General features: G+C 37.3%; 3 protein-coding genes and 1 long non-coding RNA gene across 6 annotated transcripts in view; 2 read left to right on the top strand and 2 right to left on the bottom strand.

The window, feature by feature from the left end:
- LOC127452479 (centrosomal protein of 192 kDa-like) overlaps nt 1-12,472 on the bottom strand; it is a 39,158-nt gene extending 26,686 nt beyond the window's left edge. Inside the window, 16 exon segments of the mRNA XM_051717930.1 lie at nt 231-449; nt 591-655; nt 736-888; nt 2,021-2,414; nt 2,910-3,029; nt 6,796-7,004; nt 7,181-7,334; nt 7,509-7,658; nt 7,988-8,068; nt 8,185-8,279; nt 8,391-8,535; nt 8,618-8,679; nt 8,842-8,996; nt 9,103-9,213; nt 11,280-11,492; nt 12,304-12,472. Of these exon segments, the coding sequence (XP_051573890.1) occupies nt 231-449; nt 591-655; nt 736-888; nt 2,021-2,414; nt 2,910-3,029; nt 6,796-7,004; nt 7,181-7,334; nt 7,509-7,658; nt 7,988-8,068; nt 8,185-8,279; nt 8,391-8,535; nt 8,618-8,679; nt 8,842-8,996; nt 9,103-9,213; nt 11,280-11,464 (2,298 nt within the window). The 5' untranslated portion in view covers nt 11,465-11,492; nt 12,304-12,472.
- An 11,815-nt stretch (nt 12,473-24,287) lies between these two features.
- LOC127452490 (sperm acrosome membrane-associated protein 4-like) lies at nt 24,288-25,419 on the bottom strand. The gene is made up of 3 exons (XM_051717949.1): nt 25,280-25,419; nt 24,885-24,995; nt 24,288-24,797 (listed from the first exon to the last, which is right to left on the bottom strand). The coding sequence occupies exons 1-3, from the start codon at nt 25,359-25,361 to the stop codon at nt 24,583-24,585; spliced, it is 408 nt and encodes a 135-aa protein (XP_051573909.1). The 5' UTR covers nt 25,362-25,419; the 3' UTR covers nt 24,288-24,582.
- An 841-nt stretch (nt 25,420-26,260) lies between these two features.
- On the top strand, nt 26,261-37,626 carry LOC127452483 (tyrosine-protein phosphatase non-receptor type 2-like). 2 transcript variants are annotated; one of them, XM_051717941.1, is made up of 9 exons: nt 26,261-26,546; nt 27,631-27,721; nt 30,526-30,626; nt 31,158-31,256; nt 32,539-32,676; nt 32,875-33,084; nt 33,290-33,451; nt 35,617-35,804; nt 36,044-37,626. In XM_051717941.1, the coding sequence occupies exons 1-9, from the start codon at nt 26,490-26,492 to the stop codon at nt 36,234-36,236; spliced, it is 1,239 nt and encodes a 412-aa protein (XP_051573901.1). In that variant the 5' UTR covers nt 26,261-26,489; the 3' UTR covers nt 36,237-37,626. The 2 variants fall into 2 exon arrangements, with proteins under 2 accessions (XP_051573901.1, XP_051573902.1); XM_051717942.1 differs by having other exon boundaries at nt 35,620-35,804; nt 36,044-37,611.
- A 751-nt stretch (nt 37,627-38,377) lies between these two features.
- On the top strand, nt 38,378-48,015 carry LOC127452492 (uncharacterized). 2 transcript variants are annotated; one of them, XR_007899276.1, is made up of 3 exons: nt 38,378-39,299; nt 42,890-45,852; nt 47,321-48,015. It is a non-coding gene; the product is annotated as an uncharacterized LOC127452492 (long non-coding RNA). The 2 variants fall into 2 exon arrangements; XR_007899275.1 differs by lacking the exon at nt 47,321-48,015 and having other exon boundaries at nt 38,383-39,025; nt 39,139-39,299; nt 42,890-44,621.
- The last annotated feature ends 24,074 nt before the right edge of the window (nt 48,016-72,089 follow it).

Raw genomic sequence — 72,089 nt, 5'->3', positions numbered from 1 at the left:
ACAACGTCTCAAATGTTGAGTGTTGCCAACTTTTGGACCCACTGATTAGTGCAATTCCAGGCGCATACACATTCTGCGCGTTCAAAGATGTGCTGTTAGAAAAATCAGGCTGCACGCGTTCGGTGCTCGAGCACTCTGCTGACGACGAGAATTGTCATGCGTCCTGTACGCGAATGCTCAGCGGAAATTCACTAGGTTCTGGAACAGAGCTTTAGCAATGTAGTCCTCACCCTTTTAATACTGTCCTCCTCACTGCTCCCAAGACAGCCCAGTGCTTCAGAGCGCCTCTGAAAAAACTCCCCCAGGGAAATACGCAGATAACTCTGGTTAGCAGCTTCAAATTCAGAGGAGACCTGGGAGGCCCTCATGAGGATGTGGCTATTGGTGGGGACTTTCCAAGAGGTGTCTCCAAGCACTTCACTTGCATTAACTGCCTGAATCTGCTCTTCCTACCAGAGCACAAAAAGGAAACATGTTAGTTCTTGAAACAGATATTTGGATTTTGGAGAATACAGTATAGTTCTGGGTTGGTTGAGCTCCACATGGATTCAGCAAAATATATAGCAAACCCTGCAAAGTGCCATTTTTACCTGCATAAATTGATGCTCCTTTTCAAACTCCTCTTGATCCTCAATTATCTTTTCCATGGCCTGACCTAAAGGATAACAACAGATTAAGCTGTGAAGCTTAAAGGCTGAACACTTAAGGATGAGAACATCACTGCATTTCACTTACTGCCACCAATAAAATCCTCAGACTGGAACTGCATAGCAACTTCCTCGGGCATATTTGCCTCCATTTCCTTTTCAAATGAAGAGTAATAGGCCAAATCAGTGACCCACTTTCCCTCTTCATTCTGATAGACCACACTATGAGTGGTGTTTGCCCCTGAGGAAAGATTCAACAGTTTGTAGCCCATAAACATGTATTCTTGAAGAACACGTAGTTATTAATTAATTAGTTATGAATGCATTAGGGCTGTCAAATAAAAATTTGAATTTCGAATAAAAAAATTAAATAAAAAGCACATTCGAACACTAAAACTGTGTATTTGAATTTTGGATTTGTGCCAAGCACTGGCGATGACTTCAGATCGTGCTAAAAAAAAAATACTAGACAGCGCAACAAATACATTAACAGAAAGCAGGTGTCTCAAGATGCTTTTTAAAGTTCATTTTAATTAGACACTGCACCTAAAAAAACAGTGCTACTAAACAAGGCGCTGAATAAACAAACAACGCGAATAAAAGACGTTTATCTAGCGCTCACTTACATAGAAAAACAAATGGATGGTTGCAAAAGAGATCGGTGTCTTTGGCCGTTGTGTCTTGCTCTCTTATAAGTGTTTCTTAGCTTAAACAATGAGTTTTTTTAAATGCTTTGTCAGGAAAGATGTTCAACTTGGAAATATGCATTTCAAGATCCTCGCGTTCAGTTCCAGTCTGTTGTGTTCTGTCTGTTTGAACAGCCCCTGGCCTGTGTTTATAGTCTGAGCCACTTCACCACCGAGCTCAGCCGAATTCCACTGCTATCTGGGAATAATTCTACCCTACATTCAACTGTAATAAATAAACAACAATGTGGTATTTCGCTGTTATTATGAAGCTTGAGTCTGGGGTAGTAGACTGTGGCATCAGTAAGTGTAACACCATGTGGACTGTTTACTGAAGCGTTTACCTTCCTCATTTTACTTTTGACTTAACACTTGAAAATATGGACCAACTAAAACTTTTTTATTTTTGTTTTATGCACATTAGTTAAAAATGGAATGTTCTTTGCAATAATTCAATGTGCCCTCTTATATAAGGAAACAACAGCAATTATTTTTATTTCTTTTTAAATCAGCTGACTTTAACATTCGAAACATTCAAATTTTGAAAATATTTAAGGTAAAAATTCAAACTTAGTTTATCTGCCCAGTTGACAGCCCTAGAATGCATTTTTATATACTCAAAATAGCACAGAAACCATTGAGATCATTGAAAAATGAAAGAAGGCAGAGGGGGAAAAAGATAGTTACCTTGCTGTAACCCAAGCTCTGTACTGTCTCGTGGCCGATTCCAAATATCATTATGTTCCTCATCATTCTCATGAAAGCTCTGGGAGAGGTACTTTGGATCCAGAGACTCTCCAGGGTGATCACTGCTGATGCTCTGCTTCTCACTGAGGACTGGAGAATCCCCACAAGGGCCACCACGAAGCCCCAAGACACCAAGATCCACAGTTTGCCCTAGGTCCATCCCCTGCTCAGATTTATTGTGAGATTCCTGAAGTACATTGGAGAGGTGGAAACTGCTCTGGGTGCCTTGAAGGAAGGCGTTAAGTGACGCAGAAATGTCTTGAGGGTTGTGACCAGCACCTGCTCTTAGGTATATGGAGTCCAGATGCACTTCTGTTGGGTTATCCATTGCATCCTGTGAAAGAAAGCTTTGTTAGCGTTGTCAACTAGAGGCAGACCAATATATTGGTTTTACTGATTAATTGGTGATGATTGTTGCTTTTGGAACTATCAGTCATCTGCAAAAATCTGCTGGTAGTTTTTTTTCCTCTCCGTGTTCCTCTGTGGACAGCACTGGTGTATTTTACAGTTAGATGGCTTGGTTCTGGAGAATAACATCCACCACTAGAGTTGAAATAAAAACAATATCTGACACCTCATGGGGATCTAAATCTGCATCTACCTGTTGATTTAATTTTTCCAAATTATTGGGATATTGGTTGAACAATAAACTACATCTGGGATTTTATTCATTCTGGAATCTTGTAACCTCTCTAGATGCCCTTGTAGTTTTTTTTACCTGTCAAAACTGTAAGAACATTTTTTTCAAAAAAAGCATAGTCTCCATTTTTCTATAGCAAAAGGACTATGTAACTTATTTGGGTATAAACTGCATAACAGAGAGACTAACAAGAGCTTCCTGTCTGTCCAGAATCATGCTCCAATTGACTGGGCATCGGCTGGCAGGTCCAGATGCTACAGTAGTATGACCAGCCTCCCCTGTGCCGACTGGACCAACACGATCACCCATCTACAAAGAGACACAAAAACAGTCTGTAATCTGCAACTGTGCTTTGAACAAACTGTTCTGTGTGAAAATAACCTCTTGTTGCTCAGGAGCAAGGGTGTTTAATGACAATGTAACAGTGTTTTTAAAGGCCAAACACAGTATTTCCTTCAGAATCTGCTTTTGCAGTGGGGGAGAATTAACCCCATCCACCAATACTTGGTGTATTTTAATGTTATTTTAATAATAATAACAATAATAATAATAAACATTACAACAAAGCACTTTTGTGACTGTATCTTTTACTACACATACAAATCTCCAATGTGTCAGTAACCGTTCTGACAGATTCAGCAAGTCATACGTTCAAACCAATCACGACAAAAATAAGAGTCTTAAGAGTTGTTTGCTCATGAATTGGATTACACTGGTCACACTGCATATTTGCCTTTGTGTACATTCAATGAAAACAATGCAATAGAGTTCCTACTCTTTTCAACGCACAATTTTCCAGAACATTTTGTGTTTTTGATGGTAGTTTTTCACCTCCAGATAAGCAGTTTGCTACTTAAGTCATAAGCACAAAGTCAATGGCATGGCAATGAAGTTTGGGTATTTTCGTGCAAGCATGCACTAAGCCTAGGCGTAAGTAGGTTTGGCAAAATCACATGCGCAATGCGCAAAATTTTCAGAGTTTGAACATGGACTTTATTACCACCTGCTGGTGGAATCTCCAAACTGCAAATGCAGGAACTGAGTTTGGACTTTCCACTAATTAAGATGTGGTTTTCAAACATCTTAACACAACTACCTATTTCTCAGGAAAATAGCAAATTGCACTTTGCGCCACTTCATTACAATAAAATACACCCACAGTTTGTACGCAATAGCACAAAAACACACCCACGCCCAATTGCGCTTAGAATTCATGAAAATGGGATAAGATGTTAGGCAAGGTCGTCGCGCATAGCGCTGCGCTTTGCACGCTTACGAAAACAGAGCCCATGGTCTTTATGTGCTGCACACTTCAGAGTGCTCTGCTCACTGTCATCCCACACAAGTCCACATGTGATGATCATGATGATGTGTATGAACGGCCAGCTTCACATTCACTTTGAAGCATGCATCACTAGCAGATTATATATTAATTTAATTAAATCACATACTTTTGCAGTTTAGTAATCACACTAGGACAGATTGCAATTAAAATTGTATTAATTGTGCATTAAAACATTAATTTTCTTTGTTGGGCCTCATGTATTCAGATAGAAGACAAAGGCAGGCCTAACACAAGTCATAAAACCTAACTCAGCCCCCACACATTCCATGTCGTAAATTTTACTCATAAAAATCGCGCCAAAATCAAACAAAGGGAGTCCAAAACAGACTACAAATCCATGAAGCCTTGCCCTCTAAAGGATCGAACTCTCAACTCCTATTGGATGAGGCACACAACAGAACGTCACCTCAAACCATGACATCATCAGGAGTTGAAATAATTCTGAAATGCGTCCAGAATTCACTTCCAGCGACTTTGTTCACCGAATATAGACGTATCTCTTTTTGCTGCTCTCCGGTGCAACCTCGTGGCACAAGGAAGTAATGTCCGACTTGAAACTGTGGCCATACAATCTCCATCTCGCTGGACGAGCTGAGATTACTCTGTGTTCAACCGAACACTCTAACGGATCCGAAGGAGACCGCCGAGCAATTCGCATCTTCATCCGTTTGCCTACAGAAGTGAAGAGATTAAAGATTTCTCTTCCATCTTCAATCAAGTTGACATTTCTGATTTCTCCGCCGGCCCGCCGAGAATCAACAGCCGTACCGCCCGCCAACAGAGCGAGGAAACGGCCTCCCGTCATCACCCGAGCCTCAAGGAACCGGGTCAGAGTTAAAGGACGGAGGAAAACACATTCTACCTGTGTCCTCATGCGATTCAAGTAAGAGGTTTACGTCTGGGCAGAGATAGAATATTATAGCGTGTTATTCTTGTGTTTCAAGGTTTTTGCTTGTACAGTTTACGGACTGCCATGTCCGCTAATTATTGATACTCAGGGTATTAATTATCACGAATTTGTTTTGCTGTATTGTGGTCCAACCAAATTGGATTGTGCAATTTCGTCATCACGGGTGAGACAGAAACTGAGTTCATCCATTAAAGAGTCAAATAACGCAGGACTTTTACGAGCCCCGCTCGTAAAACCGCGTCTCTGAGTGATGAACACAGCTGCTTTCTCTCTCGCTATCGCGAAATCGGCTTTAGGGCCGTCACTTAATCATCTCTCTCTCTCTCTCTCTCTCTCTCACTAATCTCACACACACACACACCTTATGTGTTATAGGATTATTTTGATTTCCATATCTAAATCATATCACTGTTTAATTTGTAGTTGTAAGTCGGAAGTTTATTGACTGTATTAATTATTAATTGATATTACTGCATAAATAAACTTCGTTTATATTACAAAGAGAAGTGTTTTGGTTTGTTTTGCATATGCCTGTGTCATGCTGACGGGATGTCAGTGCTCGGATTCAAACCTTCATTCATTGTTTTTTTTTCCCGAAAATCGATATTCTTCAGATGCCAATTTTCCTAAGAAAACAATCCAATATTGAGACTGTTTTACTATTCGGTTATTAGTCCCCGATTCCAGGGTGGTGCCCCGTCAATGTTAATCCTTATTAATATTCTATTGATTTTTGATAACTGATAATTATCTTTGATGATTGAATTTGAATGATCAATAAGCTAGTATTAATTTTGATTGGTGTTTCATCGATGTTAACAATTAATGATTATCTTTGATAACTGTTGATTTAAAAGATTTAAAAAAAGCTAACATTGATTCTCATCAATGTTCTATTGATTTTAATAATTAATAACTATCTTTGATAATTATTGCTAATAACCAAACTTGCTCCTAAATGTAGCACACTACATTTACTGGAGTCCCATATGAGGTTTTAATGAGTTAGATTCAATTGATTAATTTAAATATTAATTAATAACTACAGAAATAATTATTTCTGATAGTAACACTGATCTAAACAACCTGTAAAGCCCTACATCTTCCAAATATGTAATATTCAAATATGTAATTATGTAATAATTAAATGCCCTTTTTAGAACTAGAGTTTGTGATTCTGTTCATGTTTTCCACATACTACATGTGGTAATCATGGTATAAGCTGGCTCCAATCATTGAAAATTGGTTTTAAGGCCAAATCACTATGCTACCAACCCAGGGTGTGAATGAATTTTCAAAGAAAATCTGTGGTCCGACCGTCATCGTTGTCTAAAGTTTATAACTCAATTGTTTTTTGGTTAACAGCAATGTTGGAACGGGAAAAATAAATGCAATCATATTTTGTAATATATTAATACTTAAACCATGTGTCGGAGCGAAGCAGAGATGACAGTAGATGAGCAGAGAATGTATGAGACAGGGATTCCTTCACAAAAATATTTTCCAAGACAAATAATTATTTTCCAGGAAATTTCAGGTATTTTCCAAATTTTCCATGACTTCTTCATGACTGGAAAACTGCATTGCAAAATTCCAGGTTTTCTAGGACATGTGGGAACCCTGAATATATAGAAGTATTTTTATCACATTAAATTTAGACTGTCATCCTACAACTCTGGTAAAATAAATTCCATTTGCAGTATGCTATGTAGGTTCAGTGGTGTAGGAAACAATGGAATAACAACCTGAACCATGAATTAATATTTTCTGAGTCAATCCATGACAAGATCTTTATTAATTGCACATGCCATAAATTTTACCTGACCATGCACAATCAAGCCTGATCTGCTTGGCAAAGACTGAAGCTGATCATCATTTCCACCCTCTGCACTTCCTCCCACAATGCCCAGGCCACGCAGCACATCATAGGTGCTCTGGATGCTGGAGGGAGGCAAAGGAATGGTAGAAACACCTCCATCATTTCCATCCTCTTCACTCCCACTGCTCCCATCTCCTCCTCCTCCATCACCTGACAACGCAGTGTAAACACCAGTGATCCTCAGCGAACAACAAATAAGCAGCTGTTGCCATATCTGACTTGCCAGGTGGTTTACAAGTCAAAATACTCTCTTCCTCTTGGACTAAACCTTCAAATAAATATTATGCTCTTTAGCCATTGTTTTTCTTTAATGGATATGGGTTTACCTGTAATAGGGGAGTTAATAACCTGTCCCTCTGCTGAGCGGCGGTGTTCAATGCCGGTCCTGGTGTCAGTGATCCTGCTTCCAGTCTGTGACTCATCATCAGAGCTCCCCCCTTCCAATCCGGGTCGAAAATGTGGCCGATGGCTCTCTCCAACCTGATTACACACAGAGATGCCATTTGTATTACTCCAAGCTGTTTGATAAAACACTACTTGCAAATACCAACACTGCAATGTACGACTGTAGTACAGTTTAAGGGCCCGAATCTCAAATTAGCAAAACTATAAAGCATAGAGGACACTGTAAACAAAAAGGCGCCATGGACCAACCGGCTGTCTGGAGGTGGTGGGTAGGAGGAACCTGGCTCTGCCCCGGTTCTGTGAAGCCTCCAGTTCATCCTCTGTATCCTCTTCATCACTGGCAGGACAAGAATCCATACCTGTGGCAGCAAGCCGCACATCAGGCATGCGAAAGTCCCTCTGTAGTTTGAAAGAGCAAGGGGGGTGGCGGGGGACAAGCAAAAATTAAAAGGGCCAATAAGAATGTTTAGTAAACTGAACAAATCTCATAGCTTCTGCTTCAAGGAGTGCGATTGGGCTTTTTTAGATTTTCATTGACCCAATTCCTCACACAGATAAAAGAATGACTGGAAAGGGTACTTTATTCACTGCTTAATAGGGTCATATCACATCATTTTCATTTGTCCATGAGGTTAGAGCTTATAATGCTCGTCCAATTTTTTAACAGTATGTTTTCATAGTACAATGAACTTGAAGGAAAAGGAAGGAAATGAGGAACAATTCTATACTTGGTCATAGTCATTATGGAAACTGTGTCTGTTCTTCTCTGGTTCAGTGAAGTTGGGGTGGGATGAACTAAAAGGCAACTCCTACAAACAGGAAAAGATCATATGATTAAAACAAGAACAAGCACAAGATGGGCTGTGGGCTATTGCATTAAAAACTAGTAGGTTCTGGTAAACAAATAGCAAGAGAGAAAACTCACAACAGGGATTTCTTGTCCTTCTACTCGGCCTCTTTGCATTGCAGGAGGCATCAGCTTGTTGAAGTACAGTTCCAGTTCCTCATCATTGTCAACATCTAGAGAACAAAGTGAAGAGATGGACTGTGACAATCAATTCTTCCCCAGCTTACAATATTTATTTTAAAGCTTTTTCTTCAGATCATAGAAAACTATCTGAAGTAACCCACCCGTGACATCACTGTTCATGCTGTCCAGAGACATCAGCTTCTCATTGGCCAGGAAGCTGGCAATGCTGCCACTGCACCTTTCACTGTCTGCCCCTTCACTTGAAGAGCCCTCCACATCCTCCATCATAACTGGGAGCAGTGTGGCCTGAGCAAAGCAGAAGTGAGCCTAAGAGATGACAAATCTCTCAACAAGATAAAACGAGTGTCACAGAATACAAAAAAAGTACCTGAGCTGCCACTGTATCTTTGTCTTCAATATGAGAGAATGACAGCAGACCAGTTGAGAGGTCTAATGAAAGAAAATTTGAATATATTTCAGAAAAGCTAAAATAAATATACATTTCTCAGTTTACACAAGCTTTTCAAACTTTTTTTAAAATTGTATTTACAATTACAGTTAAGACAACAATCCTCAATTATGAAACTACAAACAAAACAGTAGATTATGTACCAGTGGTTCGAAGAGGAATGGAAGTTGACACAAGAGGTGGACCCATTCTTCCTGATGATGTTTTGGAAACTGCAGCTGATTCGGTTTCATCCAAACTGACATTCACCAGCAGGTCGGAGAAACGATTAGCAGCAATGAAGTCATCAACACTGTCTCTATATGGGGGGAAAAAATGAATATACAAAGTGGACAAAAAGCAAATAAAGGAGTAGAGTTGGATAAACAGGTTTTCAGTCATTTAAACATTTGTTGTGCACATACAAATCTTCTTTGAGGCTGAGAACAAATTTTTCTCTGTGCCCCTCCGACCCCTGAGAATGAATGAGTGAGAACTGCCCATCCTCTAAATACGATGCTTGGACATCAGTTACTCTGGAAGAGAGACAGACAAATAAAAACAAATCAGTTGGACTAAAATGACAAGACACTCCAGAGATGATTAAGTTAGTGGCAACAGTCCTAACAAAAATAAAGCATTATGAGAATGTGCATAAAAGACACAAAACCTGCATGATCCATCTCTTAAACGAATTCAATCAATAAAAATAAAAAACACTTAAAGGATTATTTCACTCTCAAATTTAAAGGGATAGTTCACCCAAAAATACAAATTCTCATTTACTCGCCCTCATGCCATCCCAGATGTGTCTGACTTTCTTCTGCAGAACAGAAAATGGAGATTTTTAGAACAATATTTCAGTTCCGTAGATCCATACAATGCAAGTGAATGGTGACCAAAACTTTGAAGCTCCAAAAAACCACATAAAGGCAGCTTAAGTAATCCAAGACTGCAGTGGTTTAATCCATGTCTTAAGAAGCAATCCAATCAATTTTAGATGAGAACAGACCCAAATATAACTCCTTTTTCACTTTAATACTTGCCATCAGCGGTCCACTTGGCGATCATGATTTCAAGCTCGATTACACTTCCTATAGCGCCATCTAGCGCTCAGCGCATGCGTCAACCACTAGGAAGTGAAATCGAGCTTGAAATCATGATCACCCCAAAGACTGCAATGGCAAAATGTACAGTGAAAAAGGAGCTATATTTTGGTTTGTTCTCAACCAAAACCGACTGGATCACTTCAGAACTATTTAGCTGCTTTTCCACCATCAGGCCAAACAGTTCAGAGCATGGTACAATTACAGTTGCATTTCCACTTGAGCACGGTTCAACACAGCAAGATTATAAACAATTCTCGGCCCGGAATTCTCAGCATGGTTAGCTAACTGTACTCAACCATTCTCAAGCATGTTGGTTGAATTGCTTCAGTACATGGCAACTCGTTTAGTGTATCTTAAGTTCATGATTTTATTATTATTGTTTAACTAGTATTGTAGTCTACATTTATTTTTCTACACTTTTTTTTAATCAGGGATATAGATTACTATCTTATTTAAACTCATAATACATCAATATACTCCCATACACTATTTTCATATAATACTTATAGAAAAATTGTGGCAATAAATAACCTTTTTAGCTAGTCTGGGAACTTTTACCTTTCTGCATGTTCATGTATGGTGGTAAACACAAGCCCTCATCAAATGATGGCAAACCTTGCACCTTTTTCTCTTTACTTTCCTTTTTGCGACATGGTCCATGTCTTTGCTGTTTGTTAGAAAAGTATAACCCGACAAAAAGCAGTCCTAAAAACTGGAAAATAAGATCAGCCTCCATAGTGCCGCACTCGCTCCAATTGTTTACCTCTCTCAGTCACCAATAGACGGATCTGTTATGTATATTCTCCTGATTTCACAGCACAACAGTGGAAAAAGAAACTGTAACTGCGCTAACTGGCCTGGATCGGAAAGTTTTTGCGATGAGAACTGATCGGCCCAATGGTGGAAATGCGGCTCTTGATGAAACCACTGGAGTCGTATGGAGCATAAAAGTTTTGGTCACCTTTCACTTGCATTGTTTGGACCTACAGAGATGAGATACTCTTCTAAAAATCTTTGTGTTCTGCAGATGAAAAAGTCATACACATCTGGGATGGCATGAGGGTGAGAAAATGATGAGAATTTTCATTTTTGGGTGAACTATCCCTTTAAATCCATCATCATTTGCTCACCCTTATGTTACTCCAAACATGCATGACTTACTTTTGTGGAACAAAAAAGGAGATGCTTGGCAGAATGACATCCTCAGTCACAATTCACTGTCATTAAATGAATAGTGACTTCCATATTGCCTAACATTTCCTTTTACATTCCACGGAGAAAATAGTGTCATGGGTTAGGAACAACATGAGGGTGTGTAAATGACAAACCATCCCTTTAACTAGAGCTTTGTTGCCCATTGACTGACATGGCTCTTTGGAAAAAAACATCTAACGTTATCACCTTGTTTGCCATTTAACACAAACAGGAAAATGAGGAAGTCAAAGTTCTCGCCACAGTCACGATATCATAAGATAAAGGCAGGGGTCTCCCACCTGTTGTCTACTGGAGCTCTAATTTTAGCCACAGTAGAGGCAGCCATGGGCATCCCAAGCGTAGAGCCCAGCGTCACGTTGCCGAGAGTGACACGGCCACTTCTGCCCAGTGAGGCGTTTGAAAGGAAGCTTGGAAAAGGCTCATCCTCAATGTTTTGGAAGTTCTCCATGTCTGTGTGACTCATTGACAGAGGGCTTCACCACATGGGTAATCTGCAAAAAAGAAAGAAAGAAAAAAAAGAAAGAAAGAAAAAAAAAAAGAAGGGGATATTTCAGGCATGCAGAGTAAACTGACCACATCAAGAGCTCCTAAAAGGAAACGGTTATAAATACAGGTCATATTGTGCTTGGTTTTTACTGTGGGCATGATAGAGTGTCAACAATCCATGAATGTCTGATTAAAGCCATGGAGTTTATTATTTCTCTTTAAACAGGGGGAGTGTGTCAAATCAGACTTGAAATTCACACCGAGGTGCAGATGAAGTGAAGTTTAGCTGACATCTGTTGATATGGCAGTTAGCTCCTGTTACATTAAGCACTCAGTCTTGCCAATGAAAAATGCCAAAGCATTAACACATACAAATAGATTTAATAACTACTTTTAGCTGAGATTTATAAGGCTAACTGGGTGTCTCTTCCACCTTTAGTTTGTCTTTCATTTGATGTTTGTAGTTAGCAAGCTAGCTTGATCAGTTCACTAAACAAACAACTCTAATCACACATCAATCTCTGTTGTAAGCTTCTGAGAGTACAGTAACAGTGTATGTGCACTTAATACACAAATAAATGAGGACTATGGTTTGTTTAAACTCTAATAAAGCGCGTGCAATGGAGACTAGCTGAATCAAGGCCACTATGTCAAACAGCTGGATAAAAACAAAAACTTGCATGCCCAACAATCAGTTGAAAAGAAAAGCTATACATTTTTGGCCTTTGCGTCTTTTCTTTGGCCAGTCGTTGACTGAAAAGCTAACGGTGACACTTTGAAAAACTCTTGAGAGGAATCTGTCGACGAAGAACTTACCATTAGAAAAGCGGAACTTATGCCAAATAAATGTAGTCAGTTCGACTGCTTCATTAATATACAGCACCGATAATCCTTTCAACGCTTAAAAAAGTTGAAACGGCGGACTCACCGCTGAAAACAGTTAATCGGAGTCTACTAACGCAGAAGTGCCGCCATTATGGCAGAATCCCGCCTCTCGGTTTCTCTTCGCATGGGCGGGACTTCGGCAAAACACGGCATTTCATTGGATAATCCAATCTGATTGAATTCAAAGATTGGCGCAATCTTCTGTCAATCACACGTTTCTGGTTTTGAATGAAGAGGCTATTTCTGTATGAATTGTTTTGTGTTTTTTATTGCATAAACGACTAATTCATGTTGGTTTACGTAGACTTAAGACTTACAGTAACTTACATTACGTATGATTGAGAAATGAGGAGCAGCAGACACTGAATCTCTACAGAACAGCTGACAGTGAGAGCAGCTGTTGGACCTCTACGTCACAGCTGCTTTCTAAACTTTAACATAATCATTTTAATCCAACACATGGCGTTTTGTATAAAGTCTGTTGTAAATTACCCTCTCTTGCAAGTGCATAAAATTCCAGAATAAAAGATGACTTTTCAATCCTGTACACATTTGAACAGTGCACACAAAAAATAAAAAAAAAATAAAATAAAAATACATGGTCAATACATGATGAACTGTTTTTTTGTTTGTTTTTTTTTTACATGAAAGGTCTTAATATAAATGACACTAAATGTCACATAAATGAGGGGGTACTGGTATCATATGGTGATAAGAACCACACACACACACACACACACACACACACACAAAACACTTAAAAACGGTTTAGACATCTGCAGCTGCTGGTAAAAAAAAAAAAAAAAATTACTCAATGAAAAAGTTAATTTTTCTACTGCATTTTTTTTTTTTATTATTGTTTATTGTTTATTTATTTATTTTTATTTTATTAATTTTTTTGCAATATGGCAGTCCATACAATTTCCTTTTTTTACTAATACAATGTCTTTATAAAAAGCATTACATTCGGCCACAAAAAAGAAGGCACAATTTTTGTATTATTATACAAATATTACCATCTAATTTTTTAAGAAAAATCCATCATTAGTAAACCAGCAAAGGTTATTAAAGGCTATTGTCTTAACTGCTATTATTCTAACTCCTCAAACTTTTAAAGACTTTTCTTGGTTGCTGCTGTTCCTGGTCCATTCCTAACCCCCCCCCAAAAAAAAAAAAAAAAAAATAAACGTTATACCACAATAAAATACACTTGAGTTGCTGAACACATTTTGCCTGCAAAACAACTGCAAAATGTCACAATCTTTTATAATAATTTATAAAATACACCATTGCAAACAATGACTTCTGCATGTCTTCAAGTTTTTTTTTATATTAAAATGTACATTATTCCATAATAAATTACTCATAGCCTTACTCTACAGAAACTGTAAATAAAAAGTATAGCCTACAGATTAAAATAACAGGATGAGCTTGTTACACCTCCACACAATTATTTAAGTCATGGTCCCGTTTGTGATCACAATATTTTCTCAAATTAATTCTATATTAGTGGTCAACTGATATATCACTGAGGCCGATAAATAGTCTGATATTCTGAATTTTTTAATTATCAGCATCGGACGATACATTTTCCCGTTTGGCCGATTTGTTTCTTGAGGGCGCTGAGAATCGCCTGCTTGCATGTGAAGCGACTGAGACATGTAAACGACCAGTCACGGTTCGTTTTGTTGTTACGTGCCATCATGTTACTACAATAATAGACTGGTGTGCAACACAGTGCCATTTAAACAATCTGCATATCAGAGACAGAAGTGTGACAAAAACGTTTAAGCTCATAAAGTTAAATTGCTCACCGGTTTCATTCTCCCTCTCTCTCCGCAACAGTTGAACTTGAAACTTTTAACTGTCTTGTCTAATGATAAAAAGGCAAATATCAATAAAACTAATATTATATTCCATCTGCAAATATGTGCATATCTCGTTTAAACAGATGTAATAAACCAACCGCACACAACTTGAACAGATCCAGCATCCTGCAGAGCGCTCATTTATTTACCTCTGAAGCACGTATTCTAATAGTCTCTCCTCAGCAATTCCCTGTCACTTTTATCTTTCTTTTCTAATGATAAAAGGCAAATATCAATAAAACAAATGTCATATACCATCTGCAAATATGCAGATATCTTGTTTAAACAGATGTAATTCACAAACCTCACAAAAATCCAGTGTTTTCTTCCTGTCGAGCACTCATTTAATATCTTCCTCTGAAGTGCATATTCTATCAGCCAGAATCAAAACTTCAGGATCAGGATCAAAAGTTCTTCTGATTCACAAATCATGACAGTCAGTCCATGACAATCCAAGCAGGTGATCCAGGCTGTTTAAACTGTCAGGAGAAGATTGGTGCTCACGCTGGATCCACAAGCGTGAGTGCATCTTCAAAGTAAAAGTGCTTCACATGTACTATAAGTAAATGTCTTATTCACTATGTACTGCTATTTCCTTCTTCCTAATATATTAACAATTTCTTTATGGGCAAATAAATTACTAAAATATGATGACTAAACAGAATTCAGAAGAAACTGCTATATACCATATAAAATACAATATTATTTTATATTATTATTATTATTATAAGTTAAAGTTTAGTGTGAAACTGAGTAAATATAGTGCTAAATAAGAGTTTATTAATTATTTAGCAATTTTATATAGGCATTGTATAAGCCAATCGGCCACCCTGGTCTCTGGATATCGGCATTGGCCATTAAAAAATCCATATCGATCGATCACAATTCTATATAGATTAGAAGCATGCATCCCATTTGTTCAGCTCCAGATTTCCTCAGGATGCACAGCATCTATCTTCCAGTAGCCCTGTTTAGAGCACTTTGTATCGAAGCCGAGCCCAGGACAGTGTTTTGAGTACCAGGCTGACCAGATGATCCAACATTGGACTTCCATCTCCTTTTAGAATACCCATGCACTTCCAATGGTCCATGTAGTTTGCTGGAAAGAGGTTTCAAAAATTGGTAAAATCATAATAAATTATAGCCCATGCATTGATAGTTATTTATAGCACTTCAGTTGTAACATGGAACCACTGAGATATTTCTTGCTTGCTACAAGTGTCTACTAAATTACTAAAAGTGAGCAATTTTTCGATGTAAAAATACTTTCTCCTCATAGGTTGATTCAACACAACATTGTTTACACTTTTGGGGGATCAAAACATCACTCTGTTTGAGCACCCCAACAAGCCTGACACAGCAAAACTGGCTCGACCAATGGCATGAGTACAGGGTAGTACTATCTTAATCCAACCAATGGCAGAGGGGAAGGAAGTCTTTATGAAACTTTGTTTCTCATCATTGGTGGAAAAGAAACTACACAAGTCAGCCTTAAACATTCAATAATAAAAACACTATCCCAACTTTTTGTTAGAATTGTTATTACAGAATCTTCTTGAAATTTTGGTTTTGAATCCTTCACTTTCCAGAGCCTCACACATCCATCATCACCGGAGGAGGTTAGAAGTGTACTGGTGATGTTCAAACTCACACACCAAACTTGAGAGTTATGATTGTCAAACTGGGCCAGAACCTGCACTTTGAACTTAGTAGGTGCTGTAGAGGAGCTGTCAATTTCTTTCTGTAAATTAAAAAAAAAAAAGATCCAAATGGTTGTTGAAATGTATTGGTCCCCAATTACAACCTAAAGGTCTGGGTCAAAAATAAACCTTTCCATTAAGGGGCAATATTTGCCTCCTTTATTTGATTTCAGGGGCATTTTGTACCTTTTAAAGGGGTTTGTATAACAAAATACAGTGTCATATTTTTATGTCAAATACTTAATAGATTAACAAATTCCCAATATGAATAAATAGACTGAGAATTTATTAACACATTCTCAACAGAATTTATTAACATAAATTCTAATTATGAACAACTAGATTGAGAATTTATTATTGTGTTTTACGTTACTGTTAACTGGTGAGAAGCATGTAACACATCTGTAATATTTGCAGTCACAGATCTAATAAAGAAACTGAGCTTTCACACTTTCACATCAAGTTAGAAATTCCTTTCATACAAGGCAAAGACCACAAACAACATTGGTTGAAACAGCTTTTCATTATGCAAGAAAATGCGGTTGCATCCGTATCTTAAAAAGGTCGTGGTTACCCCTCATGGTGGTCGCCGTGTTGAGATCACATGACCAGCTGGATCCTACTCTCTCAGTTATCATCACACACTTCCAGGTTCCCGTTAAATTAAATGGGTTATAAATATGCCTGTGAATAAGGCATTTATGCAATGGCACTGGTGATTCTGCATCCATGCTGAAAAGTCAGTATAAAATCCAAGATAAATTATGTATCAGGTGTTTATGAAGACGAACGAATAAAATGCCGTGAAACAATAGAAAAAGCTATAAATGAATGGCTATAGACAAAATATGCTGTATGCAAATTACACAATGTGCATCTCTAAAGTGTGATCGTGTTAGTACATGATTGTGAGTATTGTGGCGGGGTGAGCAAGAGACAGACACAGTGGGTGTGGCGTCAAGCCTCGGAGAGGCATTTATTGGAAATAATAAAAAAGTAAAATGTCCATAAAGGGGGAATATAGTTAACAAAGGGGGAATCTGGCATCCTCGCGGTGAGATGGGGCTCCGTGAAGGGCGGGGTAGTGTCTATGGAATGGCCCAGGCATGAGCTGGGTCCTTGGTGGCCTAACTTCCCAGGCCCGAGGCAGGTGAGAGGGTAAGGTGGCCCGGCCTCTAGCCCGTTGGCCGCGACGTGTGCTGTTCTCCCCCGGCGACTCATTTATCCGTCCGGGGGTGCATCCACTCGTCCGAACACTCCTAGCTCTGGTCCTGGGCGTGCGAGGATGCCAGTGTGTGCACATATGGAGATTTGAAGCCGGCTCCCCGAGAAGAGGTGCTCTCTGCATTTTAAAGTCAGCAGTGATGAAGCATTATTCACATCAGGTGTGCTTCATCCACCGCTGTCAAAACGAGGCTTATTAATTATGCACCTCTTCTCGCTCTCCTGCCCTCTCCTGCCCTCTCCTGCACCAGCTGTCGTGAGCCTGGCTAAAGGGTGGCCCTAAGAGGTGGGGTGACGATGACGAGACGGAGGGGCGGATCATTCTTCTTCTTCTTCTTCTTCCTATTCCGCCACCTACTGGGATGGAGTGTGGAGCATTGACGTAGAGGGAAAACTACATTTAAAAAAAATAACAAATTAAAAAAAGGAACCAAACAAACTACACGTACATCTTAAATCCTGACCATTAACTCTGTGTATTTGAGATATTTAAATAAAATGTTGAACACTCTTACAGTTGTATCTTTGTTTAACAAATTCTGCAGTGAAAGCTGATTAACTCCTATATCTCTAAGTGCTTCTATAAGTTGTAGTCTTTCATTGTCATAACCTTTACACTTTATTAAAACATGCCCGACTGTTTCAGGAAGATTACAACTGACACAACATCCAGATACATGTTTTCCAATCATACGTAGTGACTGGTTAAGAGCAGAATGCCCAATTCTGAGACGTGATATTATACTGTCTTCCCTTCTATTCCCAAAACTTCTCCTCTCGCTCCCAACTATTCTCTGAATATTATATAGATGTCATCCTTTATTTTCACTGTCCCATTTTCTTTGCCACATATCCTTTACAGCTCCTTTAATTAGCCCTTTTATTTCCAATGTATTCATTGGAACATTGAACTCTATGTCTGAGTGTTTTAATGCTTGTTTTGCTATTTGATCCACCACTTCATTTCCTTCTACCCCTATATGAGCGGGTACCCATACAAATGAGATAACTGTTCTTGTTTGATGTATTCTGAACAAACTTTGAAAAATATCTGATAAAATGTCTTGCCTAGTTGATGATTTTCCACTCTTTAGATTTAATAATGCTGCAAAAGAGTCCGAACATATGACCACTTCAGGTATTTTGATCTCTTCCACCCACTGAAGAGCCAGTAATATTGCAAGCATTTCTGTTGTATAGACTGATATATGATTAGAAGTTCTTTTTGCTATTTTGTTCCTAAACCTTGTTATATACACTGCTGATGCTGTATGTCCTGTTTCAGGATCTTTAGATCCATCTGTATATAGCTGAATTACTGATACATATTTCTGATCCAAATATTTATGTACTATTGTTTCTTTAGGTTCTTGTCTGTTTTTATCATTTATACTCACTAGAAGTTGAAAGTCAACTACAGGCATTGGGAATAGCCATGGGGGTGTTGCTGGCAATACTACAGTAGGGCAAACAGCACTGTTACTTATTCCAATTTGATGAGCCTCTTTATTTGCTTTCCATCCAAAGCTATTCAGATTTATATATTCATGTATTCATCCAGCAATTTTCTAATACTTTTTTAGGGGCGGATCATTCCACCACAGTATTCACATGAGTATCTCCATTATTTGGAGCAGTCTGTGCATTCTCACCTGGAAGGGTTCCAGGAGATGCAGGAGCAGGACAGTTTGCAAGAGATCTCGTGCTGTAGGGACCACTGGCTCAGGTTCATCACGTCAGGGGCCTCGTAGATTCGCACCACCCCGTCTGCAGAACATGTGGTCAGCATCAAGCCCATATGCTTCGGGGCAAACTCCACATCGGTCACGGACATACAACTGTCCACAAGTGTGGTTCTCTTTATCTGAAGAACATGGGTCACATAAAGGCTACAGCTGCAGAGTCTGAAAGTTAGACACTGGGTCCGTTCTAAATGGAATACTAGCAAACTGTTTACTGCAGATTGAGCAGTACAGTGGAAAGTTGTGAAATAGTACGCAGTATGCAGTGATGAACATTTCAATCAGTAATAGGCTACACTGTGACATGATGACCTCATGAATAAAACTCCAAAAAAATTTCCAAGACTTGTGTGTAAAAATGTCTTGACTTGTTAAAAATGAAAGTTGACATTACATCCAGACAGTTCTTTCACCTCAATAAGTGTGCATGCAATGTTGTATGCTGCAAATTTAATAGGTTATTTGATTATTCCCCCATGCATACAGAAAATTGGAGGAAGTTAAAGCTTACTTCCTCAACTCTGACCTGTAATCAAAGTTACTCTTCTCTTGTTCCACTAGACAAGTGAGAATCAACTGCAAATATTCATACTAAAGTAATCTCTTACCCAGAGAATCTCTTACCTCATTGTTTGTCATTAGACTCTCCAACACTCTCCTCCCATATTATTGTGGTGCATTCAAAAGAGCAGGATGCCAGGACCTGCCCAAACTCTGGATAGGCCCATGTCACTCTCCAAATTGAGCCACTGTGAGTCTATCTAACACAACAGTTTCACTGCAACCCAAAACCTTATACATATTTATATTGACCAATACTGTAAACCTATCAACCGAAATACAACCATGGCAGATAAAAGAAGTTGGTCACCTAAGACCAAGAATTTTAGTCAGTAACAAGTCTCAGAATCAGAATGAGCTTTATTGCCAAGTATGCTTCCACATACAAGGTATTTTTCTTGGTGACAGAAGCTTCCAGTGCACAAACAATACAACAACAAGACAGAGAAAATAATAATAATAATGATAATAATAAAAATACAATAAAAATAAAAAGCTAATAGAAATATAAGTATATATAGAAATACACAAAACAAAAATATAAATATAATATGTAGAAATACAAATCTGTTATATAAAGTGCAAGAGAATGTAATGCAGAAGAGGAAGGATTTGCTAAATAATATAACTGTCTAGGCTGTGTATTGCATGTAATTATAGTATCATTTTAACTGTTCATGAGATGCATAGCCTGAGGGAAAAAACTGTTCTTGTGCCTGACTGTTCTGGTGCTCAGTGCTCTGTAACGTCAGTTCAAAAAGGTAGTGGGCCAGGTGAGTGGGGTCCAGAGTGATTTTACCAGCCCTTTTCCTCACTCTGGAAGTGTACAGTTCTTGAAGGGAGGGCAAGGGGCAACCAATAATCCACTCAGCTGTCCGAACTGTCCTTTTAGTCTTCTGATGTCCGATTTCATAGCTGAACCATACCAGACAGTTATTGAAGTGCAGAGGACTGACTCAATGACTGCCGAGTAGAACTGGATTAACAGCACCTGTGGCAGGTTTAAAGGAATAGTTCACCCAAAAATGAAAATGTGCTGATAATTTACTCACCCTCAAGCCATCCAAGATGTATCTGAGTTTTTTTCTTCATCAAAACAGAATTTAAGTCTTTTAGGATTTAATTTCAGTATTCAGTATAACTTCCTCAACTGGCGAAGGAAGTACAACCTCTGCTGGGCCTTTTTCACAATGGAGTCATAGTCGGTCTCCCACTTCAGGTCCTGTGAGATGGTATTGCCCAGGAACATGAATGACTCCACTGCTGCCACAGTGCAGTTTAGAATGGTGAGGGAGGTCAGTGTTGGGGTGTTCCTCCTAAAGTCTACAATCATCTCCACTGTTTTGAGCATGTTGAGCTCCAGGTTGTTATGAATGCACCAGTGAGCCAGCCATTCAACCTCCCTTCTGTATGCAGACTCATCGTCATCTTGTATGAGGCCGATGACAGTAGTGTTGAAAGCAAACCTCAGGAGCTTGACAAAGGGGTCCTTGGTGGTGCAGTCATTGGTATACAAGGAGAAGAATAGTGGGGAGAGCACACATCCCTGGGGGGGCACCTGTGCTGAATCTGATCGTACATGTGCTGGAAGTGAATTTCCCCTGTCTCACTAGCTGCTGCCTGTCCGTCAGAAAGCTGATGATCCACTGATAGATAGACGTGGAAACAGAGAGCTGGGTTCATTTATTCCATAGGACAGCTGGGATGATGGTGTTGAAAGCCAAACTGAAGGAGGTGTTGGTGTTTGTGTGAAGTGAAGGTCAGAGCGGGTGTGGGCTGTGAGACTGGGCTTTTCAAATCTACAATAAAACACATTCAAGTTGTCAGCCAGTTGTTGGTTCCCTCCAGTGTTGGGGGATGGTGTCTTGAAGTTAGTAATGTCTATCAGGCCTCTCCACACTGATGCAGTGTCATTAGCTGAAAACTTGTTTTTCAGAGTAGCTTCTTTTAGCCACTTATTCAAGATTTTATCCCCACTTCTGTAAGCATCTTCTTTGGCATGACAAAGTTTTCCTGTAAGCCATGATTTGTCATTGTTGAACGTTAAATTAGTCCTAGTAGGAATGCGCATATCCTCACAGAAACTGATATATGATGTCACAGTATCTGTGAGCTTGTCCAAATTGGTGTCTGCAGCTTCAAAAACACTCCAATCAGTGCAGTCAAAGCAGGCTTGTAGTTCCAGCTCTGCTTCACTGGTCCATTTTGCAGTCCTTACTATAGGTTTAACTGATTTAAGTTTCTGCCTGTTGGTTGGAAGAAGATGAACCAAACTGTGATCAGAGAGTCCCAAAGCTGCTCTAGGGACAGAGCAATATGCATCCTTTATTGTTGTGTAGCAATGATCCAGTATATTTCTGTCCCTGGTGGGGCATGTAATGTGCTGTCAATATTTTGGCAGGTCACGGGTGAGGTTGGCTTTGTTCAAATTGCCGAGAATAATAATAAGTGAGTCTGGGTATTGTTGTTCCATGTCTGTGATCTGATCAGCCAGCTGTTGCAGCACTGCATTCACGTACGTGTGTGCAGGAATATAAACACTCATTAAATAATATAGAACAGCTTGCATTTGCAACCATGCAAACCAGAGGATTTCTGTCAGTATTGGCATCTATTCATGCTCCCGCCAAACGATGAGGGTTTAGATGCCCAAAGAGAACATGCATCTAAACCATCTCTCACTCTAAACAAACAGCTGTCTGTATCACTTTATGTCAGGAAAATTCACTATTTCTTTTGTCAGAAATTAAAACATGTAATCCTACAAGTAATCCAATTTTTTAAAAATGTAACTAATCTGATTACGATGGGTTTTATGTAAATGTAATGGTTAGTTACCTAATTTTTGTATCCAGATTACCTAATGCCATTACAAGTAATCTGTTACTCCCCAAGCCTGCCCACACCTAAAGAGAAGACAAAATATCTAAAAACCAAACATCACACACTCCCCTCGAAGAAAGATGTATAGCAAGTAAATTGTACACTTCTTACAACTTATAGCAAACTGCTTTACATGCAATATTGTTGTTTTACATTCATGTCTGTTGCTTTGCAAAATATACTTTTGCCACAGAAAACATTCACCTTAATGCTTTGGTCGCTGGCGTAGGGGATTATATTTGTGCCAATTGTTTTGAATGTAACTTTTCAAGAAACGAATAAAAATATAAAATAAGAATGAATAAAAACAATCTGAAACAGAAAAAATAAATATAATCAAAGGCAACATTTTAACTCAGTCTTCAAATAAACAGCATCCTTTGTTAACGATATTCTCTGCTTGCTTTTGCTGATCAGGAATTAAATGCGCTACTCAAGTTTTCAGTTAGGCTCCCTGAATTTTCGTTTGCAGTTCTGGCACAAAACTCTCGTATGGGCGGGGCTAACTGAGATGAGTTCTCATTGGCTAGGAGAAAAAAATACTGATATAATACAAAAACAAACGCCTAAATATATATCACTAAACTTTAATGAATTATAAAGACGCTTGCAGATTCTCGCACTTTTACACGCAAAACTGAACCAGAGCCCCTTCCACTGACTGACCTCTTCTTCCAGGTCAAAGAGCTGTCAATCAAAAACTCACTAGCCAATAAGAACTCATCTCAGTTAGCCCCGCCCTTACGAGAGTTTTGTGCCAGAACTGCAAACGAAAATTCAGGGAGCCTAACTGAAAACTTGAGTAGCGCATTCGTAAATCCTGATCAGCAAAAGCAAGCAGAGAACATCGTTAACAAAGGATGCTGTTTATTTGAAGACGGAGTTAAAATGTTGTCTTTTATTTTTTCCGTTTCAGATTGTTTTTATTCATTCTTTTATATTTTTATTTGTTTCTTGAAAAGTTACGTTCAAAACAATTGGCACAAATAAAACCATACTGGAGCATGTCGCCATTCTCTTCTCGTGAAAATCGTAGGAAACATCGTGGATCAGATCTTGGTGACCAGGTGCGATACTGCACGTGACAAACATACTGTAGCTGCTAATGTCACGTGGGAAGGAAGAAATACTTATAGCCAGTTTTTCAAACGGGAGACTGCGTGCCCTCCACTCTCGTGGGACATGGGTTCCGGGATAAACACAAATTAAGCTCAATCTACAGCATTTATGGCATAATATTGATAACCACAAAAATCAGTTTTGACTCGTCCCTCCTTTGCTTAAAAAGAAAAACAGTGAGGCACTTATAATGGAAGTGAATGGGGCGAATCTGTTTCAAAAGTATAGGCACAAGACGTAACAATATGCGTGTCAACGTGATGATTTTAGTGTTATAAAATCACGTACCAACCTTTTCTGTGTAGTTATAACCAATTTTACAACTTTGTTGCCATGACGATGTAATGTCAATAAACCCTAACATTACTGTAAAAATGACAATTTAAACAACTAAACAGCTCAGATAATACGGATTTTAACCAAGGTCTAAAATACCGGTTTTAACATTAGAATTAATGCAAGTGCTTTTATAAAATTACAAGCTTCACATTTCTGCCTTTAAACCCTCAAAAATTGGCCACATTCACTTTCATTGTCTCTCTGTAAATAAGATTTTTGTTGTTTTTAAAGACGGGACGAGTCAAAATTACTTTTCGTGGTTATGTTATGCCTCAAATGCTGTCGATTGAGTTTAACTTGTATTGAACCCGGAATATCCCTTTAATGTGTGAAGTGGTTGATGTAGAGACCAGCGTGTATTTGAGCATGCGCAGTGTGAAATACCGCCCTCTGCAGGATTTGAATGTGATTGCCCAAAATATGAGAACGCTTTTTACATTTGCATTTATTTATTTCTTCAGCAGAATGTTACCTGTAATTTTGGATTGATAAAAGACTAGAACATTAGTGTGTTTAGAGAAGGACCTTAATGAATACCTACTGTACACGCACACTACAAACAATACTTCTTACTCTTTTGAATTAATATAAAATCAGTTGTCAAGAAAATGTCCAAAATGAGCAGTCACAAAAAGGAAGCCACTTTCAATTATGCAAAACCACAGTAAATGAAAAAGCGAGAGTAAATGAACAATGTAAACATGAAAGAGAAGCCCCACAGTGACCTTTACCCTCTCATTAGTATGACCCATTAGAATTTGGGATGTGAAAACATCAAAATAGACCCAGCATCTGAGCTATGATAAGTATAGTAAACATGAGAGGAGTGAGGGAGAATTGAACTGTTGGGCCTGAGTTGCAGAAGTCTTCCTCACAGCAGGTGGTGTTCATGGTGTAGATTGTCTTCTTAGCAGGGAACTCTACAACTGTTGTCTTGTTGCACTGATCCATGGCAAGACAACCCATCACCTTTATGTCCAGGACAGTTGCTGAAAAGTGCAAAGCGTGACAGAGACAAAGTGAGAACATTTTCTTTTTTCCTAGATGCATGTGTCACAAACGGAACATCGCATTACCTGCTTTACCAATTCCAACATAACACAACTCATCATCACTGCAGTTTGTCTTGGTGGTGTAGCACAGATCCCAGAATCCAAGATCACATCGAAAGCACTCCAGTGTTTGCCCTGTCAGCAAAGATAAATTTAACATTGTGATATTAGCTTCCAAATAAAAAGTCCATATAATGCCACGAAAAGCTCAGTGTAAAATAATATATATATGTGGATAGTTTGTATTATAAGAGCTAACAACACCTTTTGCAAAGGGCCACATCACATAAGACTACACATGGCCTATGGCATTAAGAATAGTATATTGCATTGAAACATTTAAGTAGAAACATTCCTGTTACAACAAAGCACAAACTAGGCAGCTACTTCTCAAATTTTAAAGGAAATTACTGACTTACCTGAACAAAACAAAGACATCAAGATCACATACACAATCAAAATATCCCCTTTCATGTTTAAGTGAGTTAAAGTAAAAAACATAAGAGCAGTGGTGTGAGAATGCAAGCCCTTGTGCTGGTTATGGTCTGTACAAACACTAGTACCACCAAACAGACAAACAGTCCATCCAATCATATATGACAATAGGGATTGGTTTGCATAATGCATGATAAGGTGTGAGAGGGATAATGGCATTATCTCATTAGGCATTTATAAGAAGCATCTGTTTAGCTCGTTGAGCATGATAAAATAATACTGAATGAATCACATGCACATTCTCATGAAAAATCCTTTGCTTAAAGGTGCACTTAGTATTTTTTTCCTCATTTAAAAACTTTTACTAATAAAGAAATAAATTGTAATTTTAAAACATATGTATACAATCATCCATGTGAGATGAAGAGTTCAGTCATATCAGTAACCTTATAAAAGCTCTTTTATTCTACATGGAGTAGGGGTGCCTCATGGGGGCAACCATGTTAGCATCACATGACCAGCTGAATACTACTCACTGAATCACAGTAACTGCCCTGTTATTGGACACTTTCATTCATGGATTAAATTAATCCTAGTTTACTGTGCAAAGTGAATTTCTACAATGGCATCGATAACTGAAAACTACTGCGTTTGAATGACTTAGTATCCAGGTCACTAGGTGTCAGTGTAAGCCAATGTAAGCTACTTCGACATCCTTAAACTGAGTGCATCTTTAATCGTAACTCACGGCAAATGTTTTAGTGATCAAACTTTATAAGTGGTCAGTATAACATGATATAAGCTGTATAATGCGTGTGTACTATAAAAAAATACTACACTTTAACAGAGAGAATGAGAAATGAATTGAACTCATTTGGAGATCATTTTCACCGATTATTCCTGGAAGTAATCAAGGTTCTGTTGATGTCATGTTGGGCTCTTACCGACAGAGGGCGCTGTTTCTCGCGCTCACAAACACGGAAGTAGCCGATGGGGGTGCTGAAAGTGCTCGTAATGTTATCCTCTTTTGATGAGGGTTAACAGCGCATTGCACCGTTCCTCTTGCCGTTTTCGCGGGATAATGATAACCTGTAACGATGGAATAGCGACCTCTCGTTTGATCTCGGACGACATTTGATTCATCCACCTCCAGTTTGAAAAACCTGGTTCACCCCGCTTTGGGAAAAAAAAAAAATGGACCAGGAGTTTGAGAACATCGATTCATCTGGACAGTGGCAAAACCTTTATTATGTAAGTCATTCGGGTTTTTTCAGTGCTTGATCTGGGCCGTTCTTAGGGGGCACCTGCTCTATTCATCTCAGTAGGTTTGAAGTTTTTATCGGGCAAAATTAGACTGGAAATGCTGATAGTCCTAGTCAAGTTACTCGGCCTGTGAGAGCCAATGGGTAATTCGGTTGTGCGTGACTGCGCATGCGCGTGATAACGAGAAATACTGTCCACGTTATTTTGCTGTCTGCAGCTAAATCTGAAATAATCTCCCTTCGCGAATCATTTCAGCTCGACAGATCTGTATGTGAGGGAAATTATTTCACAAGCGCATTCAAATAAGCCTACTTGGATATATATTTTGAGTCTTTTAAAACAGCAACATGAAGCCTGTTATTAATGAACCATACAGCCATGTGTCAAAATAACTTGTTACACTGAATAATTGGAAGCACTGTGAAGTGCACGAGTGGTCATGTCACAGTGCGGTGCTTATAATTAGAGCAGCACCCGGGGCTTCCTGTGAACACGTGGGCTGTGTCTCAACACCTAGCGAGCTGACTACCTAGTCAGCATTATCAGAGCGCGAGCAGCATTGTTGGCATCATAGGCGCGTTTCGAGTCAGTGGACTGTGATGTCCAACGTGCTGCTTGGCGTGTTTTGAGCTGACTCCAAACGGGTCTATGATGATCAAAATGCTGTCTAGGTGGGTGGCTCACTACGTTTTGAGCCACAGCCATGCACTGATACTGTTTCTGAGAACTGAAGAGCACTTCCAAGAACGGAAGAACCGAGGCTGTCAGTTCTCTATATTCCCACATACAGTACCCAACCCCCTTTGATTAATCCGTATATATTTAATTCTCAGGGTTTTATTGTCTTATTCCTTTGTATTGGCACAATACAATCCATGTATAACACCATCCAGTGCCATCAGTTAAAATAATATTAACCATTTCATGAAGTGCTATATAGGCTTTGTGGTTTGACCACCATATGTATATATTCTAAAAAGTGTATGTGTTTGTGTATTTTTTTCTGTCCTTTTAAAAGGCATGGCTCTGAGGTTTTCACACTGATGTTTGTTATTTTGTAATCTCTTTCTAGGAAATCCGTAACCAGTCTCAGGAGTGTCCCTACAAAGTGGCCAAGTTCCCAGAAAATCGCAATAGGAATAGATATAGAGATGTCAGTCCCTGTAAGTTTCTTCCATGTAAACTGTGACTTTGTTGAACCAAGAGTCACTAATTTTGGAACCTTCCCCTTAAAGGGATAGTTCACCCAAAATTGAAAATTCTCTCATCATTTACTCACCCTCATGCCGTCCCAGATGTGTATTACTTTCTTTCTTCTGCAGAACACAAATGAAGATTTTTAGAAGAATATCTCAGCTCTGTAGGTCCATATAATGCAAGTGAATGGTGACCAGAACTTTGAAGCTCTAAAAAGAACATAAATGCAGCATAAAAGTAATCCATATGACTCCAGTGGTTTAATCCATGTTTTTAGAAGTGATATGATAGGTTTGAGTGAGAAACGGATAAATATTTAAGTCCTTTTATACTATAAATCTCCACCTTTGACCAGCCCAGAACAGTAGGTGGCGATATGCACGAAGAATGTGAATCGGCAAAAAGCAAAAGAAGAGTAATGTGGAAACGGGGTCTTTAATGTGTATGTGGACAACATCCAGATACAGGTCGCATGTTAATGCCAAGTGTAAACGCAGCCTATATCTGTCAGGGAATGCAGAGGCATGACCCAAAAGCAGAGTTAAAAGGGGGATTTATTTATAAAAAAAGAAAACCAACATGCATTCTCACACTAATGAAACCTGGGCGTACATCGTGAGGCAAACTCCACGCAATGCACGCAACAGGCGACAAAAACAAGACAGGACACCTGTGTGAGAGTTTGGCCAGCACAACATGAAGCACAACATGAAGACAGCTCGTGGCCCAGACGCGCGACATGAGGCGCACCCATGTTCGTGAGAGACAGACAAACGATTGACATGAGTGCATGCTGCCAAGATGACATAAGTGCAATGCACCCACGTCAATAACAGATAGACGTGGAGCACGAGTGTCCGGATCCTGACACAGATCGAAACCAAACCAGACAGGAAGTCAGGATCCAGACACGTGCTCCCGACATGAAACACAAGACAGACCGAAGAGCGCACGGTAGGGAATACAACCAAAACCGTACGCTCACACAAAGAGAGACATGGGACGATAATGCCACGGTCCGGTCAGACCAAAACCCAGACTGACAGAGTGACAGGACTGTGACAATATCACTTCAGAATATATGGATTTAATAACGACTGCAACTAACGATTATTTTGATGATCGATTAATCTTTTGATTATTCCTATGATTAATCGGATACAAAATAACATTTTATTTCCTGTATTTTATTAAAATGTGATTTAAAAACCCCCAGAAATGATAAAGGACGTAAGGATTTGGTTCGATTTACAGTACTGAATTCATGATTCTGTATTCTCACAAAACTTTGAACAAAGCTTGAATCATGAAAAGTTAAGTTTGAATTTATTATTATTATTATTACTTTCAGTACATATGCAAAACAGTTCCTTTCATTACTTGTAAAACTTTGTAGAACAAAAAGTACTGCTCATTAAAGAGTAAAATGACAGATGTGGGACAAAACATCAGCCTAGCAGAAGGCAGTGGTAACATCAGAATAGAAATTTAATAATTCTGCCCAGCTGAAAAATACATAAGTATGTTAGATACATATGCCTGAATACTGTCACTGATTACATACATTAAGTATTTTAATATTATAGGTTTTTAATATAGAATTGTCACTGATTTTATGTTTCTAATTGTTCTTTTCAAAAATATGTGTTTGTTTATCCAGTAAAATAATGTTTGCCATGGTATAATTTCACTGGTTGAATCAGACATTACATTTAGCATTATCAGGATGATTAAATATCAGGACCCTTAGCATTATTATACCTTATATTCAGCATTATGGACAGTTTAATATAATACAATCATCTGAAAACCCTGTACAGATTCACTCTCACGCTGAAAAGTCTCATCCAGGTGCTCATTGTGTTACATGCGTTTACATGATGAGAAACGATCTAAAACACTTAAAACCGCACACTTTGACCATCAGCGTGACATCAATGAAAGCGGCACGATTGATTCCATTGAAACTGTAATCGCAGTATGATGTTGCATGAGTTTAATCAAAGTGATTGTGTTCCATTGTGATCGGTTTGATTGACGTGGATGCACACACGCACTCGCTTGCTCAGTGAAGTTTAACAAACAGTTTTGCGAAATACGTGCCTGATTTTGAATTCATAATGTATACCTTGTAAAACAGAAAATAGCAGTAAAATGTAAGTCATGTGCTGGAGAGAAACAATTCTTAAGCGCATCAAACAGCACAATCACTCAATGCACCTGATGCAGCAGCAGTCGCTCCACATGAAACTTGTCTCCATCGTTTTTCAAACAAGTTTCGTCATGCAACACATTTTTCACGGGCTGCAAAGTGACGTCATTGACGGAGCTTCTCCGTACTCACGGCATATATCCAACTAACCGATAATGAAATTTGTTGTCGATGATTTCCATTATCGATAATTATCGATTTTACCAATTAGTTGTTGCAGCCCTAGATTAAACCACTGAAGTTTTATGGATTACTTTTATGCTGCTTTTCAAAGTTCAAAGTTCTAGCCGCAATTCACTTGCACTGAATGAATGTACAGAGCAGAGATATTCTTCTTAAAATCTTTGTTTGTGCTCTTCAGATGGCATGAGGTTGAGTAAATGATGAGAGAATTTTCATTTTTGGGTGAAATAACCCTTTAAAATTTCCTCAATGTTTATTTTTTTATTTATTTTTTTTTGCTTTAAGCTTTAGCTTGATGTCATTTGAATTTCACGCAAGTATATGCCAAGATATCTGTTTCAACTCTCCCTAAATAACCTGCATTTTTGTGTTAAGATGATCACAGTCGGGTGAGATTAGAAAATTCAGAGAATGACTACATAAATGCAAGCTTAATTACCATGGAGGAGGCCCAAAGAAGGTACATATTGACACAGGTATGACAGTAATGGAAAAAATATGCCCACAGTTTGCATTTTACTGACTCTTTTTTTTATAGATGAAATCATGTTTAATGCTTCCAAAACAACTTAATATTTAATCCACAAATTACACTGCCTCTGTTTAAGAAAAGTTTTTTTTTTTTTTTTTAAATAGTCATTTATAGCTACATTTTCTCAATGCATGAATGCAGGAAGCAATGTTGGAAGATGTTATTCACAACAACTGATCTAGAGTCAGTTTTCACTTTTCACTAAGAGTTAAGGTTTGAATTTGGCTTTGGGAAGCTGCATTTAGGGGCTGCTGTTGAGGGTTGCTCTAACGTTGGTTTGAGAGTGCCTAGCACCCTCAAACACCCCTGTAGAACGGGGCCTGCTTGGCAGCCTTTTGTAGGACACATAAGAATGCCTCATAATTGACTAATTCATTGTAGCATTAAATTAAACTTGATCTTTATGTGTTTTGTATTGGCCAGCTTGTTGAAATTGTTTAGTAATGTAACAGCAGGTATTTTTCCTTTTCTGCAGGGCCCCTTGAGGAACACTTGCGGTCATTTCTGGCTAATGATTTGGGAACAGCGTTCAAAAGCAGTTATTATGCTTAACAGAGTTATAGAGAAAGGCTCGGTGGGTGATTGCAGCTGATGTTTTCCTCTTTTACTGCTTTTAATAAACATTGAACAGCTTTTTAATTTGTGAAAAACTTAATATTAGTGTGTTTAATGGTTGAATGTTTTCTTGTGTGCCTAAAACCTCACCGTGCCTAAATTTAGACATTTTTAAACTGTTTTGGTTGGTACTAGGGGTGTAACGATTCGATTTCAGTTATTTACCTAACGTTAACTATGCATCATGAAATCTAAAATTTGGTCACGATTCGATCCGATTTTATTATTTTGAAACTTTTCATAATTATTTTCAAAAATATGCTGAAAAAAAGATTCAGAGTTTTTACTGAACATTGGGAATTTAGACAGCACAGAAACGCAGCAGACTTGAGCACTAGAGTCAAAGATGAATTTAAGACCAAGGAGGATGGGCTTATATGTGTGGCTGCATATATTAACAAAAAAATGCATTACATGATATGCATTATAGATATGATTGTTACATGTACATAATATGTTACATATAGATACGTTACATGCATAATAGATAAAGGATAACATAATGTCTGATGCAACATAATGACATGTTGCAAACACACTCAAAAAGAAGGTAAACCATGAAATAAGTGTAATAGATTTGCATATCATGTAATGTTAAGACTTATTGCACCAATAATTAAAGACGGAATGTCAAGTGCAGGCAGATAAGATCCGTGTTTACATCGAGCAGGATGCATCAATGCATTTTTACACCCCTTGTTGATACATGTTGATAATACGTCCAAGAAATGTATTAATGTGTTATGGTAAGTCATTGGAGCTCTTCTCTCCCCAGTAAACCCCACTAATTCAGTCATAGATGGTTGGTCAGCTTAATGCATGTTTAAAACTCAGTAGTAGATAGAGTTTAGTCTCTGCATCAGGAGTGCTTCTTGAAGATATATTGATAATGTGTTTTATTTTGCTCTAATGTTATATATCATCATGTAATAAAAGTCTATATTTAGTAATGCAAAAAAAGTCTTGGATTTCTTGGAAAGTCTGGGAAATTTAAAAGAAAGGACAGGATCATTTTGGGTTGTACCCATCATTTTTAAGGAATTATCTAGAGATTTTGCATTTCTGTTTAGTCATTTGAATGCATAGTAATGTATTCAACAGGCATTAAAGATATTTGCATATGCTTGCTTGAATAGAGGAAAATGCCTAAAAAAGGTTTCAAGTTCCAAAGTATTTACATTTTGAAATGCAAGAAAAAAAGAGGTTTATATTTTATTGCTGTTTTTGCTCATTCTGAACAGGAGAAGTGTGCACAGTACTGGCCATCAGAGGAGGAGCGAGACATGGATTTCAGTGACACTGGGTTTGTGGTAATTCTTGTGTATGAGGACATCAAACCGAATTACATAATACGACTACTAGAACTTCAATATAGCAAGGTGAATAAGAATCTGCCTTAGTACATCTGTTTTGGAGCAGGGTTTTGTATATCTTTTGTAAAGAAAATGTAATTATTTTTTTGACTTTTTTTTTTTGTTGCTGTTAATCCAACTTGGTCTGTACTGTGCTGTGTTTAACACAAGTAAAAACAAGTGAATATTATAGTATGACTTTTCAATTTAGATTTATCTGTTCAGACAGGAGAAACCAGACAGATCTACCATTTTCATTACACAACGTGGCCTGATTTTGGTGTACCAGAGTCACCAGCATCATTCCTCGACTTCCTGTTCAAGGTTCGAGAGTCTGGCTCTTTGGGCCCAGAGAACGGGCCTGCTGTGGTCCACTGCAGCGCTGGAATAGGTCGATCTGGGACTTTCTCATTAGTTGACACATGCCTTGTCTTGGTAAGACTGCTTAGTTACAAATTACTTTATAAGCTTCTAAAAGTTATACTGTACATAATCATTTATTACAATAGATGTCCTCTTGGTATGATAGTTACTCAAGCAGCTTTAAGGACCTAGGTCGAAAGATTCCAGTTATTAGGTATTATACTGTATATGGCATGTGCAGAAGAGCTAACTTCGCAGTGTCCTTCTCTGTTTGTAGATGGATAAGAGGAAAGACCCTTTGTCTGTGGACATCCAGAAGGTTTTGTTAGATATGAGAGAGTATCGAATGGGTCTTATTCAAACTCCAGATCAGCTTCGGTTCTCATACATGGCAGTCATGGAGGGCGCAAAGAACATCCTGAGAGACTCTGTGCTACAGGTATTGAACATATTGCAATTGCAGTATGAAATTTCATTTCAAGAATGTGTTGGAGAACATCATTTTTAACACATTACATTGCAGAAACATATAAAATTGAACTAATTACTGTATAATACATTGTTACCTTTTATGAAAACTGACCTGTTAGTTACTTTTATGTGACTTTATCTCACTCTCGGTTGGCTTAGGCTTGCAGCATTTTTTTTATTTTGTTCAATACAAAGTGTTTGTTCCACCGATTATAGTCCTGTGTAGATATTATGCTGCTTGATGTGTAGACAGCTTTGTTGATCATCATAATTAATACTCACCTGCAGTGTAGTCACGGTATCATGTGCACTGTGTAGGCCTATGTAAGGAAGGGCAGTGCTTATTTTATTTAATTTTTTACAGTTTTTTTTATTTGAGTCATAATTATTGTCTTTTGATGACAATGTCTTTTAGATTTGGTCAATATTTATTGACTTTTTTCTGCATTCTGACTCCAGTTCACCTGTACATTGGCTTCATTGTCTAATAAGTTGTAATATTATATTTATGCTGTGGATATAACTGATATATATATAACATCAAAATCTGTACATTATTCCAAACTTTCTCGGAAGGAAATTGGTACTTTAATTCACCAAAGTGGCATTCAACTGATCACAAAGTATAGTCAGGACATTACTGATGTAAAAAACAACACCACCACTATTTTAAAAAAAGTCATTTTTGATCAAATCTAGACAGGCCCCAATTCCAGCAGCCATCACTCCAACACCTTATCCTTGAGTAATCATGCTAAATTGCTAATTTGGTACTAGAAAATCACTTGCCATTAATCAAACACAGCTGAAAGATATTTAGTTTGTTAAATGAAGCTGAACATTGTCTTTGTGTTTGTTCTTGAGTTGCCACAGTATGCAATAGACTGGCATGTCTTAAGGTCAATATTAGGTCAAAAATGGCAAAAAAGAAACAGTTTTCTCTAGAAACTCATCAGTCAATCATTGTTTTGAGGAATGAAGGCTATACAATGCTTGAAATTGCCAAAAAAACTGAACACAGTCTTCAAAGACAAAGGACAACTGGCTCTAACAAGGACAGAAAGAGATGTGGAAGGCCAGATGTACAACTAAACAAGAGGATAAGTACATCGGAGTCTCTAGTTTGAGAAATAGATGCCTCACATGTCCTCAGCTGACAGCTTCATTGAATTCTACCTGCTCAACACCAGTTTCATGTACAACAGTAAAGAGAAGACTCAGGGGTGCAGGCTTTATGGGAAGAATTGCAAAGAAAAAGACACTTTTGAAAAACAAAAACAAAAAGAAAAGGTTAGAGTGGGCAAAGAAACAGACATTGGAAAACAGATAATTGGAAAAGAGTGTTATGGATCTTAACCCCATTGAGATTTTGTGGGATCAGCTAGACTGTAAGGTGCGTGAGAAGTGCCCGACAAGACAGCCACATCTATGGCAAGTGCTACAGGAAGTGTGGGGTGAAATGTCAGTATCTGGACAAACTGACAGCTAGACTGCCAAAGATCTGCAAAGCTGCCATTGCTGCATGTGGAGGATTTTTTTATGAGAACTGTTTGAAGTAGTTTAAGAAGTTCTGAAATTTTTTTTTCAAATTGTAATAGTAATTTTTCAAGTTATTAATGTCCTGACTATACATTGTGATCAGCTGAATGCCACTTTGGTGAATAAAAGTTCCAATTTCTTTCCATAAGAGAAAAATCTGTACATTATTCCAAACTTTTGGCCGCCAGTGTATATACTATTATTTTTATTATATTATATTATGATAAAAATTAACAGTTTCAGTGAAAAGTTTAATTTAAAAATGTATATTACCCTTAGGTACATTATTATTTGGCTTTAATGACAGCATACACTCAAACTGGACTCGTTTGTACAAAACCTGATGATCATGTTAATTAGAATGCTTTGAGAATGTTCCAAAGAACATCTTATGTGCTTCAATGGAAGCAAGGAAATCTGACCTTTTGAATACAGAAGTTAACATGGTCAACATCAAAAATTGGCTTACACTTATTCAGTGACTTGTTAGAAATAGTGCAGAAGCTTCATATTGCATATAAATCTTTTCTTTGTTTTAAAATATTTTAAATAATCAAAATCTAATGTATCTCTATAACCCTTTTTGACTGAAAGCAGAAGTGGTCTATGGAACAGCAGATGCCAGTGCCTGATTTGGGTTCATGTCCTCAGAGCCCCATCATGACTTCAGACAAACTGAATGGACAGTCTGTCTCTTGTATGGAGACACAGGATCTAGGAAGAGAAGGAGACAGGATACAATCACCAAAGGAAGAGCAGCTTACAGAGATAAAAACAGGAAGGTAAGAGATGCACTTAATATAAATGAGAATGGTAAGCGACCATCCCGGTGAATGATGGGAACAAATTTGTTGAACTATCACTTAAATGTTAAAAAGAAGAAAATCAAAAGGCATGCAGAAATTGGCAGAATGTGAATCATAGTTTAGCTCATCCCAAAACAAACATCACGCTTTTTTGTTCATTGAAAATAGCTGAAAGAAACAACCTTCTTTGTGTTTGTGGTTTTAATTAATTCCAGCCTACGCAAGCGAAACCGTGAGGAGCGGATAGCCAGCACGACACAGAAGGTGCAGCAAATGAAGCTGAAACTGAGTGATTTGGAGAAGAAGAGGGAGAACTGGCTGTTCTGGAGACCTATTCTCCTAAATGTTGGCGCTGGTGCTGCTGTAGCACTAGGACTGTGCATGTGCTGGGCTTTTCTGTCCCAGTAATGCCATTTTACCACACTTATTCCTCTCCTTGACTTTTATTTGGTCCAGGGACCAAAATTATGGTACTCCTTTAGGTAGGTGCTTGGATGTTTCTAGATAATGGACTGAATGTAGAATGATTGTGTTTACAAGCATTCATACTGTGACATTCTACACGATTCATTGAATGTTTGTGTAATATGTGGTTATTACAGTGTAACGAATGCTGTAGTTACTTTTAACTACTATTGTAATTCCATCGTTGTTCAAGTTCTTGAGGCCTAAAAACTTACTGTACAGTATTTTGTTTCCATTTATCTGCAAAACAGTGGTCAATATACATGTTATTCCCTACGAGTTCACCGGTCCAATGGAGTTAGTTTAAATCACCCTACTTCAGGTTTTGCTACTCATTTGTTTCAATAGGTCAGAACCCAATGAGTTTCTGAACATGGTCGTTACATGCACATCTCAGGATCTTCTATTAATAAACTCACTGTAGACTCAGCCAAACGTAATGAGTAGTCTGATTTTCACTTTGAAAAATGTACATAGTAAACTCTTTCACTAAACAAGAAATGTTGCTGTTCATTTGCATTATTGTCTCAAAGATCAGCTGTGCTTATGCCCTTATGTGTATGTTTCTCTGGTTTCACAAAGTAATTTGTGCCAATGAAACGGCATCCCACATTTTATCGATGCATGTGAGAAAAACTGATTAATGACCACAAATAAATGCAGATTATGATAGATTGCACATGGTGCATATTTACAGGTGTCTAGATTTCCCACACAGCTTGCCTCAGTGCAGTGTCAGCCTGATCATGTTTCATTTTTGAGAAAATGGATACTGAACTAACTAGCCATTTTATTTTTGTCTCCAAGGGTCAAAGTTTGTTCCCAGTCACATTACCTTACACTGTTAGATTTCATTTTGAGTTTGATGCCATTTAATTAGCAGAATCAATATGAGTCAAATTAGATGTCTCTTCCCACCATGGTTCCAGGAATTGATCCAATATTTCCAGAAGTGGCTAATGGTGGATTGGTAATTTCATTCCATCTAGCTGAGTGACCAATCGGGAAAGACCGATCATTTTTCCTCTCAGCAGCCTGTTGTACTGAGTACAAGGAAATATCTTATTGGATCAAAGCACTACAGAATGCATGGCCTTTTATTAGCCAATAAAGGGGTTTTATTTTTAGATAAGAGTGAATTGTTCCCGACATTGCAAACCCTTGAACTGTATGTATGACTGTTTAACTGTATAGAGCTGTTCAGGTTGTGGTCCAAAAACTCCGGTGAATAAGCATTTTTGAACCTTGGGTTCCTACAGTATTTTCCAATGGGTATTTATAATGGAAGTTCTAAGTAAAAATTATATGGAATTTATAAGTAAAATAAGATCTGTCGTAAACATTATTTGAAGATACTTGTATTTTTTATTTTATTTTTATTTTTTTACATACAAATTACACGATCATACCCCAAATGTGAACTTTGAAGCCTCTGTTTTTTTTGTTGTTGTTTTTTTTAAGTATGTTGCTATCAAGTTTGTAAGAACTACTATGGTTTTCCATTTCTTCAGGCACGATTACTCACATGCTTGTGGTATTTGTAGTCCTTATCTAGCAACTGGTTAGCAACATCATTAAAAAAAAGAAAAAAAGGCAGCTTTAAAATTCACCTTTGACGTATGACTGTGTGTAATTTATGTTGTAGAACAAAATGCCTCAAGTATCTTTAGTATCTTCAAGTAATGTTTACCACAGACTTTACTGTATTCATAAATTAATATATATAAAATCCCATGGGAAATTTCAGAGGAATCCCATGTTAAAGCCTTCGTCACCTACAAATTGGCATCAGGGCTGAACAGTTCTACAGTGACACATTTAATTTAAATCTGGTTTGGCCATCGTTTTTATTAAAAGAATCAGTTAAATATCTGAGACCTTTTACTTGCAGGACTACAAGTACGTAGTCAAGAACTACAACTTCCATGGGGCTAGTTTTCATGACATAATTTCCTGAGTAGCGAGGGGGCGTCAATGCCTTGCCTGAATTAAACAGGGAATCAAATCTTTTCTAAAATATCAATGTTTATTAAACACTAAGACTTATGGACACCTTCGTTTGTTAAGTGTAATGTATTTCATTTTTATTTATTCAGCTTCTTAAGTATTTTAAAACGACAACAGTGAAAATACGCTGGCGCTTTGAGAGACAGTCTCCCGCTTGCCTTTCCGCCAGGATTTATACCGTCTTTTGCAGGGGCAGTGTTGCCAATTTAGCGACTTTTCAGACCCTTTTAGTTTTTTTTTTTTTTCTAAAAAGCACCTAGCATCAAATCTAGCGACTTTTTGTACAAATCGAACGCTCGACCACTCCCCCGCCGCCACAGTGTCCTATTCTGCTTAATCATACAGACAGGGGCTGTTCACATCAAACCGGTTTTTGTGTCGTCTTTGTCCATTATGCTGTGTTTTTACAGCGTTTCGCTCATGAGCATGCTGTGTCAAGTTAAGAGAATTGCAACTTTTAAAAACGTGCCTCAAGACACTGGCGTTCTGATCCATTTGATTTGCTGCATCTATTGTATTTCAATTTTTAAAGTCCACATTCAGTCTGAACAGCCCCATAGTGGCACTGCATAATCTAAATCAGGCCCAGGTGATGTACAGTTGTGTCTTGTCTCTGGCAAATAGCATTTCATTACATTCAGGTTGCTCAAAGGAACTGTCAATGGATGATTTCAGTAAGAAAAAGACGTATACATCCTGAGAACATCAAAATCCTACATACTAGAGTAAAATATGAGATATTTATAAATGCTTTTTTATGAACCTTGGCAAAGGAGAGGGATTTTATGTGGTAGGTGTTTCTTTAATTTCATTTTGCTCTTTTGTTTTTTGATGTTAGGGCCACTGTGAGGATCATGCCACACTGCTTTGTAGTCTGCTTTTGGGTTTTGGGCTGGATGCTTATGTATGTGTGGGCACCAAATACATTCCACACACCTGGGTCATGACCTGCGGCGCAGATGGCTCTGTTCCATTTTGGGAAAGTTTCACTGCACACAGGTAATCGTACATTCCCATGATTTATAATTATCCCCTAATCAGTCCCTAACCTGGCTGAATCAAGGAATGCATGCACATATACTACATTAAAAGTTTTCACACACCTACTCTTTATTATTGTATATTATTACCACTTTCCACATTTTAGAGCAATAGTAAAGTCATCAAAACTATGAAATAACACAAATGAAAATAAAGGAATCCTATAACAACCAAAAAAGTTCAAACAATCTTATATTTTAGATTATTCAATGTACATACCCACCTTTTGCCTTGATTATAGATCTACACACTTTGGTCTCACCCTCAACCAACTTAATGAGGTGCCACCTGAGATACCATGTTTGCTGGGCATTTTTTTTTTTTTGGGTATTATTCTTTATCTGTCTGGTCCAACACATCCATAAAAAATCTTTAGCATAAATCTTTATGCATATGCCTTTAGATCAAATGGTCTTTAAAATAATGGGAAACATACATTCAGTCAAATATTTGACTTTTACTATAGACATGTGGGTCATTCCTGGGATTCTGTAATATTAACTCTAATATTACAGAATATTAAACTTAATTTTTATTATTTATTATTAATAAATATATATATATTTTTAACTACATTTGATTAATTGTCTGAATATTCCACAACATTTGGCACATATTCAACTTCAAACAAATCATATTTTCCCTCCTCAGGCATCAAAGCTCTTTTTTTCTGTTTTGGACACCCTTTGTTCTCAACCCCGTTACAGACATAATGGAAGTGGTTTGAAAATGTTTCTACACAATACTTGTTATAAAATAAACATTTACCTAAACCTAAAATTTATAACAGTTTTCTCATTTTTACTTGAAGTTACAATTAAGCAAATTGTGTGTCTGTGGTCTCATTATAAAAAAAAACTTTTAATTCATATTTTTAACTAAAACCCAAACTTTTTTGTCCTAGCCCTTAACCTGTCTGTCTATGCTCAGCAAACAATACATGGATTTTTAAGTGTGCTCCCATTTTAATTACCTAATATTGTCACTCTTGGCTCAACCCCTTCACAACTGTCCCACTAGCTACTTGCACCCACATATTTTTAACACCAGTTTTACAGTTGTGCTCAAAAGTTTGCATACCCTTGAAGAATTGGTAATATATGTACCATTTTTAAAGAAAACATGAGTGAGCAGGCAAAACACATTTCTTTTATTTCTTATGGGATTCATATTCAACTGTAGGTTATAACAGAATGGCACAATCATAAAACAAAACATGGCAACAAAGATAAAAATGAAATGACCCCTGTTCAACATCTGCATACCCTTAGTTCTTAATACTGTGTATTGCCCCCTTTAGCATCAATGACAGCGTGCAGTCTTTTGTAATAGTTGTCTATGAGGCCCCAAATTCTTGCAGGTGGTATAGCTGCCCATTCGTCTTGGCAAAATGCCTCCAGGTCATGCAAAGTCTTTGGTCATCTTGCATGAACCGCACGTTTGAGATCTCCCCAGAGTGGCTCAGTGATATTAAGGTCAGGAGACTGTGATGGCCACTCCAGAACCTTCACAGTTTTCTGCTGTAACCACTGGAGGGTCAACTTGGCCTTGTGCTTAGGGTCATTGTCATGCTGGAAAGTCCAAGGGTGTCCCATGCACAACTTTCGTGCAGACGAATGCAAATTGTCTGCCAGTATTTTCTGATAACATGCTGCATTCATCTTGCCATCAATTTTCACAAGATTCCCCATGCCTTTAGAGCTCACACACCCCCAAAACATCAGTGAGCCACCACCATGCTTCACAGGATGGTATTCTTTTCACTAGAGGCCTTGTTGACCCCTCTCCAAACATAGCGCTTATGGTTGTGACCATAAAGCTCTATTTTGGTCTCGTCACTCCAAATTACAGTGTGCCAGAAGCTGTGAGGCAATGTGTTTTTGGGCATATTGTAACCGGGCTTTTTTGTGGCATTGGTGCAGTAAAGGCTTCTTTCTGGCAACTCGACCATGCAGCTCATTTTTGTTCAAGTATCGTCGTATTGTGCTCCTTGAAACAACCACACCGTCTTTTTCCAGAGCAGCCTGTATTTCTCCTGAGGTTACCTGTGGGTTTTTCTTTGTATCCCGAACAATTCTTCTGGCAGTTGTGGCTGAAATCTTTCTTGGTCTACCTGACCTTGGCTTGGTATCAAGAGATCCCTGAATTTTCCACTTCTTAATAAGTGATTGAACAGTACTGACTGACATTTTCAAGGCTTTGGATATCTTTTTATATCCTTTTTCATCTTTATAAAGTTCCATTACCTTGTTACTCAGTGCATCCACATGAGAGCTAACAAACTCATTGACTATTTATACACAGGCACTAATTGCAATTTAAAAAGCCACAGGTGTGGGAAATTAACCTTTAATTGCCATTTAAACCTGTGTGTGTCACCTTGTGTGTCTGTAACAAGGCCAAACATTCAAGGGTATGTAAACTTTTGATCAGGGCCATTTGTGTGATTTCTGTTACCATTATGATTTAAAAAGGAGCCAAACAACTATGTGATGATAAATCGCTTCATATGATCACTATCCTTAAATAAAAGACCATGATCAGTCATATTTTCAAAATCAATGCCAAAGTTTCACAATTTCTGCCAGAGTATGCAAACTTTTGAGCACAACTGTATATAGAGTTTGTTATTTGTTATATAGAATTTATGGGTGGTGGGAGTGAAATATCTTGGTGTAGGGCATCTGTGCAAAATTTAGGTGTAAGGCATTTGTGCAATATTTAGGTAGGGCATCTGTGCAATATCTGATGTTTTTTGTGTTCTGGTGTTTATATAGATCTGAGTGTAACTGTGGGTTAACTGGATATGTGTACTGCTATGTTGACTGTGTTTTCTCGAATGCCCAAGAAAAATTTCTCCGAAGGGAGACAATAAAGGCTAATCTAATCTAATTCTTTGAATTCATTATAATGGACATATCAACATCTTGTAAAAAATCTTTTAACATTTAATTTTAGTGAACCACCTCTTTAAAAAGTCTGGGGGACTGAAATATTACCGAATCCCAAGAATGACCCATGTAAATAAACTTGATATCTATATGCAAACTATATCCTATAACCTGTAACTATATCCTTACCTATAATCTTATCACGTGGCTTGTTGAGCACGTTGCCACAGAGACATAGCGCGTGTGGAGGCTTCATGCCATCCACCGCGGCATCCACGCTCAACTCAATGGAAGTAAGCCATTTGTAGGTTAATTTCCCCGAAAAATTTAAACACTCAGGCTTTGTGTCGCTTTCAAAACATTGCTCTGTTTGTGCCAACCAACAGCAAGAGTTTGGGGCAAGACTATTTATGTTTCTGACCAATGGATTGTGGGCGAAAAATTGTCTAGGAAACTTTTTACACATTATTCATTATTTTTGCAATAATGAAGAAGTTACAAAGCCTCGGTTTAAATGTGCACGACAGCATGATTTTTATTTATTGTAAATAACTTTGGCTAATACATTAGTTTTATTTGAGAAATAAAAGTAGCTTTTACATGCTGTTTGAATGTCATAATAAGTAGAATCTTTATTGTGTTTGTGTGTATCTATAGGATCTCGGTCTAGCCACAGTCATACCTGCTGTCGGAAGCACTCTTGGCATTTGAACTCGAGCACTGTACTGGTGTGTCGTGGAAACGAGGATGCTGTGAGAAGGGCGGTGCCGGAAAGACACACTTTTAAAGGCTTTTCTATTCACATCTTGCACCGCAGTGCATGCAGGGCGTTTGCTACCTGCCTCAGGCGCTTTCTCACACACACATAAACATACTGAGCCACCTTTTAATGTATTTTCCCTTTTAAATTCAAAGAAATGGTTCATCCAAAAATGAAAACGCTGTCATCATTTACTCACCCCAATCTAGGGCTGTTACTATTGTGAATTTGGCTGATGATTAATTGTCAAACAAATCATTAAGATTATGACTAATAAATTGTCTGTTTTAGGGCTATGACGATTATTTGTCATGTAAATTGTCATATTTCTTAAGGTGCATGTGTGCTTCATAAGCCTTAACATGTCATTTTTACATATTTAAATTCAAATATATACACCGAATAATAAAACAGGGGTATATAATTTCCTTATAAGGCTTTAAAAACGTATAAATGACATGAGAAATAATGTTTAAAATATCAAAATATTTCTGAATACTTAAAATATGTCTCTCGTTTTGGTCAGCTTTATGTTTTATAAATGTTTTATATTGTATTGTATTATTTTATATTATATTTAGGGCTGTCAAATGATAAAAATATTTGATTGCGATTAATCGCATAATTTGAGGTAATGAGGTAAATATAGGCAGGGAACTAATAGTGATCAGGTGCCGCTCGCTCAAAGAAAGTTGGAATGATCAGCGTTCCCATGGAAATAACATTACGCAAGCCAGCGACACCTGAATCAATAGAGGAAACATGTAAACACAAACTGGAACAAATCAGTGGTATATTTTGATATTTAAAACATTATTTTTTATGTTATTCCTTAGTTTTTAAGCCTTAAAAGGAAATCATATTTCCCTATTTTATTATTTGATTTATATATTTGAAGTTAAATATGTTCAAAATAAGGACTTAAGGTATATAAAACACACATGCACCTTAATCAACCGTGAAAGCCCTTAATTAATCATCAATTAATCATCATAGCCCTAAAACAGACAATTAATCGTCAAAAAAATTAAAATAAAATAAAAAAATTGAGTTTGACAATTAATCGTCAGCCAAATTTCATAATTGTGTCAGTCCTACTAATGGGTGTGGAACAACATGAGGGTGAGTACATGATGTCAGAATTTTCATTTTCTTGGTGAACTTTCTTTTAGCAATGACAAATATACACATACAGCCAAAAGCCTTTCTTTCCTTTTTCTTTTAAGTAGTGTTGTCTGTCTTTTTGTTTTCTTTTTTTATCACTTAGGTCTCCGTTCTGTGAAGAGATAGTTTGCTGTTGAGGGGCTCATGTACAACTGGCAGTGAGGGTTCGTGTGTTTGCTTATCCGGAGTCAGCCTGTGCTGTGTGGATCATGTTTGCTTGCAAGTACAGATCCGTGCTGTGATTGAGAGCAGCACCAGGTTTACACCACTCTCTTTAAACTATCTGCAGTTTAGAGTTTTGGGAGTTTTGGAATTACAAGAATGCCATTTATTTCATCTGCTATATGCTGGTCTTGTATCTGCAGTACAGTTCTATCTTCTTTATATGTATAGAATGTGTGTCATTTGGAAACTGTTTAAAAATATTTATAGAGATATTTTTCTAAGTAAAACACTCTTACATTCCTTATTTGTCCTTGTTATCTCTTTCCTGTTGTTGAGTCATTTAATGTATCAATGCCTCAGTTAATTGAAGGTTGTCAGTTGTTTAGGACTTTTGCATGCATTGCCTTTCAGATTCCCTTCATTCAGATTTCCCACTTTCTTTAATTCCATTGCACCACAAAGATTTTCAAAATGATTCTGTATGCACATCCAGGTATGTTTTCTATTTGCACAGATCTATTGTTGTTAAGTGCTTGTGGATCTGGCATTGGACAGTTTACATGTTGTCTCCATGCCAACTGATGATCTCATGGGCTTGGCCAGAAAAACTTGTTAATGCCATTGTGGTGCATGCATTTTACATCTGTATCGTCCCTCTCCACATTCATAATGATAAATGTCCAAGTGTGTGGGTCATTTTCATTTGCCACACCACACAGCTGTGTAAGAATGTCTTCAGGATGTAATGCAGTGGGGAATATGTCTGAATTACTTGTAAAATATTTCAAAATGTAAATGGGTATTTTTGTTAAGGGTAGTCAAGATAACACTTGTCAAGTGTTGCCCTCTAGAAAATTAAGAAAAGGCGCAATAGGGAAATAGTTACAAGTAAGGTGAAAAAAAACATTGCCAAGTAAATGAAATCAAACAGTCAAATTCTATTAATTAGAAAGGTGGTTTCCATATACTTCATACTTTTGACCACGAACTGTAGTGTAAACAGATATAGGCCTCATAGTAATGTTTAACTTTGGCCAGTAGATGGCAATATACACTTGGCAACAAAACAATTGCACAGTATAGCCTCTACACCAGATTAAAGGGATAATTCCCCTTAAAAAGGAAAAATCTCTCTTCATTTACTCACCCTCATGCCATATAATAAGTTGTCTATAATTATAAGAATCTATAAATTCTCCTCTCTGCCCAGTAGGTGGCAGTATGCACTAAGAATGTGAATCGCCAATAACAAAAGAAGAATGTAAAAGTGAAAGTGGAGATTTAAAGTAAATAGGACTTATTGATCTTGTTCTCACCCACACCTATCATATTGCTTCAGAAGACATGAATTTAACCACTGGAGTCTTGGGGATTATTTATATGCTGCCTTTGTGCTATTTGGAGCTTCAAAGTTCTGGCCTAACTGTTCACTTGCATTGTTTGGCCCTACAGAGCTGAGATATTCTTCTAAAAATCTTCATTTGTGTTCTGCAGAAGAAAGAAAGCCATACACATCTTGGATGGCATGAGGGTGAGTAAATGATGAGAGAATTGTAATTTTTGGGTAAACTATTCCTTTAAATGGGAAAGATGAACCAATACCCTGATCCTTCATGTATTGAAACTAATGCAGAGAGCTGCTCTGTTTAGAATCATTTATGATGAGTTTGCATCCTCTCTTTTCTAACTCTAAGATGACCTTTGTAATTGTGTGTATTAAGAGTCATTAGTGAAGGTATTAAATGCATTATTGAAGCTGGCCAAGTATTCAGAGATCCCACGCTAGACCTGAAGTACACATTATCAAATCATTAGTTATCTCTCCAAGGTCACATGATTGTCTCCTCCACAAGCTCCCAATTAACAGGGACCAGTTGCCATGGCTGCCACCCAATTCCACTTAGAGTTGATGCAAATGTGTTTTTAAACAAGATGTCTCCAGAAACAAATATGCCTTTACTAACTGATGATGGTCTTTTAATACTGATAAGTGCTAGTTATTAGAATGGTTTCAAGTTGTTTGAGAGTGGTTGGTGGTGACATTCAAGATAAAGTCCAGTTAAAGGAATAGTTCTAAATGAATGAAAAGTGAAAAATTCTGTGATTGTTTACTCACCTTAATGGGGTTAAAACATGTTCTTGGCTGCTCCTCAGCACTAACACCTTAGTGCAACTTTGATGCTGTATACTGGTCATGGTACATCCTTGTGTCATTTTTTTTAAATATATTTTACACACATAACATGATGCGTTTATTCCATAATTGGGATATTTCCTTTTATTTGTGATGCCATTTCATGTAATTTGGACATTACGTCTTGCAATTCCTATCTTATATTATTGCATGTAATTTTCCTACTGTGCGCCAGGAGGAGACAGCACACAAACAACAAGGGAGCTGCATCTGTAAACAGAAAGATGAGGTTTTAATGATAAATAAATTAATATTTTTGACCTTTTAACACCTTTGACCTTTGAGTGATTATATGCCATGCCACATTTTCATTTCAAGGCATCATGCCTTGAAGGTCTGCATATCATTATTGTGTTAAGATCATGCCACACACTATTTGCCTGTGGTTTACATTGGTTGCAGTGCTCTGTGGAGTGCAGTATCAGATTCTTCATATGAGCAAGCGATTGTGCATTCCAGCACATGGACTCAAAATGCATTGAACCAGTTGCTTCAGTTTCATTATCAGTCTGTTTTTTCCAATTGCACTTATGTACTAGTGTGGAACGAGTGACATCCAATTATACCTGACTTTGCCGTACCTCGATACCAAATGTGTGTTCACCCCACAGCTACTGTGTGTGTGTGTGTGCGTGTGTGTGTGTGGCAGTGCGGGTAGGAGCTGTGAAAAGGGTGTGTTAGGTTAATGAATATTTCCTTTTGGACTGAACCCTCTCTTAATCACATTTCCTGTCTTGGAGAGGAAGTGTTTGATGCAGCAAAACAAGTATTGTCTTCACTGCATATGAAATGTCTTGAACTGCAGGTGCAATTGTCTAATGGGTCTGCAGGGACAGGCACGTCATCTCATCAGACCAGTGACAACGACACGCACACCGCTAACACCGTGCTGACAAGAATGGCTGTTGATTATCTGAGAAGTTTGACTTGATGTGTTGTTTTGGAAACCACATTTTTCAGACTCTGTGTTGTTAATTGATAGAATTGTTTTTAACCTGCTGGAGTCCTAGTGTAATTTTCCTTTGCTTCTTTTACTTATCTACTATGCAAGTTTTCTTAGTTCTCAATTAAAATTATGATTTTAAAATAAGTAACAAGTAACAATTTAATATAATGTCATTTTTATTTTTTGAATAAACACACACACACACACACAATATTTAAGTCAAATGAAGCCTTACATATTGCATTAATATTTTACTTTTTTATTTTTATTAACCACGTTAGCTCATTCACAGTATCATTTACAAATATGAAGAATGCTCAAAAATATGATGATGAAACATGAATATTAACAATGGAGTAAAAATTGTGCCAGTTTGTAATTGCGCAGCATGCATTATCCAATTACAAACACTGTAAATTGCAAATGAGATGCTTCAGAGTACAAAAGCGTAGTGCATAAAAGGTAAAATGGCTTCAACATGTCTAATTCAAGAAAGACCTGCCACTTTTTTGATGAAACAAATACCTGTAACACCTTTTTTGTCATTAATGAAACAAAAGCAATTAAAGAATGAGATAAATTGAACACCTGTGCCAAGAAAATGGTATAAGCAATTAACCCCCAGTGTGCAACTATTTAACGTTTTTTTTTAGAAATTCACAGACATTAACCATCAAGAGTATACTGTAAAAGGTGGTAACCTGCAATTGTTACATTAAGCAGCTATTTCTACCTGATCTAACCCTTAAAATTAGTGTTGTTGGTGTAACCGATAACACTTTACATTAATGTTCCCTTTGTAAAGGGGCTAATTAATGGCTAATAATTAATTTAAAATGCATTATAAATCATTGAAATGTTGTTATAAAAACATGAATAAAAGGGGAGACTTTCATACAATACCTGCCAAATTGTGAACCATTTTCCCCACATGTTATAAATGCATAATAACACTTTTTCAACATTAGTAACATATGAAAATGTACCTTCATGTAAAGTTTACACATATTTAGCATTTTTTAGCAACCTATGCATATAAGGTTCAGTATGGTTTAATGGTCATCAGGCTTTATTATGTGATACTGTATATGCTGTGAATGAGCATGAAGACCTGAAAAGTGTTTTGCAGACTACTTTAGGTATAGGACTTGTAATGTTGGGACACCACTCGGAGTAGCACCATTCTTTTGACATCAGTGTGTCAAGGAAAGACAACAGAGTCGAGACATTAAAGTACTGATTATGAACACAAAGCATACTGTAGCCAAATGACATTAAATGAGATAATTTAAAATCTCAATATAATTGTCAATTTTTGCTGCATTGTGGCATAAACCATAAATTAGGGCATTTATTGTTTTTGATTAATAGAAGCATGAATAAGTGCATTTATTAAGCATTAATAACATGTTAGTTAAAATGCTCACACTTTGGCAAATATTGCATGAAAGTTACCTGTTTTATTCATGTTGTAATGACTGCACATCAATGATTAAAAATGGGTAATGACTTTAATTGTCATTAATTAACCCCTTTATAAACCCTTAAGGTAACAATGACAATGCAAAGTGTTACAGTGTAACCTAATGTATTCAGGATTATTCTGTGATGTTAAACAATATTTTTGATTTTAATCAAATCAGTTAATTAAGATGTTACCACATGAAACACATTTTTAGGTTATAAAATGTTTTCCCCATTGTATTATCAGTTATACAATTTGCTATATTACGCTAACTACTCCTTAAAAAAATAAGGATTTTCAAAGACAACAACATAATTTATGATGTTTATGAAAAAGTATGTGAACTTTAAATGACTTCCTTAATGACCAATTTTCACTCAGAAGTTTCCACAATGGAGATGAAGCCAGCATCTGCAGAATGGAAAACATAACCCTTGCAAAAAAAATCAAGACATGAATTTTAATTGAATAATCAAACGGGATACAAATCTTTGTGCAAAGGTCTTATAAAGCATCCTCTGCCTCTGTCCATATTTCATCCTCTCCCTCCTTGTTTTGAACGATCCAGAGGTGTGTGTGTGTGCAGAAAACAGAAGAATGTGAAGGGAAAAAAGGAGAATGTGGGGGTACAGGAGAAACATGCTGCATTGCCCTGGGCAGAATAGGTAATAAAGTCATTAATTCAGCTGATTAAGTTGGCCTTTGGGTTAAAGAAAAATCATATCCGTCTCCTTCTCAGATGTAACTGGGGACACACAGAAGAGGCGAAAATGCCAGCTAATTAGCAGACGAAAAGAGAGGGAATGAGCACAGAGGGAGGGAACGGCGGATTGGGGGGACAGAGAGGTGCATCTACTGAACTCTTAATGAGACATCTTCGGGGGTGAGGGAGTGACACACTCATCAAACTGCACACACACCAATTTCAAGACGTGCTTTTCTTTAGAGATGTGCGATACTAACTAATGATCCACAACTAGAGAGAAAGACCGAGAGGGGTAAAATGTCAGTTGATGTGCGGTTTTAATGAGCTTGTTGTGAAAAGTGAGCATGGCGCGGCAAAGGAAATTACTGTGAAAAACATCGACAGGACTGACCCATCATGCTTTCCTTGAAGCGAGAATGTACCAGCACACTCTCAATTGCCACAGGCTCTGCTTTATTTCCCCTCGTTTAATAGAAGCAACCTGTATCTCTCGAGAGGGCTTTGTGAAAGATTACTTTATGCTGTTTTTTTTTTTTTTTTCTCTGAGGACAAGGTCAGGGATCTCTTTCCCTCCATGGCAAAGTCAGAGGACAGCGGATGATAACAGATAGGTCTTGTAGCCCTCTGATTTTCCTACTAGTATCAGGCTTGTCCTTCATCCTGCTTGCCTCCCATCTTTTATGTGCATATCCAGGGCTCTTCTTTTGAGTGACAGCACCACAGACACTTTACAGGCACATCATATTGACTGACAGGAACCTAGATCTGTCCATCACAAGGAGAATTCAGCCTGTCAGGATTGTAGTCACACTGAAACAGCTCACATTCTGAAAGGACCACGACGCCAACAGATGCCTATGTGAAGCTGCCAGTAAATGCTGCTTGCTTGACAGAAACAGTTCAAGATAAAATGTATTTACATGTATTTACTTAGCAGACGCTTTTATCAAAAGTGACTTACAAATGATGAAGCGGCATTAACAAGTTCAAGATAAACAATAAACATTATTCAAATTTGACAAAGAATTCAGTTTGATAAAATAGTAAATAAATGAATTGCATAAAAAAATTATATTATATATAATTTATTATAACAATTGTATTAATAATTAATAACAATATATTTATATTAAATGGTAAGACATTAAACATATATTTTAATTTTAAAATGAGACCTAAATGACTCAATAAGCATAAAAAAATACAAATTATGTAATTTTACATCACTGGAGAAGTTGGGAATTCTGTGGACAGTATACAGTTGAGCCTTTTCAGACCTCAAAACAGCAACATAACTCTACTTGTTGTCATTTGAGAAGAGTCCGTTACACTGAAAACAGTATTTTGGTCAATGCCCAGTGTTAATTGACTTGTTGAAACTTAAAGGGATAGTTCACCCCAAAATGAAAATTCTCTCAGCATTTACTCACCCTCATGCCATCCCAGATGTGTTTTACTTTCTTTCTTCTGCTGAGCACAAACAATGATATTTAGAAGAATATTTCAGCACTGTAAGTCCATTCAGTGCAAGTGAATGGTGGCCAGAAATTTGATGGTCCAAAAAGCACATATATGCAGCATAAAGTAATCCATAAAATGGCAGTGGTTAAATCCATGTCTTAAGAAGTGATATGATAGGTGTGGGTGACAAACAGAACAATATTTTAAGGTTGTGATGTGCACGAAGAATGTGAATCGCCAAAAAAGAAAAGAAGAATGAAAGTGGAGATTTATTGTTAAAAAAAAGACTTAATTATTGATCACACCTATCATATCACTTCTGTTGAAGACATGGATTAAACCACTGGAGTCATATGGATTACTTTTATGCTGCCTTTATGTGCATTTTGGACCTTCAAAGTTCTAGTTGCCATTCGCTTGCACTGAATGGAGCAACAGAGCTGAGATATTTTTCTAAAAATCATTGTTTGTGTTTAGCAGAAGAAAGAAAGTCATACACATCTGGGAAGGCATGAGGGTGTGTAAACGATGAGAGAATTTTCATTTTTGGGTGAACTATCCCTTTAAACTATATGTTGTTTACTACAATTTTAGATGACTCGGAGAAGGTAAGCCAGTTGTCCAATAGTTTGGACATGTTCTGATGATATTACCAAATTATTTAGAAGTATTATCTATGTTCTACTTCAATAAATAAAATAAAATTAAAAAAATAATAAATAAATAAAAAGGAGCAAACAAATAAATAAATAAAACTCTACACAGATTTCATAGGATGACAATACAAAGGCAACTAGAAAATAATATTTTTTCATAAAAGATTGTGTTTTTTACCTTGGTTTGTAGGCTACTGTGCTTTTTTTCTAAAATGCAGAAAATATCCCAAACAGTATTTCCCTGTTAACTATGTTTAATTTGATCTAATGCAAGTGACGAAGTAGCAGGACATACAATGTATAGTCTATTTAGATTTCAGCATCTGTCAGACTTCAGGAAGTTCACTTTAGTTGTACCGTCAATCTGATTTATTTATAGAAGATTAACTCTATTAGGTTGGGAGACTAAACCTATCACGACTCTTGTGAATTGTTTGGAGAAAATGTAAGGTAATTGGTAAATTGCAACAATCCCAAGAGACTTTAGATAGCTTTGGAATGTCAAATTAAGAAGAGCACAAATAAATGATGGACTCTATACCAAAATACAATCATGCAATAAATACATTTGTGAACTATGATAGTGCATAGGTATGTAAATCAAATTTTGTTTCATGGAGAAATGGCTGGCTGCCCACATAAATGAAAACTGGATTTGAATTTATAGTTATTGTGGAGAAACGTATTACCCAACCGTCTGAGTAGTGTGCATTGCCTAGCTAATATTCTACCCAGCACATATAGTTTTCCAGTATATGTGATTAACCCATTACATTTGGGATTGTTTCGGATCTGTTTCTGATTGAAATGAGATGTAATGTTTTAAGCAGCCCTAGTTCAAATTAACACATTTTTATCCTTTGGGTCTGGAAAAATTGTCACTGCTATAAGATGGTGGAAAAATAGTCATATATGAAAATGCAGAGACTTACTCTCCCAATGTACCTATAAATCAGAAAACTGATGCAAATACTGTACATTCTTGTAATCTTTATAGTGCTGTTTTGGATCAGGCATGCAAGAGGTTTCAAAAGGAAAAAAGCAAAACAATATTTCATAATTGTAAAGAGTCTTTTTTTATTTTTAAATGGTCTATATTATAGTCTGTTTTAATTCAGAAATACTAGACAATAGTACACAATAGTTAAAGTCTAAAGGAGGTATTTTATTCTAAAGTGAATTTTTTAATTATTTATTTATTTTATTTATTTGTATTTGTAAACACATTATTTTGATTTGACTTTGTATTGAGTAAATGCACCTTATTCCATCTATTCTGGACTTCCTCAGCTCTTTCTCCCTCTCTAATTACAGCAGCACTATTGATATGCGTTTCTCAGGAGAGGTAGTGACCTTGCACAACTTCAATTCCGCCTGCATTGTGTTCAGTTGTGTACATCTCAGGGGGGAAGCAAGAGTGCCTTGTTCGCCTCAGGCACAAGTCAAGTCCTAACAGTCCACTGCATTCGCATATTCACAGAGTGTGTAACTTCGTGATTGTACTTTAAAAACAGCAAAAAGCCTTGGAGTTGGGATCAAATCAATTTAACTCGACATCAGACTTCTGCATATATGTAATTTGGGTACAAACAAATTGAACATTTGTCATTTAGTAGCAGCAGAGTGATAATTAAATTTAATAGTTTAATAGCTATGGGATGTGGATCACACTTGAGTAAGGGATGTAATTTCAAAAGAATGAAAAATTCCATTAAAAGAATGTTATCTGTTTAATTAGCAATGAAGTCCTGGGTCTGCTGGTTTGTATTTTGAGTTGACTGACATTTTACACAGATTTCAGCACTTCACTTCCCAATATATCTAGCCACTGACCCCGCATAAGGAAAGACAATTCACTAAATAATAGAATGCTCTGTTGTAGAGTTTATAGATAGGCTAGTGTTATTTATTAAAATAAATTTTATACCAAAATTTTATGTTTTTTTCTGAATGTTATGTAGGACAATTCAAGGTTGCATTACAATGTTAGTTATTGTAATGCACTACTTAATATATTAAAGGCAATATTATTGTCTTTTAATGCAAAGTGGAACATTTATTGGATATCCAAACAGATATGGCTGGAGTTTGTTTGTAAACAAAATATGAATAACTGCAAGGAACATTTTTGTTTCTGTGAATTTAATTTGACACCTTTCTTATGAAATATTTATAAAAAAACACACTGTGAAATCAGGGAGTCAGCATACGTTGTATGCCATAGATTTAAGTAATTGGCTGATGGGACACTGAACATCCTGGTAAATACATCTCATCCACACTTAAGAGGAGATGGCAGAGAGCCCTTGTGTCTTGAACAAGACTTGAAAGATCCTCTCTTAGGAAACACACAACCCTCTTTATTTGTGTAGAGACCATTCATGGCATTTTTTTTTAAGATAAATTGAGGCCTCATCTGGTATCTATTGATACTGAGATGCAAACAAACCTGTTTCAGTAACCGAATCCTTGGCTCAGCTTTTCTCCTGCTCTTATGCTGAGAGTAAGAGCACTGCTGACAAAACAAAAAACCTATTAGGATCTAAACACCCAACATTTACCATTGATGGCATGGACCAGGCCATAGAACACAGAAGAAGACAAATTAACTTCAGTCTCAGCCTAAGATGACAAGCTCGATTTGGCAAGCTCTAATCTGATTGGCTTTCCTCAACTTCCAGGAGTAAGGTCATGCATTTTTTTTTAATGGAGTGACTACTTTCACTAGGTGTAAATAGCACCTGCCACACAGCACTGCTATTTGCACTCAAATAGTCTAGAGGAAACAGAAAAATTAAAGACAAACTGCAATCCATAGTCTTGCTTTAATGGCGTGGTTTTAAGATGCCGTGGATGTGTTTTTCTCGTATGGAAGACGTGGGTTTGATTCCCCATTTTGCCCCAGTTTTTCGTGTCCTATTTCCTGTCTCCACTCTTAATATTTATTTTATATAAAAATGTATATAAAGGTTGATTTTCTCATGTTGATTTCTTTGCAGTTTTCATTTGGTCACTGTGAAGGTCGGGAGTTTAGAGAAAAGTTTGATCCGGGTAAAATTAATCATGGTTTTACTATAGTAATATTGTAGTAACCATGCTTTTTTTTGGCTTACTTAAACTTAGTGCAAATAGCCTCTGCCTTTTTTTAAATCACAAAATTGCAATGAGTAATTTGAAGGATGAAAATATATATTATTACTGTATATTATGCCCCCTGATGCATTCGTAAATACCATAATAAAAGTAAGAATTTTCCTACCATACAAGCAATTCAAGCTTAAAGTGCATCTGTTTTTACGAGCTGCATCAATAGGTGGCAACTAGCCTCAACAAACCTCACAAGAAGCGCAGCCACAGAATGAGAACCTCTCACTTAGGAGGAAGCACAACAGATGGAGAAGCACAACAGAATACAGGAATCTTGAGCCACAAAAATTAGGCTTTTATGACGCTGAATACCAATGAGACGCACCAAACGTGTCTGTCTGAGGCATGCACTTTAACATAGAGCAACAATCAAAAATAGAGCAGATGGAGAGCAAGAACGTGCACTGTGAGAACTTGATAAACTCAATGCACAACAGACTGCTGTCAACAAGCTTGTTGGTAGGCTTGTTCAATGATATGAGAATAAAACAAATAATATATTCAGCCACTTTTTGTATAGTCTATCCATTGGTTCTCAAACTGGTCCTGGAAGCCCCCCAACACTGCACATTTTGCATGTCTCCCTTTTCTGACACACCAAATTTAAGTCTTGGAGTCTCCACTAACGAGCTGATGAGTTGAATCAAATGTGTTTGATTAAGAAGACATCCACAATGTGTAATGTTGGGGGGCCTCCAGGACAGGTTTAAGAATTAATCTGCCACAATAATGCAATTAATTTAAAACTGAATTTTAATCCATATTATATATTTATTATAGGCCCTACATATTACATTTATAAATATTTGAATTACTATGCATTATTTATATGATTTATCTTTATTTAGGGACTATCAGCAAATAAAGATGTATGCGATTAATTACGATTAATTCACTTTAAATGTCGGTCAGATCGTGAGCAGTTCTTGCCCAGAAATAGCTTAATTGTGGACCAGAATTTTTTGTCATTAGCAACATGATCACACGGGAGGTCAGAATGTTGCTTCTGAATGTTACAATACCCTGACATCGGCACCATTATGGTGAGTTACTGACAAGCGGCATCTCCCATCAGACATTTTTGCATTGGATCAGATATATTTACCTTCTTCTGGGTACTCTTCCTGTGTTGAACCCAGAAAGTAATTGTGTTCATATAATCAGTGACAAGTGTGATTCGGAGGTTGCATTTTCCCTCTAGAATAAATTTTTCTCCACTGACAGTTAGGTTTAGGGTTTGGGTTGAGAAGTAGAGTATATAAAATATGCATTATTTACATCTAAAAACAATTTGCTTTTAGCGACCCTCTATGGGCATTTCATGCTAAAAAACAGGAGCTCACACATGCCCTGATGTTGAACAACACTTCCAGCTTTGGCCACTGGGGGCAGTGCTTTGAATTTTGGTAAGCACAGATCTAGTTTAGCTCAAAGAAAGTTAAAGGTGCACTCAGTAACTTTTTGTTTGTGTCATCTTAGACTAGTGTCACCTAGTGGTGTGGATGCAGCATCATTCAAAATCAATAGTATTCAGTTGCAGATGCCACTGTAGAAATTCACTATTCACAATCAGCCATGATTAATTTAATCCAAGAGTGAAAGTGTCCAATAACAAGATGGTTACTGAGATTAAGCGAGTAGTATTCAGCTGGTCATGTGATTATAAAATGGCTACCCTCATGAGGGTGCCCCTGCCCCATGTAGAATAAAGCACTTTTATAAGGTTACTGATATGACTAAAGTCCTCATCTCATGTAAGTGCTCATGATTTTATACATACAGTGCATTCTGAAAGTATTCATACCCCTTCATTTTTTTCACATTTTGTTGTTGCAGCCTTATACTAAAATGCTAAAAATCAGTCTACACTCCATACCCCATAATGACGAAGCAAAAACCAGATTTTAGATAATTTAGCAAATTTATTAAAAAGAAAAAACTGAAATATCACATTGACATAAGTATTCAGACCCTTTGCTATGACACTTGAAATTTAGCTCAGGTGCATTCCATTTCTCTGGTTCACCTTTGAGATGTTTCTACACTTTGATTGGAGTCCACCTGTGGCAAATTCATTGATTGGACATGATTTGGAAAGACACACACCTGTCTATATATGTTCTCACAGCTGAAAATGCATATCAGAGCAAAAACCATGCCATGAGGTCAAAGGAACTGCCTGCAGAGCTCAGAGACAGGATTGTGTTGAGGCACAGATCTGGGGAAGGCTACAAAAACAAATTTGTGCTGCATTGAAGTTTTCCAAGAGCACAGTGGCCTCCAAGAAGTTTGGAACAACCAGGACTCTTCCTAGAGCTGGCCGCCTGGCCAAACTGAGCAATCGGGGGAGAAGGGCCTTGGTAAGAGAGGTGACCAAGAACACGATGGTCACTCTGGTTGAGCTCCAGAGATCATGTGTGGAGATGAAAGAAACTTGCAGAAGGACAACCATTACTGCAACACTTCACCGATCTGGGCTTTATGGCAGAGTGGCCAGATGGAAGCCTCTCCTCAGTGCAAGACACATGAAAGCCCGGTTGGAATTTGCAAAATAGCACCTAAAAGACTCTCTGACTGTGAGAAACAATATCTCTGGTCTAATGAAACAAAGATTGATCTGTTTGGCCTCAATTCCAAGTGTCATATCTGGAGGAAACCAGGCACTGCTCATCACCTGCACAATACCATCCCAGTGGTGAAGCATGGTGGTGGTAGCATCATGCTGTGTTTTTCAGTGGCAGGGAATGGTGGACTGGTCACGGTTGAAGGAAAGCTGAATGCAGAAAAATACAGAGATATCCTTACTGAAAACATGGTCCAGAGCTCTCAGGACCACAGGCTAGGCCGAAGGTTCACCTTCCAAAAAGACAATGACCCTAACCACACAGCCAAGACAATGCAAGAGTGGCTTAGGGACAACTCTGTGAATGTCCTTGAGCAGCCCAGCCAGAGCTTGAACTTGTACCCAATCTAACATCTCTGGAGAGACCTGAAAATGGCTGTCCACCGATGGTCCCCACACAACCTGACAGAGCTTGAGAAGATTTGCAGAGAAGAATGGCAGAAAATCCCCAAAATCCAGGTGTGCAAAGCTTGTCGCATCATACCCAAAAAGTCTTGAGGCTGTAATCGTTGCCAATGGTGCAAAGGAGTTAAGGTTCTGAATACTTATGTCAATGTGATATTTCAGTTTTGTTTTTGTTTTTTTATGCATTTGCAAAAAACTGGTTTTTGCTTCGTCATTATGGGGTATGGAGGGTAAATTGATGTGATACATTTTCGCATAAGGCTGCAACATAAAAACATTTGAAAAAAATTAAAGATTCTGAATACATTCTGAATGCACTGTATGTTTCAAAATTACAATTAATTTCTTTAGGAGTAAAACTACTAAGTGCACCTTTAACCAAGCATTTCTGAATTCACTGTGAGATCAGTCTGGGTACGTGATGTTACACTATTTAAAATAATGGAAAAAATGGAACAGAAATATGATTTAATATTTGTATTTGCATTAGCTCTTGGGTCATTTTTGTAATAAAAAAGTTCTTAAAATTTGTAGAACAGCTCTTAGACTAGACATTCAATAACCTGTGCGGGGAGGAACATAAGATTACACTGCATCTCGTCATCAAAGCCTACTGGAATTTAAGCTTTAGCAGAGGCTACTGTACTCTCTTGGTTTACTCTTCTCATTCATTCACATTTCATTCCTCCTTTCCACTTTTCTACATTTCCATCTTTCATAGTTTCTCTCACACTTCCCCTTTCTCTTTTTTTTTTATGAGTCACAACACTCGTTCTTATCCTTTCTCTCTCCTGTTCTCTGATTTCACAGTCTTTTCCATCCATCAGACTTACAGAAGTGCAGTTCGAGCTGGTGGTGTGCAGCAGCCTCTTTCCCTCAATAATGAAAATATCAGAGGAGACCCAGAGGGGGGCTGCTGACCTTTATCGGGTCGGTGCATTATCGCCACGCTTGCTTGCTCTTTCGTAAAATGCCTGGCCACACTCTTCTCCCCAGGGCAATATGGCTGAGTGACTGCAGTGGATTGAGTGCTTGTAGATCCATACCCTGTGTAAATAATTTATCACCCTCAGATGCTGCTGAAGATGGGGAGAGGGGGAAGATGCGGCAGACAGTCTGTAAACGAAGAGAGGGCTTATATTTGTGCACTGCATTGCACTCAATTACAGACCGACTTAGAAACGCAGGGAGAAAATCAAGTGGACCTTGTCGGAAACTAAATCAAGATTCGCTATTCTTTGGTTGGCTCTGCCAATGTTGTTGTTCTAAAATGGATAGTTTGGGTCCTGGATTCAGAATGGTCAGTACAGCATTGCAGCTGTGCTAAAATAAAATATACGGTGTGAAACACCTTTTCACTTATGCGTTTATCTCTATGCAGCACCAATAAAATAATAACATAGTAATAACATAATAATAATAATAATAACAACAACAACAACAACAACAACACAATAACTATGTTAATGCATATGAAATAACATTTTATCCATATATATATATATATATATATATATATATATATATATATATATATATATATATATATATATATATATATATATCATATTCATTGACCATATTGATATTGCAACTTAATAATAACAACCTTATTACAACCTTAATATCTTTAAGTACTAAAGGTGCGTCATGTATGAAACAATGTCATTTAATTATAACTACAGTCATAATATAGCATGGCCTTCATAAAATTTGTCCTAAATGTTGAATGATACATTTTTTCCAGCTATCTAAGAATTTTATCAATTTAAAATTTGGAGGCCCTCAGTGTTTTGCGTATCTCTGAAGGAATGCCTGCCCTCTAAAGATGCTGGAGCATTGGACCCTCACAGTGGGGTCCTTAGTAATAGACTCCCAGCCATCTGGAGCTTGTGAGCCTGTCCAGAGGGGGTTCTGTAGAACAGAGGGCTGGGCCGTATTGAATGTGTATAGCCTCTAACCTCCGGAACCACTCCAGAACCCTGCTGTTCTGCTTCAGTCTCTCAGGTTTACCTGGGCAATGAGCCAGAGTCATTGTTTGATACTGACTTGAAAGGCAATGAAAGGAAAGTTATTCTTTTGTCCAAAATATGTGCTTTAATATTATATCAGAAGGGTGTGTGGTCTGTGTCCTTTTGCTTTTAATAATTAGTCTCACTGATTTGTTTTTAATAAATAACTAAATAACAAACTAACTTATATACATTTATCAATCAATAAATAAATAACATAAAAAGGAATTATTTTTACAGTATGTAAACATCTTTTACAGTTAAAAAATTGTCAAACAGTTTGCTTATAAAATCAATTTAAATGCTAATAAAAATAGCTGTAATTAATGTTATTAAAATATAGTGTCTTTTTACATTTGTAACAAGAAGTAAATGTTTGCATTTATTTGTATATTTTTTCAAAGTATCTATTTCTATGAAGAACCTGCAACTCTATGATGTATAATAAAAGAGCTCTATAATACCTGGCTATCCATTCCCATTCATCTCAATGGCATATTGGCAACACTGCTTTGCTGATGGCTCCACATGAACGGGCACACAACTTTATGAGCCCTCCTTAAATTTGGTCACTCACAAACATCTACTTAATATAATATGCAATAAAATATATTTAAATGCAAATATAATACAGTTTTAGCAATTTATATGTCACTTTGTGTGAAAAAAATTCACACAACTACTTTGATTGGTAGTTATGGCATCTACCAGTAGGGGCTATACAGACCATGCTAACCAGCCAAACCATAAACCATAAATATAAATGTGGAAACGATTTCATCTTGATCACACTGTCTACTATAACTATCCCAAATTAAACACATTACTGAATGAACTATCCAGACAGCATAAGCACTTACAGTTGCACTCATTAATGTTTTGATTGTTGTGCTAGAAGTCTCTTTTGACTCACTGACACCTAGCAGCATAAAAGCAGCATGCAAAGCAATAGTTTGTTGTTAAGATGCCATTGTAGAAATGTGCTATTCGTAGAAACATTAGGGATATCCCAATACCGATACGTGTATCAAGATCAGATCCAATACTGCGCTTATGTACTTGTACTCATGCTCGTAAAATTTCCGATACCAAAAAATGATAACATCTGACGTACAAATACCATTCTGTAAATATTCAGCGCACAAATTAAAATCATGTTATGTCCTAGTGTGATTATTAAACCACAAACGCTACGATTTAATGAGGAAAATATCTAATTTGCATGTTCTGCATGGTTCAAATGTGAGTGCTTGTGAATGGAGCCAGTGTTGTGCCGACAACGGCTGCTTATACCTTTTACAGCTCCTTGGCTCATACACAAAAACACCATGATGAGCATTCCGTGCTCTGTTTGTAGCAGATGACAGGGAGCAGAGCGCTAATTCACTTTGTAGCTTGAGGCACATACAGACTACATATTTATTTAATTAAACATCAGCTTTTTGTGGTTTAATAATCACATTGAGTCATGTAGCGACCGGCTTTTCTGGACGTGAGAAGCAACCGTCAAAACAACACAGAAATACTTCAAAATAAAAGCTTATGCCAAAATAAAAGCTCAGTTTAAATGGAAAAAAAGTATGATAGAAACATATCAATTCTGTATAGTTATGTACTATTCACTGTAATTTTATTACTACTAATAATAATAAATCAATAGTAATTGTATTATATTTAAGCAATATCTCACATCTGAGATGCTCTGTTATGCAGCGCTTCATTTGACAAAAATAACTCCAATGTTGTATTTTAGATTGTGCTGTGATTCTGTATAAAAATACTTCATTTGAAAAAATAAAATAAAATAATACAATATAATGTAGAAAACGAATTGTTCTTTTTTATTTCATTAAAGTTTTAATGATATAATTTATTTAGACACGATTTTGATCACATCCCTAATAAACATGATCAAAATGAAAATATAGTCTGATAATTGGGGGCTACCTAGATAAAGTGGGAATGATTAAACTGGTTATGTGATCTCAACATGGAAGCATATTTTTTAGGGATACATATTTTTTTAATGAGGAACAACTTATTGAGTGGACCTTTAAAGGTGCTTAAACACCATACCATCAGCACCCATCTTCAGCTTAAAGTCCTCAAACACAGGTCTCTGCAGAGAGGAGATACAGTGCTCCATTCTAAGAACTCAAACCAGGAGAACCCAATTAGCAGTGATTTGTGGCGAAGTAGGAGATAGGGACGTAAACAAATGATGACGGGTGAGAGAAAAGACAGAACAGTGATTAATGTGGAAGCTGCAAAGCACGGAATGGGAAAGACAGGACTGAACAGTAGGATGCTGTCTGACAGGTACCACCTGACACACCTGCAATGAGAAGAAGAAAAGAGAACAAAAGGGAATTGGCTCCACTCATCCACTGGTTGTGTTTTTGTAAATAGGTTAAGAAAATGGAACATATTCTTAAAAGAGACATAGAGCAAGAGAAGCATACACTGTAGATGTATTTCATATCAGTCTGGGATGACACCCAGATTTGGTTTTTGTTTTGTTTGTATATCTCCAAAAAAAATAAAAAAATAAAATAAAATACTTAAAAGTATCATAAAACTCTTAACGGCTTGTGCGCTATGATCCAAGCCTTCTGAAGCCATACGATGGGTTTATATGAGGAACATACTCAAATTTAAGTGGTTGTGAAAGGGATAATCTACAGTCACCCTGTCATAATCACAAAAATAAACCCTGACGTGCAGCAGGTCTTTTATTTTGCGATAATGACCAGCAGACTGTAGATTATCCTGCTTATTACAAGGTAACATACCAAAATTTATAGCTAAATGGGCATGAAATAACTATTTGAATTGAAATTACATTATTATGTGAGAAGAAAGAAACCACAGAGTCCGCAGAAACAGCTGAATTCCACCTCCATTTTGCGTCAAAGTTGTATGAGGTGTTTATTTAGCAAAAATGGCCACGTCATTGCTCATTATCCCTCTTATTACTCGACAACTTGCCAAATGAATAATTAAATGGACATAAAATAATGATTTCAATTATAATTACGTGATGATTTGAGAAGAAAGAGAAGGTAGTCTCCAGAAACACCTCCGGTTTATGTCTGTTTCAGTTCTGTTGGTGTTTACATGAATGTCCACTTAACACTGTTCATTATCCCACTTATTACATGACTATGTGCAAAATTCATACATAAATGGATATTAAATACTATATAGTTTTCATTTTTTTTGTATGTGTAGAGAACATTGGCACTATGAATTGCCATTGTAAAGCAAGAGCCAGAGGAATTTAGATTCTTAAAAAATTTCTATTTTGTGTTCTACTGAAAAAATAATAACATATGGGTTTAGAGAATGAGGGTGAGTAAATGACAGAATTTTTGTTTTTGGGGTGAACTGTTCCTCTAAGGCTGACTAAGATTCATTGAACTTCAGAAGTGTTAACGATTTTTTAATTACTGTGATAAAGATTACATGTGGCCAAACCTAAGATGTCATTATAGGAAACAGTCTTATGTTTATTACTAAACGACTTCCCCTTTGGCACAGCATAGGATGATTTTGGAGACTTCTAACTGGAGGAAAAACATAGCCTTGAAATGGAGTCAAACACACAGCCTGGCTTTGAATTTGTAAGCTAAATATTCCTGCCGTGTCTGGCTACCCGGAACGCTGTTCTGTGGCTGTCATGGTGATGGGTCGGTATGTGGAGTATCCCGTGGAGGACTGTTCACTCAGCTAATTAAAATACAGCAGATAGTTATAGGGCCGATATGCCCGCCTTCCCCTTACTAGCACTCACTTCCCAGTCAACACACACACTCTCTCTCTTTCTGGCAACACTAATTGACCAGGGGAAGCACAGCAGCAGTTCTCTCTTTTTCCTTTTCTCCATTCCTCTCTTCCTTCCTTTTCCTTTGTATCTTTCTATTTATTCAGTGCTAATGGAAGCTCTACCGCTGCCTTTCTCCCTCCTGTCTGGCTCTTCTAATTAAAACTATGCTGAAACAGACGAAAGCAGAGCAGGCACATATATATTCTGATGTCTGATTATCCAAAGCATTCAAGACCAGACTAACAACAGCCTTGAAGCCCCTGCAAATACCTTTCTCTTGTCCTATGATGCTTTTGATAACAAGAGATTCAGATATGCCACATAAAACTTAAAAGCTAAGTATCATTTAGCCAGACCCTAAAAAAATAAATAAAATAAAATAAAAAATAAATAATTATAGAATGATTGATATAGAATGATATAGAATAGAATGATTTGTGTCTTGTGGGATAAATGTAAATTTATATTATGCAGCTTCTGAGGGAGCACTACTAAAGAAAAAAATATAGTTTTATATTTGTATACATTTTACAAGGGGTGTGTAGACGTAAGACAAAAGGAAATGCAGATTTATGCACTGAACGTTATGTATACAGTATACTATACAGTATACTGTATATAGGTTACAGATAAGTCCTGTGTTGCTAGGTCCCTCAGTACTGTGTGTGCTCTAATTTCAAATGTAGATGAGCAAACATTGTACTGCTCAACAGTGTGTCCGACAGATGTTTTACATTGTAGACAGAGGCGTAATTCCCATTCAGACTGAGGGGACACATGCCCCCATAGGATTTTGAATGGATTATTTAAACTTCCAAAAACGTATATTTGTACCTTCTATAAGATTATTGCATGTATGAAACAATGTCCGTGGCAGGAATCTTTATTCATATGTCTAAATTTCAACAGTCCAAATCCAATCGAGTCACATGCGTTCCGCTATACGTGGCATCCCGTGGTTGCTTTGCAGATCGCGTTCACGGGGAAGGTTGAGCACCAAGGGAAAGCGCTGTGTTATGGTAATAAAAACGAATTAATTGTATACGTAAACTTCAGTGCAGTTAACATTTGCCAACTATGTCTGATCGCTGTGGAACAGTCAATCAGTGTTTTTATATAACCTAATAGAGATTATGATTATGTTTTTATTTAATCGGTCGCTGTTCATTTACTTGCATCTTTCCATTCTCTATTCTTCATGTTTAAAGAAAGCAGGGTCTTATTATCTTCAGTGTGAATCCTCACCTTTCCAGTCATTATAAAAATTTTAAGTAACAAAAAGCGGTTTCACATGGTTTTTGGTAGCCGCGGGTTCCGTATTTTCCATGGGACAAAAGAGGCGGGCAGCTGAACGGATCGGAGCAGCAGCGCTTGTGTTTACGAGACTGTCACTTTTTACAGCACACACTGTGCTGCTGCGTGCCATTGATCATCTCAGATAGCTTTATTCAGCTGGAATTTAGCTTTTATTTATTTAGTTCCCTTAAGCACAGTCTGATCTGATCAGTCGCTCCCACTGATCTATAATATATCGCTCCCTATTTCCTATATAATGTATTATGTGGCAATCACTATAGAAAATAGTGAACGAGTGAACAATTTCATATTTTGGCTGATTTCTGTTCTTGGTTAAACTATCCTATGGAGAAATAACTCACACTTGGAGAAATGCAAACAATTGTATTTATTTAATTTTCGTATTTATTTATTTTTGGCTAACACTTACAGCCTGTCTACACTATTCTGTCCGCTGATGCTGCACGACGCAACGGCTTGAGGCTGTCTTCACTGGATGTGTCGACAAGAACATTCTAAACTATTTAATTTGTGTAGTAGTGCCAGCGTGTGCAGCACAAAATGGAATGCAACACCCATTTATTGTCGGCGCGACGGACGTGCCAAAGCGGACGCTTTCAGTGTAGACAGCATCATTGATTATAATGGGGTTCTATTGCTTTTGACGCGATGCACTGCTCACGTCCGGTGTAGACAGGGCGTTACACTAAACACGGAATACAATCACTCTGTTGAGCTGAATCAGTTGTGGGCATCGTTGCATTTGTGCTAGCGCCTTTTGCACCAACTCGTGTCATGTGTGCAAAAATGCCTGTACAAAACAGGTGGCAAGATTGCAAAAAAGGTGTTGTAAAACCGTCTGAAGATGTCAGACATGCACTCCACCTCACAAAATATAACCAAATGCAACCATTACTGATACACATATATTGACAAACAGTTGTAAAATAAATTGTTAAATAAAAAAGGTGTTACTGTGTCCCGTGATTTATACTGGTGTTGCGGTGGCTGACCTTGGTGCCCCCTCAGAAAAATAGGTGCATGATGCCCCTGATTGTAGATGAACTGTTGTGGAAAAATTAACACTCACTTAATATTAGACCAGGCTGACCAAAATCCAGACTGAAAGAGGAAAACATTTTCATCTTTCAAAACATTTTATAACAATGTTTGCTGTAAATCATTCAGTAAACTAATTAACGACACATAAAGCAGAGTTGCTATTCAGCCACTTGTATGTTTCAGAAGACCCAGAAATATCCGAAAGGAAAACATGCCACTTCATTCCAACGAGACCTTCGTTATGTTTAATATTTCACAACCTATCCTTTCCCCTCCACCGATCCTGAAAATCTTTGTCTTCTTTCTGTCTTCCTTTGTCTTTAGGGAGGTTTTCTGGCATGGTGTTAAACAGAATGAGAGAAGAGAGAGAGGAAAAGCAAGAGATTTGCTAATACTCTCAGGCCTCCACTGCTCCATGTCTCCCATCAGGTCTGACCTACAAACTACCCACCTTTCCCTTCCTTGATGCAGGCCAGATCTGCTTCTCTTCATCCTCCTCTCCTCCCTTTCCATGTTCCCCCATTGCAACTTCTGCCCCGACTTCAAGGCCCAAGTTTGCCACAGACCAAAAACTTGCTGTCCTGTCTAATGAGACCTCTCCTGTTCTTAGCCCTGCCATGGCCAACCCTGAGCCTGTTTATAGTTCTAGTGCTGTGATTGCAGATCCTCTTTTCTTGTCCTGATAAGCTGATCCTGAGCCCATTCCTAGTCTTTTCTTGGCCGGCCAGTGTCCACGCTAGCCACAATTCTAGAACCAGCAACCCAACGCCACGTCTGTCCCAGACCCAGAGGTCCAAGCCTGCACACAGCCATTTTCGTGTAGAGTTCAAGTTTGGTGAATTTTGAAATGCAAATTTGCAGTGTTGACCGACAGGAAGTTACTTGGTTTGGCAGTGATCTCTGCGTGGGCAGTGCTTCGTACGTAGCTTGCGATGGGAAAAACGTGTCTCGAGTTATTCCTGGGAGGCTACTAAGCCTTACAGGCTCCATATGGTTTAGATTAGGGCATATGCTGCCTGCCAGGAACAAACCCAGGCACCTTTGTGCAGTGGCTACTCTACATAGCTACTCTGAATATCCACAATGGACAATGAAAATCCTTTTAGTGAGTTTCTTTATTACTTCACTCTCCCAGAGTATAATGTGTAGCATAAAAAGAAGCAGCTTGACAAGTATTTTTTTGGGTTATTTACATGGGCTTTAAATCCGTCCCTGTCCTCTTTGCCTGTGGAATTTCACCGTAGAGGGTTAAATGTGACCAAGCCTTTACAGTAGGCTTATAGGTTAGCCTACTTGACAAAACCTTAATTTTTGATAGAGAGGGCAGTCCATTGATTCTGTAATAATAAAAAAATAAAAAATCCCTTTTCCCTCTTAAGACCAGCCAGAACGTTTCACCCTAACATTTCTCTTTAAGATACAATACTCACAATGCTCTTTCTTTCTACTTCCTCACCTTCCCTTGGATCCTTTGGACAGGTTTGTTACCTCTGCATTCCTTTGCCTCTCCCAGACCATCTCTGATAAGTTGCAGCCCCGCAAACCCAGAGGAGGAGGGAAGGGGGATGAAGAGAAGCAGGTGAACTCTGGCTAGCATCCAGGGAGGGAAAGACGGGCAGTTTGTAGGTCAGTGCTGGTGGGAGACATGGAGCAGTGAAGGCCTTGCCCATGTTATCTCAGTGCTGAAAGTAACAGCCAAGTCTCCAATTACTGATGGAACTCTTGCGTCTCTCTCTCTCTCTCTCTCTCTCTCTCTCTCTCTCTCATCCTCCTTGAAGCCATGCCAGAAAAATCCTCCCTAAAGACACAGAAAGACAGGAGCAAGACAAAGATTTTCAGGATCGGTGGAGGGGAAAAGAAAGGTTGTGAAATATTAAACATGACGAGGTCTCATTGGAATGAAGTGGCATGTTTTCCTTTCGGATATATTTGGGCCTTCTATACAAGTGTATGAACATCAGCTCTGCTATATGTGTCAGTAATTAGTTGACAGGAAGATTTAGAGGAATCATTTTATAACAATGTTTTGCCATGAAGGTCTGCAAAGCATTTCTCAAAAATGACTTTTTTAACATCAAACTACTGGTTTCACTGTATATTTTAACGTTGGTAAGATGCAAAATAACGTGTAATGATTCAATTTTGATACTGTCAGTTTACGTAAGTTGTCCTCAAGAGTCATTTTCATCTCATTTTGAATTAGGAACAATGGTGACCACTAGTCTGGGGCTGCAGAATGTCACATTGCCTCTCATTAAACTCTTACGCTCTGCAGGATGCCACCTGAAAATGTTCACTCAAATTTAAAAGCTCCCTGTTCACACATACAGTGTATTAATTTAATAAAAATGGTCTCATTTTACAGATAACCCACTACATTTTAAGAAATTATTGCTAAATAACATTATTATTAAATAACATTGTATATGTTTACAATTTATGACAAACACACATATATATATATATATATATATTTTTTTTTTTTATAGCATTCCATTTTAGTTCTGTCTTATTTTATTCCACTGGATGGCAGCAAGTACTAGAAATAAATAATTTTTCCTCTATCGCCTTCCATCACATTATACTGATCTGAAATATAGGTGGTGCTCTAACGCATTTTAGCGCTCGCCATAGACAAGTCTTTTTTGAAGTGCTGAGAGCTTCCACACTATTTTGTTGAATATCTTGACTTCTGAGTTGTCTAAGCCCAATCTAGGTGTCACTGGAAAACAGAGAATCTCAGCTTTACAATGATGTGTAACATTTCATCTTCTAAAGATGAGAACCTATTTTGCTGATAATTTGTTTCTCATACGTTTTCTACCGAACTTTACATTTTATTCAAAGTTTTATTTTTTTATTTATTTTTTTATTTTTTTTTTTAACACAAAATTGGTTTATTCACCCAAGCAAGCTAACAAACAAGTAAAAAGTAATTTCTTCCACTCATTTTTAATGTAAAAACTCAAGGTAAGATTCTATATAAAGTTTGAGGCTATTTGGGGCATACAGATCAGTGGTCAGCACAGAAAAGAGACTTTTGCATTTTGTGCCTTACTGAAATAAAATTTCACTTTGTGATATTTTTTAAATTAGTTCAAACTGTGATATTATGTCAACAAAATAAATGAGAGCTTTCATTTGATATATGACTTGTCTATTTAAATGTGAAGACGTGAAGAACTTTCATATTCATTTTCAGATTTCTACAACGTAACCTCTAGGAGGGGCCAATTTGTGATGTGTGTTTTCAGGCCTTTTTTTGTTATTTTATGGAACTAAATGCAAAAGTTATGGGGTTCTTTAAAAAGTTCTTAGCTTTCAGATGATACCACATATGCCTAACTTATGCTGAGTTTAAGAGGTTAATGTTTGTTGTCAGAAAGACACCAGTTGAGATGAGAGTTTTGAGTGACTTCCAGTTTCGAGACTAAAGAAGAGATTTTAGTTCCACAGCCGAGCACGAGACAGACATGGGGCTTTTAATGTAAATATTAATGCCACCACTGAAGTAATGAGAAATGGCATCAATGCCACGCTTTCATATGAAGTTTAAAAGGAGACAAAGAGAGACTTAAAAAATTTAATGATCATGGCTTTTTCACTCATCATCTCTCATTTATTCTGATTGTATGTGTGCATGTGGCAATAATGTGCATGTGCAGGCTTGCAATACGAGTGCATTGTGCATGTTAAGTGCATGCGTGTGTCTGTGTGCATATGTGTGTGTGTACTAGTCCATGTATTTATTGGTGGTGGGCCAGTTGTCTCTGGCTTGTTTTGCTCGGTCGATAATTTCCTCATTTGCTAGCGGGAAAATACCTAATTAAAACCCTCTTCAGCTAACAGCCTGTTTGGGAGTATGCTAATGCAGTCCTGGTCTGGCTTCTGTTTCCGCCCCTGTTCCCAGCACACTCGCCTGTCTCCCCCCCATTATAGCTGTGGACCAGGACATTGATTCATTGCTCACATCTCTGCTGTGGGTGTGAGCCAAAAAGCCTATTTTCTCTATTTAGAGAGAGAGAGAGAGAAAAGAAAACTCTTTAAAGCAGAGAGATGACATATACATGTATAATGGGGATTGCGTAAATGCCAATTTTTTATTATTTTGAAACTGAAAAATAAGAAAGGAAAAAGGGAAAAATAATAACAATTAAGGGATTACCGGTGCAAGTTGTCGCATAGGGAAGTTGTCACAAGGGCTATATCTCAGTAACAATAAGATTTGGAGTCATGTCCTATTGTGCAAATGTGTTTTTTCTCAAGCAGATTTTTTTTTTTTTTTTTTGTGTTGGTTTCAAACACCTGTTAAAATTAAATCATCATGGTTATGCTATAGCCCTAGCTCTTGGCAAAACAAGAAAATATAATCAAACTACTCTGGCATACATTAAAGCAAGGGTCAACTATATTATGAAGTAGGGTTGCGTGCAATACCGGTACTAACGAAATATCTTGATAATAAAAACATTTTAAACAGTACAAAATCATCATGTTGTTAATTTCAGTACCATATTAAAGTATGCTGCCATTAGCAAAATGTAATGTAATGTGAGAGTTTTGAGATGAAATAAAAGACCATTTGAAAATAATAATAAAAAAGTCTCGATATGGCCAAGTGTTATCATTAAACAGAAGAAGGATGTCATTTAATTAAATAATATACTGTCACATGCGCCACAGAATGAATGAGAGGTGCCTCTATGCTCTGATCTCCTTCACATACACAGGCACGCAGGCGCCACACAAGCAACACACACTCCTGCTTGATTTTCATGCAGTGTGTCCAATAGTATCCATCTGTAGAGCCGCAGATCAGTGTGTTTAATGTATAAACAGCTGTGAACTCTCAAATGACCTTTTCCACCAGAGATTTCAGCTCGCGGGTAGCTTGATATAACGAACTCTTCAAAAACAGGAAAATCTTCAAAGGTCTTTCAAAATAAAAGTCCCGCTGAAATATGAGCTTTATTTAACTGGATGCATGAAATTGAAGATATTACGACAGAAATGTATTACTACTGCATAAAAGTGTATTATTCAAAGTATTAGCAATAATACTCATAATAATAATAATATAATATTAAATGGTTACACTACTGGTCAAAAATTTTGAAACACTTGACTGAAATGTTTCTCATGATCTTAAAAATCTTTTGATCTGAAGGTGTATGCTTAAATGTTTGAAATTAGTTTTGTAGACAAAAATATAATTGTGCCACTACATTAATTTCTTTAATTATAAAACTGAAATTTAATAAAAACATTTTTTTTTTAAATTGTTGACTTGGACAAAATAATAAAGAAAAGCAGCCAATAAGTGCCCAACATAGATGAACTCCTTCAATACTGTTTAAAAAGCATCCCAGGGTGATACCTCAAGAAGTTGGTTGAGAAAATGTCAAGAGTACATGTCTGCAAATTCTAGGCAAAGTGTGACTACTTTGAAGATGCTAAAATATAACACAGTTTTGAATTATTTTGGATTTTGTTTAGTCACAACATAATTCCCATAGTTCCATTTATGTTATTCCATAGTTTTGATGACTTTACTATTATTCTAAAATGTGAAGAAAAAAAAAAATTATAATAAAGAATGAGTAAGTGTTTCAAAACTTTTGACCGGTAGTGTTATTATTAGTATTATTATCTGTAAGCAATATCACCATGGCAGCCTCAAGTAATCAGCTTGTTTTCATTTAATGTTTCTATTAATACTGTAAAACTCTGTTGTGCATCTTTTTTGTTTTTTATAAAAAATAATTATTTATAAATTATTATATTTTCATTTGATCAAAGCTGTACAGTTTGTATTTGATTAAACACAATTTGATCATAACTTTAATTAAAATATTTAACATGGATTTCGGAAATATTATAACAGAAAAGGCATAGTTTTATCTGTAAGACTTTATGCAGTTCTTTTTGTCAATCATTTTCTGTGTAATTTCATAACAAATCTGAGTTTT

Source organism: Myxocyprinus asiaticus, chromosome 15, assembly GCF_019703515.2.
Source record: "Myxocyprinus asiaticus isolate MX2 ecotype Aquarium Trade chromosome 15, UBuf_Myxa_2, whole genome shotgun sequence".
NCBI classification, from domain to species: Eukaryota; Metazoa; Chordata; class Actinopteri; order Cypriniformes; family Catostomidae; genus Myxocyprinus; species Myxocyprinus asiaticus.
This window is presented reverse-complemented; position numbering and strand designations above follow the sequence as displayed.

Excerpts from the sequence above, each read along its gene's own strand:
- LOC127452490 (XM_051717949.1), bottom strand. The coding sequence starts at position 25,361 with ATGTTTTTTACTTTAACTCACTTAAACATGAAAGGGGATATTTTGATT. Across the intron at positions 24,996-25,279 it reads GATGTCTTTGTTTTGTTCAG|GGCAAACACTGGAGTGCTTT; the intron begins GTAAGTCAGTAA and ends CTTTGCTGACAG. Across the intron at positions 24,798-24,884 it reads TGTTGGAATTGGTAAAGCAG|CAACTGTCCTGGACATAAAG; the intron begins GTAATGCGATGT and ends TGCACTTTTCAG.
- LOC127452483 (XM_051717941.1), top strand. The coding sequence starts at position 26,490 with ATGGACCAGGAGTTTGAGAACATCGATTCATCTGGACAGTGGCAAAAC. Across the intron at positions 30,627-31,157 it reads GAAGGTACATATTGACACAG|GGCCCCTTGAGGAACACTTG; the intron begins GTATGACAGTAA and ends CCTTTTCTGCAG. Across the intron at positions 32,677-32,874 it reads TAGAACTTCAATATAGCAAG|ACAGGAGAAACCAGACAGAT; the intron begins GTGAATAAGAAT and ends TTATCTGTTCAG.